Source organism: Scatophagus argus, chromosome 7, assembly GCF_020382885.2.
Source record: "Scatophagus argus isolate fScaArg1 chromosome 7, fScaArg1.pri, whole genome shotgun sequence".
Taxonomy (NCBI): domain Eukaryota; kingdom Metazoa; phylum Chordata; class Actinopteri; family Scatophagidae; genus Scatophagus; species Scatophagus argus.
In genome coordinates, this window is record NC_058499.1 from 20,765,753 (window position 1) to 20,818,759 (window position 53,007).

The 53,007-nt window shown below is 41.0% G+C and overlaps 2 protein-coding genes across 4 annotated transcripts; both read right to left on the reverse strand.

Annotated features, from left to right (window-relative positions):
• Positions 1–1,200: 1,200 nt before the first annotated feature.
• Positions 1,201–47,895, reverse strand: LOC124062544 (septin-7-like). Of its 3 annotated transcripts, none has more exons than XM_046395398.1 (13): positions 47,879–47,895; positions 43,311–43,410; positions 26,064–26,170; positions 19,731–19,831; positions 19,462–19,596; positions 15,077–15,194; positions 14,268–14,360; positions 13,180–13,276; positions 6,249–6,300; positions 5,896–6,021; positions 5,598–5,733; positions 5,059–5,204; positions 1,201–3,591 (listed from the first exon to the last, which is right to left on the reverse strand). In XM_046395398.1, the coding sequence occupies exons 2-13, from the start codon at positions 43,318–43,320 to the stop codon at positions 3,552–3,554; spliced, it is 1,161 nt and encodes a 386-aa protein (XP_046251354.1). In that variant the 5' UTR covers positions 43,321–43,410; positions 47,879–47,895; the 3' UTR covers positions 1,201–3,551. The 3 variants fall into 3 exon arrangements, with proteins under 3 accessions (XP_046251354.1, XP_046251352.1, XP_046251351.1); XM_046395396.1 differs by lacking the exon at positions 47,879–47,895 and adding an exon at positions 47,157–47,444 and having other exon boundaries at positions 43,311–43,407; XM_046395395.1 differs by lacking the exon at positions 47,879–47,895 and adding an exon at positions 47,157–47,443.
• A 1,410-nt stretch (positions 47,896–49,305) lies between these two features.
• Positions 49,306–50,983, reverse strand: ccl35.1 (chemokine (C-C motif) ligand 35, duplicate 1). The gene is made up of 3 exons (XM_046395359.1): positions 50,806–50,983; positions 50,142–50,259; positions 49,306–50,046 (listed from the first exon to the last, which is right to left on the reverse strand). Exons 1-3 carry the CDS (start codon positions 50,963–50,965, stop codon positions 49,932–49,934), a joined length of 393 nt encoding a protein of 130 aa, XP_046251315.1. The 5' UTR covers positions 50,966–50,983; the 3' UTR covers positions 49,306–49,931.
• Positions 50,984–53,007: the final 2,024 nt, after the last annotated feature.

Consider the following 53,007-nt stretch of genomic DNA (forward strand, 5'->3'; position numbering starts at 1 on the left):
AATTTCTATCTATTCTTGCTAGTTTTCTTTGTCCCAGCAGCAACAGGAAGAGCTAACCAAAACTGCTTTTCCAGCAGCTTCTATCAACCCATACCAGTTGCATTTAACATGTTGTAAACAAATAATCACATGAAACATATCTGCAAACCTTGTGGCTAATTGAAAGCTACCTCCTTTTAACTAATACCATCACAGCAAATGACATACGCCATTGCTGTTTACATACAAACACAGTATTAGCTTGAAGAAACTTTGTCACATGATCTCAGTTTTTTGACATTTGACTTGTGGCAGGAAGGGTGGTACCGGACACATTCCAGATGTTTTAAGGTTACTGACCTTTGCTCTGAGGGCTGCATGATGACTCAGGGATTAACAAATCTATGTCACATCTCCATGTCTGCGTGGGGTTTTCCTGAAAATAAGTATTACTCCACAATGTACAACAGCCTTCACTTAAGATCACAATGTTCATTTCAATAGATTCAACTCCATTGTGTCTTCTATTGTGGCCAAACTTTGCTATTTCATTCAGCCTGTAGTTTCTTTGTTAACAAACTGCCCTGCTTGTTCCACAGTAAGGCCAATACTGACTTTCCCTTTACTCACATTACACTAGTGACAGTGAGGTGTCCCTTTGCCCAAAACTATTTACAAAGAAAATAATCAGTAAAAAAATAATACACCGCAGGTTCAATCAATATTAATACAAGTTAACATACCTATGGTTAGAGGTAGAGTTGGTAATGTGGTTTAGAAGCATCTTTTGTTATATTTGTTAAAAATCGCTTAACATTCTCACAGCAATCAATAAATCAAATGGTCTGCCAATAAAAACAAAAAAGACCAGAGCCCTTCCCATCATGCTTTATTAACTGGCTCTGTTAACTGTGCACTGATAAACACAGAATTGTTCATGTTGGTACTTTTCTTAGAACTGCTATGGATATACAGCTGAGACCAATATAAGCAACTTTAAGACAATGAACAGAGCAGATGAACTCAGACAGCAAAGACAGATGAACATCATCAGCTCCACCGTGAGGACATCGTGAAGTCTCTCAGCTTTATTTTTTATTCTGTAAAGAAACTTTAGAATTCTTCTAAACACTCCCATCCAGAAAAGATTCAAAATGTCAGACTCCACATTAAAGGATTATTCATTTAATGAGAGTGTATTAAAAAGAAAACTTGCACTCGTTGGGAGTTAAAGCATAACCTTGTCAACTTTAATATTAACCATTTACGGTTAGAGACAGAACACATAATAAAACAAAGTAGAGAAGCAGAAAACAGTGTACATATATATAAAAAAGAAAATATTACAAAACAAACCCCACCTAAACTTATGTCTATTTGAACTTGGTGTTACTGGAAGGGTGAGTGGTTCACAAGCATCGCAAAGAATATTCAGTCACTTTTATTGACTTGTTGGACCACAGAATCGCTTTTCTCTGGACTTAAGAGAAAATGTAGCATAACAGAACGGTCCTGAGAAGGTTTACTCATTGGCATAGATGTATTCAGTATATACGTGTGTGTGTATAAATGTCTGGAAATGTATTCATGGATTCATAAGACAAGTTTTACATATCAGGTTCTGTTGTTATTCCTGTCATATAATAGTCTGAAAAAAACTAAAAAAACTCAAGAAAAAAAGGCCTCTGAGCAGCCTGCAGTATGTACACAATATACGCATTTCCATCCTGAACAAGCCCATACAGATAATATCTTATGTGTTAAAGGTGTAAGATTTTCTCCCTTTAGCATTTGCTTTAAATGCATCATGATGACTGAAAAACTACTAAAATTAATCTGAGTCACTGAAGAAAAACTACAAGGGATTTAAGGAGTCACTCTTTAACTGTACATATAGCATCATCATCATATCAAAATAAATCATGACAACTCTTGGAAAGGTATAATAAAGGTCCAAATGTGTCGTACTTCACTGATTTCTGACTCAGACCTTCACATATTCTGTTTAAGAGAATAGTTACATAATAATTGTCATTGAAAGGGTCAAACTTCTCCACACAGTTGACTTTCTGAGGAGTCCAGGGAGAACGGAAGGTTAAAGGAACATTTCAACTTTTTGATGAACTATCCCTTTACAGGTTATGCGACAAAGGGGAAAAGAAGTCAGAGAAAGCTGGACTTCAGGGTTCAAGTCTATGACAACATCCATCACTTACATCACAATATAAAACATCTTTGTAATCACCATAACCTGTAAAGTTGCACACACCAATGAGGCATTTGCATATTGCCCTCTTTCTAAATAGGAAACACACTGCAATGACAATATTGTAGCTGTTACACACAAACTTCTTATCTCCCTTGTCCTGTCTGTCTGGCTCAGATCAGACAGTGTCTTTGACCTCAAACACAGCATTAAATAAAACACACCTGCTCATAACACACCCCATACTTTGCCATTGCACTGTAAATCCTGTTTAAAGGCCCAGTCACACCTGCACAATGGCAAAGTTTTCATCAGCGGATTGACTTATGAGGGAGAATTTTTCACACCAATCACTTAGGCTGGCTTGGTAGCTGTGTTGCATTGTTCAATCTTAGTTTATCTCCTTATGTTCTTGAAAAGAGAAATGATCTATTACAGCTATGAAGAAAAAGGCAATGAATTTGCTTATTCTACCTTCAGTAACTCTTTATGGAATAAAATGATGCACAATCCTGAGAGTGAAAAGCGAGGGAGAAGTAAATAGCCCAGTACTGTGAAAGCGGAAAGGTAAAAAAGCTACTGTGACGAAATAGCTCTAGCATGTTCCCAGCTGGAAAGCATGTTAGCAATTAGCTCCCCAGTTACAGAAGTTATTAACTGGCCCTGACTGTGTAACCCAGCTTGCAGAACCATGTATACTAACCACATAAGACACTTTCTAATGTGACTGGGCCTTAATCCCACCTGACTTCTTCCCTTGTCAGCTGTAACCTGATTCTTTTGCCTTCCCTCATATACACTCCTCCTTGTTCTTACACACTCTCAATGAGGTCTTTATGACTCAGTATGTTAATGTGTATACACTTGTGTTAAATGTTGGAGAACAATAAAAGAACGAGCATCAAGGAGAGGAATAGTACATCTATCTGCATATCTATGGAATATGTAGAGAACATACAACTACTACATGTGTACAAATGGCTATGCATGGTCCCTGCCATGTGTTAACTCCTTATGTAGCTCAGAGGAACTCTGGCTTCTCCTCTTTGTCAGGAAATATAGGAAAATAGAATTTCACAAAACATGCGATCCCCATGAAAAGAAAAGATTTCCACAGACTCAGTATAACCCTGCAGAGAGACAAGCACGTGGGCTGTCGTGGGCATTTGCATGTGTGTATGTGTAAATGGAGTCCATGTCACACAGGGTGCATGTTGAATGTAACACAAAGGAAATGTTGTACAATGTGCTGTTATATCTGTTTGTGTCTGTGTATGTTTGGAGCGCCACGGCACATGTGAACTTCGTAGGGTATGAAGAAAAAAATGAGTTTATGTAAAACTGAAGGAACGTGTGGTGTCTCTCTTCAAAAGATTTTTCCTTTCTTCTTGTTCTTTTCCATCGTCCTGTGTGAGAAAAGAGAAAGGTGACAACGTTAATTCACTACTTTGTACAATGCACATGCCAAAATCACTACTGGACTTTACAGAGTGCGGGTGTTCTGCAAACATATTAAAGGGTCAGGTGAATCAAATCACACACACAAAAAAACACTGTAATTTGTCATTCAGCTAGTTATGATTTTGGTACTGCCATATTGTCTCTGATATATGGGATCCAGCTACTGTCTGGTCTAATAATGCTGATGATAACTATTTCTTTACAAACCTCTGTGACATCGGGTAGGATAAATAAATACCGGGTTTGCAGAATGGATTGCTCTCAGTTGCTAGAATTTGATTTGGTCAGCATTGAAATTCCATTTACCTCCCCATACAAGTCACCCCCCCCCCCCGATTTTCAGTTTTAAGGCATAATGATTCTATCATACACTATATAAACAAAAGTATTCAGACTTGGGTTGTTTTTCAGGGTTTGGGCTTGGCCCCTTACTTCCACTGAAGGGAAATCTTAATGCTTCAGCATACCAACACATTTTGGACAATGCTATGCTTCCAACTTTGTGGCAACAGTTTGGGGCCCTTTTCTATTCCAGCATGACTGTACCCAACTTGACTGGCCCACACAGTCAGAGTCCTGACCTCAACCCCATCCAACACTTTTGGGATGAACTGGAACAGAGATTGTGATTCAGGCCTTTTGGTCCAACATCAGTATCTGACCTCACAAATGCTCTACTGCATGAATGGGCAAAAATTCCCACAGAAACACTCCAAAATCTTGTGGAAAGGCTTCCCAGTAGAGTGGAAGCTGTAGTTGCAAAGCTGTCTGTGTATTTAACATGAAATGTCATTAAAGTCCCTGTTGGTGTAATGGTCGGGTGGCCCAAAAATCTTACTCTACTAGAGTAATGTGTTATGGTGTGTCACAATACCTATCGGGGACTTAATACCCTTTTAAAATTAATACACAAAAGATACCCCATCTACAACAGCAACAAAAAATGTAATATGTACTGTAGCAATAGAATTGGCACTATCCTCAGCTGTAAGAATTATTGAATGTTGCACTCAAGGAGTGAGAATCAATCACAGTTTAGTGGACAGCATTGCTTTGTAAGGTTTCCTACATTCAAAATGTGTGTTAGCTTGTTTATATTAACTGCCATACATCAAATCCATACCACTAAACCCCAATACATAGGAGAGAATGTTGGTCATTTATGTGTATTTTGCATTAGATTCTGTAGCGAAGATTTTGCTGCTCTTCGTACTGGTAACCTCCAACTGAGTGAAGGCAACAGATTATGTTACTCTGTGTCACCAATGGGTAGGAATATGTGCTGACAACATTTTGTCATATGTATGCATCTGTGGACATGCTGCAGGCCTTACAAATGAACTATTTAACAAACCCTTTTGCCAGTTAAATGGCTAACCAATCAGATGTTCAAAGATGCGAGTGTTACTGACTTGGAGGCGTCCAGTTTCTGCTGCTCGAGGATTCTCTGCTGAGCCTCCCAGTTGGACTTTTCTTCCTCAAACACTCGTCTCTTCTCCTCCAGCTCTTTGTACTGCGCCTCCAAGTTCCTTTTCATCTGCTCGTGGCGTCGCTCCAGCTGGAGGTAAAAAACATTTGATGCACTCACTCTCAAACACAAAGACAAGAATCTCTAAAGGAGACCCACTGTAAAAGTTTCAACATAGCAAAACCAGAGCTGGAGTAACTTGTATGAGATAATTATGTGATTTTAATTACCTGACAAGTTTTATGTATGCACCCTTCAATAGCACATGTAATCACTATCAGTTGTTCATTTGCTTGTTTTTGATCTTGCGTTTCTGTTCACTGCCTGTGATTTGGACTTTTACTAAAAATCAAGTTTCAAGGGTTTCTGTTTCCGATATTTCATAACCTGGGAATAAGACTCAGAACTGCAGGAACGAAATTATGTTTTAGTTCTATAAAGCATGACCTGTGATTTCTCTCTGTCTCTCTCACACACACCCACCTCAGCCTCCGAGTCCTTCAGTTTCTGCTTCTTCTCCTTAACCTTCATTTCAAAGACTTGTTCCATTTCTGCCTCCATCTTCTTCATTTTCATCACGTGCTCCCTGCGCTCCTCCTCCATCTGTGCCAAGGGACTCCTGTTGACCATGTCAGAGGTTAACATTAATGTAGCTGCTGTATAAATAACCTTTACTGAACATGTTTAAGGTGACAAGCTCATTATTATTTTCCCCCCACTTTATGTAAGGTGTTTGCGTCAATAAAATTAGTGAAGCAGTAGATCAGTAACTAAGGCGTACTTAGTGAGCTGTCCCTTGGTCTTGGAGGTGTCCACTCCATTACAGGTGACGGCAGCGAGTTTCTTACTGCGGTAATTCTCGTAGTGGACATTGTTGGTGACATCCTTTAGATCCTGCATATGGGTCCTATGGAAGGGAGGAAAAAACAAAAAGGAATCAGGCTCAGTAAGCAGGGAGGAGGATGAGGAGGAACGCCGAAAATCCCAGAAGGCAGACAGTTTATTTATATGGGAACAAGCTAAAAGGTACAAATACATTTTATACATTTCTTTTTTTTAACATATCTTAAACTTCTGATGATTTTTGCGGCCTCTCTGCGGTAGGTTTGGAATTATTAACAGCAAGCGTCTCACCTGATCAACATGTTGCGAAGCACAGTGAAGTCGCAGTGCTCCCCATTTTCCACTGAAACACACAGGGAGGGACAGAGAGGAAAACAGAAGGAGGGAGAGACACACACACCAAATTACCATACATGAACACTTCTCAGTGCAACAATCACAGTTATCATGACCTGGTCTCAAGGGAAACTGAACTCGTGCCAGCAAACTGGGATGTTTGCACCTACAGTATACATATATTACAGGTGCCAAAGAACTGCAATGATCTCTGGGTAAATTTACCAGATTTCACAGTAATTAAATTCCACCTGCTGTGGTTTATCTCTGGCTATCTTTTCACATTGGGAGGCAGTCCCAGCAGAAACACACGTTGTGTTTTTGGTGAGTAAGATCAACACAGCTGTAGTGTGAGTTAAACGATAAAAACATATACAGTGTAGTGGTAATATAGACAGAGAGATTAAAATGTAAGCAAAACAACACCTCGTGGCACACAAACACACACACATCACAGTCTGAAAAGTCCATTCATTCATCATTTGTAAAGGGCAGGGGCATTGTGAGAGACAGGTACTGTGTTTAAGGTGAAAGGAGGCCCTGTAGCATATCAGTTGGAGTAAAACACAACAACATCAGTAAACAAAGGGCAGCAGGACATGAGGCCATGATCACATAGGATGGTTTCAATATGAGCACTCAGCTTTCATATTGGCTTTCTTCTTGGGATGGGTTGCAACCCCGCTAACCTCTCTAAGAGCCTCTCTAACAATAAATGTTTTGGAGCTTCAGACAAACATGTTTCAACCAAGTAACAGTTGAGATAGTGGAGACGCGGGTTAACCTTCAACTGCAAACAACGTTGCTGCAAATTTAGCTACAGGCTTGCTTTATCTGAATGTTTATGGCTGCACTGATTGACTTTAAAGGCAAAAAGTGCACGAGGTATAATTTAGTGTTGGCTGATGCCATGAATGTGTGTGCAGAATTTGACTGAACCGTCATTGTAGTAGGCTGCCACAACACATTAACTCGATGGAAGCAATCACAGACTATCATGGTTTAAAATAGCACAGATTCAAACAGGATTCAATCCACACTCTCCTATCAGAGAGTTCTGTTTGTAGCCCACCCATCTACCACCTTTCCTGAATTTCTGTTTTGGTCAACACCAACTCCTGAGCAAAATATATGGCCCCTAAGCTGCTATATGCTCCTCTATATTCACCTGCTAGTCAATACCTGTGTCTATCAGCTGTTTGGCTCTGGAAAGGTAGTGAAACTGAATCTACAGAATATTTTTGCTAAAAAGACCGGCCCGCTGCTGTTGAAAACCATACTGATGAGACCAGTGAGACTGAACAATAAAGTTGCAGCCATTAAACCAAAACAAAGAGCTGAAAGAGGCTTTTCTTTGTGGGTTTTCACAAGTACCACATTCAGATTTAATATCCTCTTAAAAATACAAAAAAGACAGTGAAAAGAAATAAGTTGTTAAACAAGATGTTGATCCTTCATCCGACTTCAGTACAGCTGACCTGTTGCTGCCAACAGGACCTTCAAATCAGTGCACAGCATTAGCTACAACATGTAGCTCTGATGCTTGCGACTTAACTGCATAGTGCATAGCAATGAGAATGATGTAGGATTTGACCTCCTGCTCTGTATTTATAGTGAGGCTCACAGATGAGTTTTGTCTTTCAGCATCAAGAAAAAATCCTCCTATCTGATCACAGCCTTTGACTGTTGGAGCCCACAGACGCCACATAGTTAGAACAAACAACAGTTCCTGGTCAGACAACAGCAAACAGAACTGGTCTCATTTCAACATGGCACAGTTAACTGATTGTGAGTTTCCATCTCAACGACAAAGACAAGGTTACACGGTCAGACGGGATTCTGGAAAAGGACTGCAAATAAACTGCTGCTGAGGATGTTATGTGGTGGTTCTCCAGCCTTCGGTTCATCAAATACGCTGTTCCTTGGCTAGCCTCCACCCCACTGGCAGTCAATCATCATCAGGGGAGCGAATAAGGAGGACACCTTACCATTGATGAAACTTAAGAAGTCCTGCATCCCCTTGGCCTCCAAAGCCAGCCAATGACCTCCTGTCTCTTCTAGAGGAGGGAGCTCTGACGGAGGGGAGGGGTACGGTTTTTCAGTTACTGTCTGCGCCCAGCGGGGGGCTAAATCTGGGTCTGGAGCAGCTGGGTTCATTATGGCTCAGACTTTGCCCAGTTCCAGCCCAGAATCGGCATATGTTTGGCCCAGATTCAGCCCAGATTTGGCCCGGATCAACACCATATCCTGCATGTGTCCAAGCTGACTGGCTAAAGAGTGCAGGGCTTGTAGGGGGAGAGTGGTGGTTGGAGGTTATATGAGTATCTATGCATGACCAGCTGGGCGGTGCAAGTTTCAATGAAGGGATAAATGGAGGAGCTAAGTAGGGTCAAGGGTCGGGGGGGGAAAAATTGTACCTAACAGTATACAGCTCTTACTTATTGATGAATGGCAGAAAATACCTGATGCTTACATATTTTTTTTTAAAAATGAAATTTATTTTACTTTCTTTATTTGTCATGTTCTTTAATAGATTAATATGCATCAGGTGTTTTGAGCCTGAGCGTTTTATTTATTAGCAGTGTGGATTTAGGCCATGATGATGAGCTGCTTTGGTTTAACGAATCAAGAGCACATGACTGCTTATTTGAAACATGCTCAAGTGTGTGTGGGATTTTTTTTTATTTGCAAACAACATGTTTATAAGTTAAGTCTTACATTCCAAAATATGCTAATGAGTGAGAATTCATGATACCAAGCCACATGTTACCTTGATGACTTAAATGAGCTGCTACATGCCCTTTCAGATAACACTAACTCACCATTAACTGCTCATGAACCTATAAGCAATGCGTTAGGAAGGTGGATCTCCGTCCTTGGTCCAGCAATACAGCAAGGCCTGCATACTGTTCTCACTCACCACCAGCACAATTAACTCAACTCAAAATATAAAGAGCCAAGTCATGTGGTGAAGCAGGGCAGTTAGTTAACAGTACTGCTGTGTGTGATACCATTGGAGCAAAGAAGGGAACCACAGTATTAAAGTGATGTTTCTATTGCGGCTTCAGCACCAAACAGCCTCTAGTTTTCTCCATGACTATTCACAGTATCAGACCTGGGACAAAACAAGAGAGCATTTGAAAGATATCAGTCTGTTGACATCATCAGACAGATAGGATGTGAAATTTTGAGATGTGTCAAGTACATAAAGGTCATCAGTGCACTTGACAGGATGATTCCTGTTCATCACAACTTTGGTCTTATTTTTGTAAAAGTGGTCGAAATGAGTTTCCTCCATGGGTTGGCTGAGCTCAGCCATAGAGACAGGATGGGGAGCTTGGACTTCCAGAGGACGCTGTGAGTGGAGCAGCTGCTCATTCACATTGAAAGAATGCCTCAAGGGGTCCTTCCTTTAGAGGTTTTCCGGGCACATACAACTGGGAGGAGACCTTGGGCAAACTCAGAACTTGCCGAGATTAGATTTTCCATCTGGCCTCAGAACATCTTGGGATACTCCAGGAGGAGTGGCAAAAAGTTGCTAGGGAGAGGACCATCTGGAATACCCTGCTTAGCCTGCTGCCACCGCGACCCAACCCCAGATAAGCAAAAGCATAATGCATAAATGGATGGATAGTGGTTAAGATAATCTGATAAACTGTTTACAACTTATCCAACTGATTGTCTGATAAACTGTTTACAACTTATCCAACTGATTGTCTTTGTGCCCGCACAGGCTTCATTGTAGTGATGTCATCCTGTTCCCAGATCTCAGTAATTATACACTACAGTAATTGTAGTGAATACAATAATTGTCATTAAAGAGAGCCAAAGCTCTAAAAATAAGACCCAAGTTGCAATAAACTGGAATTATATTTTAAAAACTTATAGAGCCGTTTTGAAAGACTGTTTTGTGGGATATCAAATTAAGTGATAACAACAAAGAGAACAAAAGTAAACATTCATGTGTCAGCCTAGTAGATCACTGGCCCTTGTGCCCTATGGTAACAACTAGAACATACACCTTTTTTTTGGACAGACTATTTAATGGCAACACTATTTTAAAACTACCTCAACATACAGTATACTTAGGAGCACAGATTCTTATTACTTATTGATTATTAATATATACACCATTACCAATGTATCTGTGACAAACTAAACAGATAATACCAGACATGCTCATACAACACATCTGCACAAGGCTCTAATTCAAACCAAATGATACAAGGATAAAATGTAGAGCTTCGAGCTATAGAGTGGAAAGACATGGAACATAGGGGATGTACAATGGCACTGCTGTGTGAATATTTACATATCAACATAATTCATATGCAGGATCACATGTTGTGTGTGTGGTCTCATTCAAAATAAAACTCACAACATCAGTAACATGTATATTTAATCTGTAAAATCTCTGAATGATATGTGATATCAATTATTGTCATAAGGTTATTTTTAATAAAAGTGAAGCCTCCTTGCTATGCTAGCTGTTGCTCATTCAGTATGGTGATACATGTTAGCAAAGAGCATTCGGGCCAACGTTCTACTGGGAACACAGGAAGGATTTTCTATATTCTTTTGTATTTCAAAATATGTTCACATTTTAATATGCCCAAGTCTGATTAGAGCATTGGTTTGACCATCAGCCTAATGATGAGACAGCACAGCAACAGAAAAGTGGAGGGAAAGGAGGGGTGGAAAGTTTGGGGGACACTCTGAGGGAGGAGGAGTAGGAGAGAAAATGAGGCAGAAATCAAGTGAAAGATGGTTTGGTTTACCAAAAATGCCCTCTGTCAGTCATGGAAAAGAATAGACAAAGAAAAAAAGAAAAAAGAGAGAAAAGAAAGAATGAAAAAGTGAAAGACTGATAAACGGTCAACCACAGAGTAACAAAAGGTATATAGTACTTTATATGAAGACAGAAACAGTATATCATCTCTCAGAGGACTTTAAAACAAATGACAACTAACACACCAGTAAGAGCACCAAAAGTTCATTGTGGCTAATGGTGAAAGTGTGGCAGTCTCTGATTGGCTGGATTGGTCAGTCAGTGCTTGTTGCCATAGTGAACATATTCCATTATGCACAATGTCTATTTCACTTTTCCAGAATCCCCATCAGGGTCCAGACCAAGACTACCAAAAGGATTGTGTGCATGTGAGTTTGTTTGCGCCGAGGGGAGGACAGGTGGGTGTACAGTATAATGTAACAGTGTATTAACTTCCAGATAAGGTCAAACTTGTCAAAATGAAACAACATCTTTAAGAACATGTTGGCCTCAATTTTATTTTCCCCAATTACAAGACAAACAACACAGAAACCCATCTAATTAAATGTGGAGGTTGTTTCTTGACCTTGGGGACACATATGTGATTAAATATCCTCAAAGGAAGGTTTGTTTAATTATTCCAAAAGCTTTCTGACAATTTTTAAATGTCTGTTCTCAATGCCCAACAGTCCTGATCACTGATAACCATCTATTAACACATACAGACTCAAAAACTGAAGAAGTGACAGACTGCCAGTAATTGGGAACTGACCCTCAAAAACCATCCAGGTGCCACCCACTGAGACCCCTCAAAAACCATCCAGGTGCCACCCACTGAGACTTAAACCCTCAAGAAGGTGTTCAACAAGACGATGTGGGAACGTTCAAAAAAGTTCACACGCCTGCTGACAAGTGGCCAACACACATCTGTACTCATCTTTGATTCCCTTTGGAAAAAGAAACACAGAGGTGCTTTTATTCAACACCACTTCAGGTAAGAACTTTAAACAAGATCATAGTTGTGGTCAACTACTTCTAAACTGTCTGCAATTTAATGCTGACACACTACCTGGACTTCACCAAGAAAAATGAAGAAGGAAAAAGAAAAAGGGAAGACTGACTGAGCAGTAGCAGTTGCTATGGCACTGTTATTGCACAGAGTCAGGGTAACTCTGTCGTCCCAGCTGTCGACAATGCTGATTATTGTTATCCCACGTGGAATACTAAAACCTGGTCCCTGTGGTCAGTAAGTGGTTTGTCGTCTGCAGCCCCATTAGTTGATGCTTTTTTAATCATGTGGAATTAAATCCATTAAGATAGCTTCCAAAAGAAGGCAAATGTAGAAGCATCAAGACTTTATATTTCTTGGACAAAGGTCACAAGTATTTCAAGACAAGGAGGATAGAGCTAACTATATGTCCAGTGTACAAAAATACACCACTTAACTATGGCTGAATTTTCCTAAACACAGTTTACGTGTGGTTCAAAACTGAGCCCTAGTTGATACTTACATTAAAAGCAGGCTGATTCTGCTTTGTTAATGTCACTGGTCAAATGCGGTTATCAACTTTTGTTTGACTTTAAAGTGAAAAAATAATGAAATGGCAGAAATTCGAGACTAATCATATGAAGCTCTGGCAGGTGTATTATGATTTTGTTGTACGATGTGGCAGTAAAATACTAATGTCTTACTTGTGCCTCAACTCATTTCCAGCTGAGAATACATTTTGACAAGTGGTTGTATTACCTGGTAGTTAATACATTGAGTGAACACAGGGGAGTCGCTGTGGAAAACGTGCACCATGTCTCACATTCTTGGGAATATCATGCTTCATTCATCATGATAGAGATAATACTGTAACTGCTGCTGGACATTCTCAAACACATCAACCTTTACATGCATCAGCCTCTCTCTCACAGCCATCATTGTTTGACCAAGGTGCAATGACATACTGTGAATCAAATATTTTTCTTGGAAAAAAGGAAAAGTTTCTCCTTGGAAAATCTCAATGTGTCCATACTTTTTTGTAGTTCATTTTACAAGCCCTTGCAATTTGACCACGAAATGGAAGCCATGGAAGAAATCCTTCCTTTGGAGATGGACCTGAGTGAACCTACCTTCTGCCACGCCCCACGGATACTGCCGACCTCTGACCTTCTTGCCGTTCACCTCAATTACCACGTTGCTACCGACCACCGCCAGTGGCATCTTCTCCTGGAGGGGAAAGGCAAACGATTTTCTTTTATTGTGAACAAACTGCTGCACTAAGGTCTTTCTGGAGGGGGTATTTCAAACTGCTGACGGTCCTTCGATGTTTGATGGGTCACTTAATGTGGTATCAGATTGTTGTGTGAATCTTTGGGTTGGGATACTTATGCCCGTTGACATAAGTGTGGTTATTGGTATTTTTATATCAAAACTCCCGTCCAAGTGCAGTGGACAGACACCATTCTATAAAGTCTCAGACGGACACATGTTTGAGGCATGATCACACAAGAAAAGTGGCACAGCAAAATGTATCCACGTGCCCTTGTGAAACAGGTGGTGCCAGAGGACTGGTGAAGGAGAGACCAATTACAAGGCTAGGTAATTTATTTGTGGTTGGGAAAATACTAGCATTTGAACCACTTAGTTCCCAGGATTGTACATCACTTCAAATAGAGAGTTATCGAAGAAAACAAGAAACAAAAGCGCTCTAAGCTAGCATGCTTGTTGACAGTCAACAAGCTAGTCAGCTCGGTGGTTAATGAGATAATATGTTAATACATTTAATTAAAACAACCAAATGGCACAATGTGATTAATCAGCTACAAGCAGAAGGCTTGCTCATGGTCAGCGGCAAAAATTCACATGTCAGAGTTAACCAAAGTTAACAGCTAACTGACTACACTGTGACATCTCACTGTTTTGGATGCTGCACAGTCACTGGTGGCCAACATCAACATGCTGGAGGGTAAATGTTATCATGTGTAGTACAAAGCTTGACTCTCCCCAGAGGCAGCAGTTATATGGACAACAATCACTAGCGAAGGTTATTCAATAGGCTTGTCTATAAAGCTGGTGAAGAGTTATGCAATTAAGCTGCCAGGAAGTGGATATTGGCAAAAGGACACACTGACCTTTGGCTGTCTGTGACTCTCTATCTGTCTTCCTGCTGAGATCAATCAGAAGTCCTCAAAGCAAACTTTACTGAGTGAGCCTTTACCTTGATCTTTCGGATGAGTTTGTTGTCCTCGTCATCCTCCGTGTCTGGGAACTCATAAATTTTAATTTTGTGCTCCTGTATCTCTTTCATTATCTGATGAAGGGAGAAAATAATCAGAATGGTGGAAACAAGTACACACTACAGGCCTTCAGACATATGCAGCTCAAACAGGATTTTAATTTCTCTTTAATGTTAGCAATTCCTGCACACCTAATAATTAGGCATTTTGAAATATTTTACCTTTGTACCACTTCCATGTCTATGCCTAAAGTGCAAAGCCAGACAGGATTATCTTAGCATAAACTCTGTCCAAAATTCAAAACTATGCCTACTAACACCTCTAAAGCTCACGTATTGACATGTCTCTCATTTGTACAGCTCAAGAGTGACACAACCATCAAGAGAGGAGTTTTGTGTGTTTTTTGATGAACACCATTATTGCAGTATTTCTAAGCAGAATCTCTGCTTGGTGTCACTGCATCCACCTGCTGCATTCCAGCTTAAACATTTTTGGACTTTGGATGCTAGTGAAAACGGCTACGCTTTCCAGTCTTTATGCTAAGCTAGGCTAATTTCCCTCCCAGCTACCTGATGCACAGAAATGAAGAGTGGTACTAGTCTTCTTGTTCAAATCTTGGCCAGAAAGTCAGTGAGGGTATTCCCAAAATATTTACTATTGCTTTATATGTATATTTTGCTTGTTGTGAGTAAAATAAGATACACATTTGTTAAAAATGAGTTTTGTCTGCTCACCTCAGTGACAACAGCACTGGCTATCTCATTAATGCCACACATAAACACACAAATACCTGTTTTTTAAAAAGCTGGCACTCCTCCGGGGTCAGAGTGTCGGCTTTTGCGATAAGAGGGATGACGTTGACTTTGTCATGGAGTCTCTTCATGAACTCAATGTCAAGCGGCTTCAGACTGAAGGACAGACAGAAAGAAATACTTGTACCAAAATCATCAACAACTCAACAGAGGGTTAAAACACCTGATCGGTGAGGTATACTCAACGGGTTTATCACAACAGAAAAACACAGCTGAACTTGTTGCAGGTCAACAGTTGTTCACATCATTACTTCCCCGTTTTTCTGTTGATAATCTAATCCTTGTCCATAAATGTATTTGTTTGTGTGTGTAAGCAACAGGTAACTTTTGACCAGTCCTGGATGGACCCTGTCTCCTTGCCAACTAAAGCTGGGTTAGCATCAACTGTCCTCATCCCTAAACAGGACATGTGTCTGTAAGAAACTTGATTACAATGAAATAATTTCATGCAGATCAGCAGCTCCACCAGACAGGATGACACATCCTGTGAATCAAAAATTAAGCTAAAGAAAACATCAAAGTGAGTTTCCTCAGTGCATGGCTTTCAGAAGTAAATGCAGTTTAGGGGGTCACCAGCAGAGGGACAACCAAAGCTGTACTTTGCATGGAGCGCACAGCAAAGACACAATGAAGCCAGCTGAGTGTGACTGACTTTTTGTCTTTATGTGTTATTCTGTGCTGACAACTGATGGTTTTGTCTTGCTGGGCTGATGAGGGATAGTCTTTGTAATACACCCATGGGCTCTCCAGCGCAGTCTGAATGACAAGTGGGATTTGTATTCAGTTGTGTGGACAGAAACAGACAGCTGTGGTTTGGCATGGTGCTGGTGGTCTAACAAAAGGGGGAGAAAATTACATAAAACCATAACTGCACAGAGGAGGTTGTGGATTAGGTGGTAGAGCAGGTCGTCCACTGATGACAGGTCCGATCCCCTGCTCCTCCTGTCCACATGTCAACGTGTCCTCAGACAAGAACCCCAAAATGCTTCCGACAGTCAGGATAGCACCTTGCATAGTCACTTGCTGCCATCTGTGTGTGAGTGTGTGAATGGGTGAATGAGAGGCAAACTGTAAACTGTTTTGGACAAAAGCTCTACAGTTGTGCCCATAAAAATTTAATCATTTTTATTTATGTACATTCAAATGATGCATGCTATGTGCAGACAATTCTCTGTAAACACATGTGTGTGTCTGTGTGTTATGACTGTGAGTAAAGGGGATGTTGAGATACTCAGCCCAGGAATGCAGAGACACAAAGAGGGCAACAAAACAGCTGTTGAGTGGTGCACAGAGGACACTGAGACACTGAGAATTTGAGCGTGTGCATGAACTACTTGGTAAGAACAGGGTCGGGTTGGTGTATATTGCAGCATCAAAGTAGCCCTGCAGTGAATGTGGTCCCAGATAAAGCAGGAGACAGAGTTTCTCGTCGAAGTGGAGGGATACTCGGCAGGACATACTGACTGTCGTTAGTAAATCATAAACTGCCTCTAGATACTGACAGTGATTTATCAAACTAGCATTGCTGGTTGGACTCTCTGTTGGAACTTTTCCTGCCTTTTCCCTTTGGTATCTCAGAGTATAAAACATCACAGACAGACTAAGCTTGGAAACATGAGCATGGAGTTTACTTCTAATGCAGGATTTATAGGATTTCAAATTTTACAGCCACATGTGAATTTTGGACGCAGCAGCATGCAAAGTGCAACTCTGCAGCTGTTGCAGAATATATGAATGTAAAGAGTCAACATTCAGACAAACTCCTGGGGAGTGACAGAAAAGCACAATTACCTGATATATTTATGCCGAGACTGTCCCAACATTTACTGACTTGTCAGCAACTAGCTTGAATTTACATCAACAATCTTGGAATACAAGAGTGAAACATGCCTCTGCCTTTTATTGGGATTTATTGGGGTGTCAGAGACAGAAGTGCAGTAAGCTGATGATAACGATGATGCAAATAATTATTAATCAAATAGACAATATTTGAAAGTGATATACATTTGAAAATTAAAAATCTCAGTGTCAGAGAGAAAAATGATTACATGTGCAGTAATGAAGCTCAACTACTTCAAATACACAATTCTCAAATACTACACTTAAGTGCAATTTTGAAGTACTTGTACTTCACTTGAATATTTGCCTGTTCTGATACTTATACTTCCAGCCTACTACAGTTTAGAGGCAAACATTGTACTTTTTACTCCACTACAATTATGTCATAACTTTAGTTAGCCAACTAGTTACTTTGCAGATTGTGATTATTAATACAAAATATAAATGGTATTATATATTACTACAATTATAACCAATTATTTTTCAACTCATTTGTGGCAACGGCAAATGACAAACAAAACACTGATACTGATAATCAGAACAAAGTGTAATTTCAGATCTGATAATCTGTCTTATCCTGCTCTTGTTTTATTTATTTTATTAGTGTCGGGGATTTCAGATGAGTCCTGTGCACTTATTTTTGTTTTTTTTGACAAACTGAATTTCAGTAAATCACTATGAAATAATCTCCAAGTGAAATACAGTGACTTTTCTACTGCTAATAATTAAAAAATAGTGAAATACTGTAAATATTGTGTGTAGTTTTGTATAATGTTTTGTATAAACATCCCCATATTTTGTACTTACATATTTTACATATCTTTTTTGTTGACCTATCTGCACCATTGTTTTGCTATCCTTGTGCTGCTGTGACAATGAGAGTTTCCCCACTGCCGAACTAATAAAGGCCTGCCTTATCTTGTCTTATTTTATCTTATTAACTGGGCAGCATATTCTGTTTATGCTGCAGTATAGTCCAGTTTTATGTTTCTTACAGACATCCACTTCCTTATGTATGAGTAATAGCAATGTTATATGTTAATCTCAAAGGAAACTGGTAACAGAAATGACAGTGGCCAATTTCTTCATTAACAAAAAAGCAACACGTTCACACACTTTCTGACTGGTGGTATTAAAAAGATTCGCACATTAATGACATTTTTTCAACGACTTGCATAGAACTCATCGCTGCAGATTTAGACACAATCCAGGGATAATTTAGATCTGTGTAAATCAAATCCATCGCTAAGCCTGAGTGGATGGATGGATTTTGGGTTATGTGGAAACAGAGCTCCACATTTTAACTCAGGCTCGAGCTACAGCTACACCAAAAAAGAAGGAATCTTCCAGTGATGCCAAGTGAACACACACACACACCATCTGAGACCCTGCAAGAGGAGAGAAGGCATGGTATGTGTGTCTGAGATGAGAGGCCTGCCTCTGTGAGCTGCTTCAAGGCTCCACTCTGATTGGGTGTTTCAGTGATGGAGAGCAGAACTCTACTGAGCATGAGCAGAACTGGCTTATATAACCTTTGTGGGTCACAAACACTGGATGGCACAGACACGTACACATGCATGCACGTGCACACACTTTTGCTTCAGCTTATACAGCCGACAGGAGATAGGAAGCTGGAGTCTTCAAGCCAACGAGAGGGCACAGAGCCTGTAGGTTTACATTTTATTTCAAACATTGATGCAGTTGGCTTCACTGATTGGCACAGCACTGTCTTTGGGAGCAGCTCCGAAGAATGTTGGTTAGTGTTAGTGGATAACGCAGTTGAATACAAATAGACTCGCAAAGGGAGCATCTTAACCCGAAAACCATCCTCCCACTTGCCAACTGCTGCTTTTAAAATGCTGGCTTTGTACACCTGGTTAGAAATTATAACCTACCTTTTAGTTGATCATTTGATTTATTTTTACATACTTACTGCCCATAAGTTTTATGTTTTGATTTACTCGCACTGCTTTCATCAGTGTGGTTTCCAGCAGCTATTCCAAAAAATAAGCTCTGGGGACAGGCTGATGAATATAATGGAACACTCAGCTCTTAAGAGAAAGACATTTTTCTCAGGAGTTGCCTGAGAGAGCTAAAAAGGAGTCTTATGTTCATCAGACAGCCAGAACGACTACAAATAAATACTAATGTTGATCTGTGTCTGCTGGATGTGTAAATTTGGCCTTTGTTTTCTAACTTTAAACTTCTGAAACCCTCCTAAGTAAAACTGCTGCCATTTATTACAGAATGTTCAATGCAATTGTGTATTTATCACATATTTTGACAATTATTTTGGCAGTACTTTTTTTGAAATCACAATAAACCAGAGTCAGTATTATAAACTTAAACTAAGATTTAACATGAACAAAATATTTCTAAAATACTATAGTTCCAACATGTTATTTACTTTATGATACAAATGACAACATTTAGCGTCACTTTTGGAGCACTTTCATTTTGTGTCCTTTCGACGTTATGTTTCATCTACAGCACCTTATTACACCTGCTTCACAAGCAGACCTACCCGTGTCCAGAGGGCGCTATGAAGTACAGGCAGCAGTGGACTCTGTTGTCTGGCATGGACCTGCGGTTCACCCTCGACTCCGCGTTCAGGAAGTCCTCACACTTACTGTCAATGTAGTTTATGACTGGCTGCCAACTGGGAAGATGGAGAAAACACATCAGGCAGAGAGGGAGGAGTTAATCAGATAATCAAGAACCTATGGTCATTTGGTAAGCTCTAACTATTCATCTGTGTGTCTGGAAAGCACTGATTGTGCCAGCACTCCTCACCAGTTGCTGTTGTCCACTGCATCTCCGAACCCTGGTGTGTCGACAATGGTGAGTGTCAGTTGGACCCCTCCTTCCTTAATCAGCACTTTGGACTGCTCCACCTGAAACACACCAGCATTCACATAATTTATTACACTCTTGATCTGAATCAAAACCTGTGTCTCACATCTAAATCTTAACTGCTGGAGTGTTCTGATGATCCTTCTGTATCGGGGGGTGGATTCAACACTTTGTAAATACAATACAGAATGCAATTTAGCAACACAAATGTTCCCACACGCAATGGCCTACACGTTTAATTATGTGACACTTCCATCTCCCACTCAGGGCACTGATGATACATCATTGCACCCACACAGCCTGCTAGGAGATTCATAGACACCAATATCTGCTGGATGTATCCGCGAGGAAGCTCAACTCTGTCTGTCCCCGAAAACAGAAGATATTCAGAGCAGTGATGCTGCGTATGCAAGTGATGGGTGATCACCATCTTCTCACTATGCTATTACTCTTACAACAAACATGGTTTATGATTTATACATTAGAATAAATGACTGAATGAACTGAAATGAATAAATTAAAATGATGGAACTGAGGTCGGACCTGAAGCATTGGGGAGGTGCATGAACATCTTAATGAAGCATACGGAAAAGGTAACTATCGGTAGCACTGGGGTTTTATGACACATCAAAACGACTAGGGGTTTCAAAGACGTCGTCTGTGTCTGGGCCAAAAAGTTGCACTTGAACACATCGCTTAGAATACAGCTTATGACCAGTTAGCCTGTACATTCTGTGCGGCCGTGACAGGACATAACTCTCCATACCAGCAGATGGCGGTGGTTTGTATTTCTTCATTTCAAAAGGGAAACTGGAAGACAGATATACAAACTATTACAATTAAGCAATGTTTGCCTTTTAATTTTACATCACTCAGTTTTCAGTTTGTCTTCAGTTGTTTTGGTCCAGATGGCCATGTCTCACTCAAGTGAGGTATTTAGAACTATGACAGCGATGACATGATGGTCTCTTGCTTGAGCTGTCAAGACTTGTACATGTACATGTCAGTGCAATTGCAGAATTTACAAATTAATGTAATGTAATATATATGATCTGCACTGGCACACAATACCGTAAAAAAGAATTTAACTGAGCTATCACATTCACTGTGATGGGTTAACTCTCAGACTAGTTGAAAGAGTAAAAAACACTGAACCTATTTTTCTGTTTCAGTAATTGGATGTACAGCCAATCTATTACTTTATTAATTGATTCCAGTTTCAAGTTTGTCTAGCAGTAGCAGTTTTTCTAGAGAAGATCATGTAATGCTTTAGCCAACAAAAATAAAATAAAAACTAAAATAAAATAAAATCTAAATCTTAGATGCCATTTTGTGTATTCCACACCCCAGAGGTGCAGGACTGCATCATGTTTACTCATATATAAGGTTCAGACTTCATACTGAGTCTGTACTTACTTTTGGGTCACAGGAGAGTCATGAATGTGAGGTGACTGAAGGGTCAGTGCAGTGGTGGGGTTGTGCATCTGGGCTTCTGAGCACTTGAGCACATGGAATGGGTGTATTCAAGCTGAAATCTCTCTACTAGTTGATATTCATACTTAATTAAATGTTGTTAAAAGCAACGTCTGTCAATAAAAATGCATTAAATATGATCAAGAACTATGGAAAAATATGAAATGTGGACCGATGATGTAAAGAACACGAACGTTGTGACAAACCTAAAACCTGCTACTATCGCTGTTCAGACACGGAAAACTACTCCACCAAAAGGCAACTTTTGACATTATAACAACGTAACCTGGTCCTGCTCACCAGTGTCTGTCCAGCCACAGAGATATGCTCATGTAAGTCTGGACTTGAGATATTTTGTTAAGAAAACAGCTGTGTGATGGAGTTCTGTGAGAGGCTTTAGTTTGAAACAGAACAAGAGACAAATGAAATCACTCTTCAGTCACATATATTCACATTCAGTCCCACAGATCCATCATTTCCTACAGCTCGTCTGCTGTTCCCTCGCTTCGCTGCATACTTTCACAAGGCCATCTACTTATTTTAGGATCACCCCTTTAACTCAAACTACAGCCCTCTCGCTCTAACACAAACATTCTTCAAGCTTCCACAAACCTTCAGATAATCTGTCTGCCTTTACAGACAAGTGTATATATATCAAGGCCCGCAGTTATTGGACATATCTGAGCTTAATTGTGCACCCAGCGAGTGTGTTAAAATGGGAGTGTGTCCTGTAAGTGTTTGTGCATAACATGTCAGGAATCTTAAAACCAAATCTGCTATTTCCACTGTTTCTGTGACGAAAAACAGATTGGGAGAAAACCTCAAAAATGCCGTCAGTCTCAACACCATCATTTAAAAGAAATCTGATCTGTGGGAATGCGAGTGAGCGACAAAGCATGAGAGATTGTTCTGGAATATAAATACTCTGACCCTGTCTCTCCCCCTCAGCCTCTGACCACAGCATCCATGGCAAACACACTTACGCACACTAAGTGCTACTTGCAGGAGAGCATGTATGCCCACGCCGTGCTCCTGGGGTTCACATGAGGTTCGACGTGAGCAGTGGAGCGAAAGGGATGTTTTCATTCCCTCTGAGCAAATTTAGCACTGTGTCGGTGCAGAGACTGGATCATAACAGAGCTGCTGTCATGTGGAGATGCAAAAGATCCAATGAACCACTTATGAACTGGTCTTGCTTTTGTGAATTTTCGTACTGCCATTTGATTGAATGATTTCATGATTTTCTGTATTGGGAAAGTCAACTGACGACAAAGTTGTCTAACATCAATTACCTCTAAACACAAGCAGCTGTACAAAAACTGTCAATCCAAAACAGGCCTGATTCTGATCGACACCAGGAACTATTTAAGCATCTCTCTTTGAACCATCAAACAGATTTCATCAGCCATGGAACTGGCTCAGTTTTTCGCTGAGTCGAGTTTAGTTGATACAAGTTTCATGCTAGCATTCTGACATTAAATGCCATGGTGCTGTGGACATGCTTCAGTCTGCACCAAAAAAATGTTGAGGTTCAGCCCTAAGCCCAAAAAACCTGGGCTTCTTTCAGACCTCTATTAGCTGACCTCAAAAATGCATCCCTGGTCGCATTAAAATGAGCTGACTTACGAGATAAAAGATGATAGATTTGATGGAATAAACTGTCATGACTGTACACAGGACTGCAACTGACTTCTTTCTAATCTAATGTTTACAACATAAAGCTTTGCTTAGGCCTACAGGAGTCTGGGGCTATGGCTTCAAATGTCTCTGATCCATTTTCTTGCTTACCTCTAGTAGGGCTGGGTGTTGAAACTCAACGGTTTTTGAAGCTGAACTGTGTACATAGCCCGTCATCAAAACTGTGGTCAGATTTATTACCATTTGATCAGCTAGTTCCTGATTTACATTGGATTCACTGTACCTAACACAGGCAAAGGTTTTGTATGCCTGCTTGTGTTGAGACAACATCAAAAGCAAACGTTGAAAGAAATGTCTCCGTACAGAGACATGCAGAGTATTGAAAACAGTTGGTCCTAGAAGCCTGGTAATGTATGGCCTACTTGCAGGGCCAGCTGCCAAACTGAAGTAACTGGAAATGGAACTGCTAACACACTAGCCATCCAGGAACATGACAGTGCTAGTAAGTCACAATAGCTCTGCATGGGTGTTTTATTCATCATTAGGATGATGTGTTTATGATTTGTAAATCACTTAATTCAGTGAAGAGTTATTGGAGAAGGAAAAGTTCAAATTTAAACCACTGACTCCTGTCTCACAAGCAGCTTTCTGCAAACCGTTCATCTTTTGTGTGGCTGTTCATACAACATAAGAGGAGGGTAAATCAAAGTGGACTGGGACACACAGCTAAGAACCCACAAGAAAGCTTCCTCCAATTTGGATTCTCTGGCTCTCATTTCTCAAAAGGTCAGCACTCTAAGGACAGCTTGTTATTGGTCAACAGTTCTATTGAGACAAACAAATTTTGTTGCTAAATTTTGCCATTTTAAAGACTGGGGTGACCTGTATAGACCTGTGAAACCTGTGAACTTATCTATGTGTAATCTGTACCCCTCACTGTGTACAATTTTCATTTATTAAACCAAAAAAAGTACATCTCAAAACCTTGCTAATATAAAACCAAAAGTAAAAGTGGGGCCAGTAATTTTGAACTTCATGAATCCATTCATTTCTAAGAATCTCACAGTGCAGCTATGAATTTTCTCACTCCCCTACCTACACAGAAGCACTTTTGGCCAGCCGAGCAGCAGGCTGAAGAGCTGGCTTCTTTGGAAAAAGCAGCTGTGTGTGCTGCGGATGTGTGGGTGATGCTTGTTTGTGTTAATGCGCAAAAACAACAGTGTGCAGCGTAAGTGGGAGCCAAATCCTGCTTCAAAGTGATTTGTAATGTGTTTTGATTGTGTCTGTGTGGGAACAATTTTCATGATTGGCCAACAATTTATTAATCAAGTAAAGAGAGGATGAAATTCTTCAGCTTTTCAGCAGTGTGTTTGTGTATGCGTTACATTTCATGGGAACATTCTTGCCCTGCTACTGACCCCAGCAGGCCCAAGGGGAAGCACAATGACTCTCACCCAGTTCCCTGTTTTGCTTTGTCTCTCCCCTGTCACCTCTTACTCTTTAGACACACTCTTTAGGTTTACCCAGCTCTTGTTCCTGCCACCTCACTGCCTCTCTGTCCCTCGTCTCCTGCTCCCCGCGTCCTTCCTCCAGGCTGCATCGCTCCTCTCTCCAACCTTACTGTAGCTGCACTCACCATCTTCTTTTCCCTCCTCCTTTCCTTTTCCCAAACATTTCTGTCCTCTGCTCCGCACTGCTGATCCAGATGCAGCCTCCCTCCTCCTCCCCAGTTTGTCCTGACCATAAAAGGACAAAACCAGGCCTTGTGGTCTTGCTGTTTCCCGCCTTGTTCTTCCACCCTTCTTTCTCACTATCACTCTGTTCCATGATACTCCATCCTTCTTGCCAGAATCCTCCATCTCTAGCTCAGACTGTCCTGTCTTTTCTATGCACTTTAGCCTTTTACTCTCAGTGGTGGCATGACAGCTAGGACTGATTCAACCAGTGTGGCCTCGAAGCTTGATGATATTTTTGTGCTAAAGATTTAAATGACTATAAATTAATCTAAAATGAAATGTTTCCAAGAGATCCGAGGCCATACCAATTTCAATTAAGCAGTTTTTTTACAGTACCAGCTTAGAGACAGGAGGCAACCAGCTCCATCACAGGGAATGATTAGGTTATAATGAGACTAAGTTCTAATGAATCCAATGCATACACTGACTGAAGAACATCATGAAGTGATTTCAAACATCTAGACATGAGGAGCCTCTAAGAGCAGCAGGGTGGTCAGATATCATTTGCCTTTGACTTTTTCACCTCTGAAATCTGACTCATGACCTTTGTTATCTGCACTCTGTACAGGCAAAGTTCAGACAAAGGTGGCACTGAACAGTCCTTTGCTTCTCTCACTCAAAGAACAGACACCTAATATCTAGGAATGCATGACACAAAATCTCTGAACTGATCATGTACATGGCCGTGGTGAGCGTTGGGATCGACTGGTGAAATCAGAGAGCAGGTGGTGGATGGGTTTTTGCCAGGAGGGGACACATGAGGTTACCCCAGAGATAACTTACATACTTGACTGACAAAACTTAAAACATTAGACACTAAACACTTAATGACACAAAATAAAGACTGTCACTGTCCATGGAGAGATTCAAGCAATTGACACACACTTGTATTTGTGCAACAGGTCCCTTGGATTTGAGTTTTTTAAAAACACAGGTCTTAGACCATCATGTCTTAAGCCAAGGAATCGGTTGTGAGTTATCCATCCTGCCGGTGTTGTTTCCAGTTGACATTGCAGTTAGCAATAAACTACACAAAAAAATTTGATCATTTAAGAGTTAAGATCTCTGAAAGTCAGTTTACAACAACATGCACAGGACAACCTCCTCATTCTTAATCCTGCCTTCGGATTGGTGGTTTTCCACCCAAGGGAAATAGCTGTGAATGGACACAGCACTCAACCTACTTGAACTGCTCTGAGGTCACCACTGCATCACCAGCTACCAAGCTAATGAATCTGTGTATACGGTGCTCATCTGATTTCCTATTTTTTTTTGCTTGAGAGATTGTTTGCATAATGTGTCTGGTGTCTGAAATAACATATGAACATCTGGCCTACTTACAACTCAATTTTTTTTGAAATGCACAAACTAAACATAAAAATCGTGGATTGCTTAATGAGACAGCTTCAAAGCTGAATAAACTCACCTGCACAGTCTTCTTGATGCGCTGGGAGGGCCCAGGGTAGTCCTTGGAGTACAGGTCAGTCAGGAACAGAGAGTTGATGAGTGTCGATTTACCGAGACCAGATTCACCTGAGGGCACACACAAACAAATTTAACAAACTTTAACAGATAAGATTAAGAATTTATTGCTATCCCCACTTTGAGCCAAAGCAATGAAAATCCAAAATTTCATGATTTATGTGACACGAGTGCAGCAAATGGGAACACAGCCTGCTGGACATGAACACATAATACAAGCAGACACACATGCATTGAAAACCCTAAACAAAAGCATGTGGTGTGCATTGCACACACACACACACACACACACACAAACACACAGAGCCTGGAGGGAAGGAGCAAAAAAAAGTAGATTCATTGTCTGTGAGAGAAAAGGTCAGAAGCTCGTCTGCCAGCAAGAAAAGCTTTCAGAATGAGGGGGATAAAACATTTCCTCTTCACCTCCTGCTCACTCTCTCCTTCACCATCCCCATTCATCCACCCTTCCTTCATTCCTTTCACTAAGTGCTTCCCTTACATATAAATCTTCCTATTTCTCTCCTTCCTGTGCCAACTTTCCATTCTCTGCTCCCGTACTGATGTTACGGGCAGCAGTTGCACAAACACCCAGTTAACATTTACTTGACAAGAGCACAGCCAATCCAAACATATACATTGCATACGCTCTTACACACACACACACACACAATGCTGTGATTAATGGCTGAGCACCTGGCTCGTGTGTCCTAAAAAGCGTTGGAGGAGTGTTTGGTATGAGTGAAGGAGGGCTGCTTGTCCTAGCAAGACCTCTGACTCTCACTGCAGCGTCGTACTGCTTCGCAGCCTTTGCAAATCTGAGGCTGCCACTACTCCAGCAAATTGAGGCCAAACACAAACCCAGGGTGGACACACAGTAGCTTGAGTGGCATTACAGTGTATTATGCAAAATGCCTTTTCAGGATAATTGCGTCCTCCGTGTGTCCAGAGACGACCAAAGTGCGAGAAAAAAAAAACACTCTATATCTTTTCCTCTCACTCCATCCATCAGAAAACATGTGCTCAAAAGCTGCTCAGATTTGCTTCTCCGTCCCACATCCTACAGAGCTAATGCAACAAAGTACCACCTCCAGTTAGCTGACCATCCCCACCAATGAAATACCTAGTCAGTCAAGAAACAAAATAAAACTCTTGTCATTTACTGGCATCAACTGAGGATGTCTAAACCCATTGGATTAATTTTTTTTGGAGTTGTGTCAACTTTACATCTACTTAGCCTATTGAACTTGTGTTTGCATGTTACACAGTTAATGTGGCTAGCTTTGAATGTGTCATCTCCTCTCGTCTCAAAAAGCTTATTTAGGTCTGGATAGCTTTGAATGTCCAAAAGAAATTGTGTGAATTGTGTTGAGCCTCATTTGAAGCATATAATACAGTAATATAGTGAGAGTAGTGGGTTCCGTATAGGCCATGTTGCTTTTTTGTGGAACTTGGTAGTGCACCTCAGCTGGTTTTGTTGTTGAACAAAATGATTGGAAGAGTCATGGCTTCCCAGTAATGTTATAGGGATACAGTGGACCAAGAACGGAATGGGCAAAACAGTGTGTATGTGACTGAAAACACAATGGTATGGCCCAAACTTGTCTGTTACAAGCCTTTGGTATTGCTATAATGTTCCAGCATATATTCACTGCCGGATAGGGCCACCGTTATAGTATCAAAAACACAATGAATTCTGATACTAAAACCTAACTATGTATCCATCAAAAGTCTACCCACTGATCTGCATCTGCACCTGACACTGATTTTTTTTTTTTAATATTTTCCAATTTAATTAGTTACTGCAGATATGACCTGTGGTTGGTGAAGTTTGCCATTTTAACTGGTCACAGAATGTTTTGTATTTCACTCTTCAGCTTAACAAATTTTGCCAACCTGGGTTTCAGAACAGAGTAAATTCAACAGTGTCACCAAATAACTTTTCACATTCACACTCTAATTTCACACTCACAGGCAGTGAAATGGTTGCTGCATAAAGACTGGCTGACATAAGCAGGGCTGCAATGCAACACTAGCAGGCTGAGGAGAACAGAGAACAGTCAACTAAAGATGAGATATTGATATTTACTTTAGCCAATATTAACAAAATTAAGCCAGGATCAGCTCAGTAAATCTCTACTTACTTACTCTACCTACTCTCTATGTTATGCTCATTTTATGTATACAAATATTTATTCTATTTTTCCGCCTTCAAAATGAGCCACCTGCTGGCAGTGAACATCTGCAGGCAGAATGGTGTCGTTCATTCTTTCCACGGGACATCTGTGTATGCCATCAGTCCATGTCAACTTGGTGTGAAGCCTTGGTGGATTCCAGTCTTCACCCCTTCTTAACCCCTCGTTCTGCCCCCCGCGTGTGTTTGCTCAGTTATGGATGATATTCCGTCCCTGTGTGAGTTATGAACACACATCGTCTTAGAGTCTCTGCAGCCAGACGATGGCTGACTCATCTGTTTGATGGACTGTTTGGAGTTAGAGGTCAAGCACGCACACACACATGAATACACTAAGGCCATTCTATAAAGAGACAGCACTGATGTATGAAACCCTCCTCCTCCTCAGTGCTGGGTAAATTGCACCCAGCTCTGCAAAGAAGGGAAGGTTATCTAAATGTGGAGGGATGGGGCGACGTGAAGTGTATTTGGGTATGTGTGTCCTTTAATACATCTGGTTCTCCTGTTAGCTTTGCTCTGTTGGTAGGGTGGTGTCACTGTTGATGCAAACTTGGGAAAAAGCAGGAACCAAAATGAAAAGTCTAATCTAACATCACATGGAGACTGCAGCCAGATTATTCACCTTGGCTAATCAAAAAAACATCTGAACAGTTAATCCAGTGTTGGATTTACTGAAATAACTGGAAAACTGCTCCACATTTCAACTGTGGCCAGCTGAAATATCTGCAGTCATGCATAAAAGATCCCCTCTCTGTAATATTAAGAAATGAGCTCTATGCAAAGCTTTCATGAAATCAAACCTCCAGAGTTAGGGTCTTAAGCTCCTGTGAAACAAATGTGTTAAAAATGTCAGTTCTGGTCAATTTGCTTAGGATAATAGTTGACTGAAATAGACTGAAAGTGGATTTTCAACAACTGGTCTAACAACAATAGTTTGGGGCAGGAAAAAGCCAACAGTGATGGTGAGTAGCTAACAGTCCCCAGTGTCTGAGTTGACCTTTAAAGCAGCGTGTCTGGGCCTCTTTAGGGCAGCAGACCACAGTATATCTGTGACATATTATCACTTCATAAAGTTGATATGACAAACATGTTACGCTTGTTACACTTACGCATTTAAATATTTAGCATTTAGCATCTTTTATTCTTTAGTACTTTCCACCAGCTCACCCTTTAGTTCCTAAATGCTTCTATATGGTCACCATCTAGTTTGTCTTTCCCCTGTTTGCTACAGGGAAAACAGTGTACAGTGGGTTTATCAGAGCTTTTTAACTGAAAACAGTCCCCCGCTCCTGTTTGGTATGAGGGAAACAAGGCTGACAGGAGTGGTGGCACTGAACCGAATGTGACTGTAAAACCAAAAAATTCAGCTGAAAGACACTCAAATGCTCCACAGGGCTGAAGTCAGCCACAGAGTCAGGTGATAATTATCTGCTGGGATCTTCATTAGAGCAGCACTTTTCACAGTGGACATATAATCATTTAAAAATATTTAAGTGCTATACAAACATTTGGCAACAACTATGAGGATTCTGCAGTAGAGGCTGGGCCAAAAGGAAATACATTACTTTCCATATAATACCGTAATACTAATTTTGTTTTGAAATGACTGAAAACACACACACCCACTGTACCACGATCTCTTCAAGGTATCAAATTACAACATTTACTACTACTTATAGCAGGCACTGAAACAGACCTCCATGACAGAACCCGGTACAGATGGGACACAGATGCACCATGAGCCACGTTTACTTTGGAGGTGTAGTAATGCAGTGCATGAAAACACTTCAAGTTAAAACAGACACTAAGTTGATTCTAACATCATCCATCCACTTTCTTTACCCATTTTCTATGTGTATGTTTTTGGGACTGTGGGAGGAGGCAAGAGAAACCAGAGAAAACCCACGCAGGCACAGGGAGAACATGCAAACTCCACACAGAAGAGTCCAGACCGACAGACCAACATGGAATCCTCTTCCTGTGAGGCGACAGCGCTGAACACCACAATGCTGTGCTGCTCGGATTGTAACTCCTGCATGAAAAACATTCACCTTGTCGTGTCATATTATACAGAACAAAGTTATGTTCTGTGTATGTTGTGTGAAACTGATTTTGTGGCCCATCTTAATTTGCCTTGCCTCACGATACTGAATGATATTGACATCTATTTGCATACATGAGCTATTTCACAAAAATTAAACTTCTTTGTAGGAGGGCTATACATTTAACTATTTTTTAAAGATGTCACACCACCCGTTTTAGGGCTGATAGCCCTGCATCATGACAGCATTGTCCCATACCTTCCTGACACTTCTAAGTATCTTGTGTGTGAACCTCACGAGATTTATTCTCCTGTGTGAAACCAAGGTTCCAGTGCTATTTCAGAACAGAAAGTCAAAGGTTTCAGTTTCTGTTTCTAACAGGACCTGTTGGTGATTTTGCTGAACCAGGCTTGCCCAGGCTTGTATGTGGAACAGATGTGATACTGAGAGTCATCATCCCAGAAGTCCAGACAGAGGTCTAAAGACAACATAAACACCCTCATCCACAGGTCCTGGGTCCTCATCAAACACAGGTCAGAGCTCACCTAAACATCCTGTTGACCAAACATCTCAGTCGTTCCTCAGCAAACATTATACTGCCTGTCCTAATTGAACTAAAAGGGTTTCACAAACACTCTAATGTTTGGCACAAACACAGTGAGGAGCTGTAAGTCAATCTGTGCATCCCTTCTACCCTCCATGTGACCTATCCAGAGTTCTATTGATAATTGGCTTTTTAAACCAATGCCAGTGCTTATGTCGCAGATAGATGATATTTAGGGCCATTGCTCAAGGGCACCACGGCAATTGTATGGAAAAAATGTCCACCACACCAAACTCCATTCCAAAATATGACAATTTATTGTCAAAATGCTTGCCTGCTGACTAAGGTTTATCCCTAATTAGCAGTGGTCAGGAGGCATTCTTCAAGAGTGCACACTGACACCAAGCAGCATTTTCATCTCAATTTGCAGGAATGACATGAAAACCAATTCTAAAAATTAATATTTTACCAAATTAAATGCAGTAAAACAAACTGTATGTTAATGACTGTACAGCTAAAGTGGAGGTAAAGATGATAAGTTTCTCTGACAGTCCACAGTGTGATGGATGCTTCACTCAGTCACTGCAGTAGCCTAAGCCCTCCTGAGGGCAGGTCCGTCCCAATTAGCCTGCCTAGTTCAGCTTTAATTAAATATTGGTTCCACATGACAAGTGGAAGCGCAGTGGCAGCTCTCTGTAAATAGAATAATGACCTGGACGTCAGTGATGGATGGCTGACCCTTCCAGCTCATCCCTGCTGTTTCTCTTCCTCTCTCTTTCAGTGAGCCATCAGTTCATCTCTCCATGGGTCTGTCTCTGTGTCACTCAGCCTCCAACCACATTCCATTTTGTCCTCTTTCTCTACTCTGTCCCTGCTGTCAGTTTTGTACTTCAACTCTTTCACTGTCAGTATTATGATCCCCACAGGGCAGTCTTTGCACGCATCTTCATATGTTTAGTGTGAGATCTGAACCAGTGTTAAAAAATACAGATATTTTTTTAAATGCGCTCCCATGGCAATGGTGGAGCTATCAGCCGCATGCAGATGCAGGATCCAAGACAGGAGCCATGCTGGCCCAGCTCAGACTTCAGGCTGCTGCTGGCTAATGTCCGGTCACAGGAAAATAAAATGGAAGAAATGGCTGGCAATGCAACTGAAAATCAGAGACTGTTGTGCCCACATCTTTACAGAGACTTGTCTCCACCACAATATCCCCTATAAAGCTGTGGCACTTGATGGGTGGAACAGCATTCTGAACGACAGAGCGCAGGACTCGGACAGGACGAATGGAAGCAGACTCTGTTTACATCAATGCCTGGTGCTTAAACACAGACATCTTGTTGCTGCTGTTTACATTCAACCGGACACAAATTTAAAACATTTATTTTTAGCCTGATCCATTCTAAATTTAATTATCTGTCAGTATGGTATATATGTGCAGCATGGAAAGAACTCCAAACATGAGTGTGTTGTACAAAAATAATAATAATATTTGTTTTACATTAAAGTTACTCTAAATACAGGATTAAAATTATATACTTACTTTTGCTCATTTTGACAGCAGACTGAGATTGGATTAAGCCTGCACCACACTGACTGGAAGCTAACGGACTATCAGACTTGCTGCTTGAATTAAATGAAACAAAGACTGTTTTTTGTATCTCTGATAAATCTCTATTACTATTACATCAGATCACAGGAGACAAAAGCTTTAGATGTTCTCACTAACTTCCCTACTTTCTGCTGTACTAGGGAAGACTGGTTTCAGGTACAACGGGCCGGACTGAAGACAGAGACACTCATTCCTCTGAAGGGACTTTTAAGCTGTACTTGCTGATAATTTTGACAGTAGTTGTGTCTCTCTCTTTTGTGATTTGTTATTTTGCCAAAGAGATCTCGATTTCTATGAGACTTCCTGAACAGATGAACTAAAGGGACAATACGACTGGTACATCAGGAATCTGACTGGATCACTGATGCTTACTCACTGTTGCACAGTAGCACATTGCATGATCAATGTACAGATTCTAAACCCTGCATATTAACACTGAACATGTTGAAACAAGTGCAGCAAACTGGACTACGAGACAGAAAAACAAACATACAAATGGTCACAGTGGGTTTCCCATGGGATTCCTGACATTCCTCCCTCTTTTCTCTCACTCCGTGTCTCCATCTCTCTCTCTGCCCTGAGGCAGCAGCTGCCCCCCTCACATCCTGACAGGCCTACTAACTAGCACCCAACACAAACACATACATGCACCTCTAACAGGCATGTGTGAGGCCTGAACCAGAAAGTGTGAAATGAGACATCTGGGGAACATACAGGCATAAAGGAAAGAACAGCAGAGTCACAGACAGGCCGTGCACGTGAGAGAAGCTGTGTTTGCGGACCACCAGACCGTTGAGCAAGATAATTCTCCATTGTTGAGGCTAAATGGGACTGGCTGAGACAGGGGACAGAGGTCAGTGTTTTGGCAAAGATAAGGATCTGCAAGTCCAGCAGAGTCTATGGAAGAGTCAGAATCCAACCTAAACTGTGTCAGCACTCTGTCTGACAGTGGTGGTCCACATAGGCTGGCTACAGGAGCCTTGGAGGGACACAACCCACTTTCCTCTGGTTTTTTAAAATTAGAGAGTGAGTGTTCCGCCGCGATCCGCCGAGCCTCAGACTAAATCTGACAGAATCGGCACGTGCTGGGTCACAGCAGACATGTGCATCTCAAAATAGAGACGCAGCGAACTGGAGCAGAGCAAAGACAAAGAATGAGACAGGAGAGACTTGTCTGCAGTGATTTGACTGAACACGCATGAGCATGCACATGTGCACAACACACATACACAGTGACAGAGTGGCCCACGGTGAGTGTTGTACCCAGAGGCGATGAGGGGTCTTTGTGAAGTAAGTTTGTAAACAGGCTGCTGTCCAGCAATAGTGGCGAAGCCTTTCTGGCTGTAACATGGATAGTTTAAGATGTCCCAATCTGGCCACAGACCTCGGATAGAAATCAGACTGGAAAATACTGAACTAGAGGCTTTGACGTCATTTAGTAACTTTCAGCCTGCATGCTCAGAGATCAGAAAGTGGGGTTTCTGGGTAGCATTGTGTATTTTTAGAGTTCTGAGACTTGCTTGAGGACATATTTGTGTGTTCTTTGTGATGAACACGCAACAGAAGGAGCTAGTCAAAGATGAATGCAATGATGAAAACTTGAAGACATCAAGACAACCAAATTCATGCAATCATTTCAGACTAACAGCAGCTTAATTCCCCACTCTTTCACTTTGACATCATGCAACATCCATGCACATAATTTCTGGCTAAATTTTCATCTTTCTGGACTCAAGTAGCAACTGTTCATTCTAGAATTTCACTTTATTTGAGGATGGCAGTTGGAAAAAGTGTGCACAGTCTGCAGAAATGACCAGTTCATGAAGTTTTAATGGCCACGCTGCACAGCTGTGCGTAGCCTATAACGCATTATACGGGGTGTGGACACGCAATAAAATGACACCTGTACAGTGTAACATTATAATAGCCCATTCATCCATCCATTCATTATCTGCTGCTTATTTGCATCAGGGTAACAGTTTCCCATATGTCCCTCTCTCGAGCCATTTTGTCCAGCTCCTCCGGGGAGATCCTGGAACATTCACAGGCCAGATGGGTCATAAAATACCTGGATTTGCCCCAGGTTCACCTCCACACTGGACTTTCCAGAACAGACCCAGAGGTAGGCTTCAAGGAGGAATCCTAACCAGATGCCCGACACACCTCAGCTGGTTCCTTTCGAAATGGACTACTACTACTACTCAAGCTCATGACCACAGCTGAGGGTTGTAATGTAAACTGAGTGGTAAATGAAATGTTCCACCCTAAGTGAAATACGCATTTGACTCCTGTAGCACAAATCAAGCACATTATCAGAATGGCTGACTGACTGATGATGTCAGGGCACAGCAGCCTAAGTGTGTTGTTCAGAGAAGCAAATGTGCTAAAATTACTTTGTTTCAGAAAAGAGGATAAGCGGATGACATTCAGAAATACAGTAGAACAGCAGCGTCTCCTGATGAGTCAGATGCCGTCAGACACAGCTGGAGTGCGTTGCCCTTTAGGCTCAGCTCCTCCTTCAGCACTTTACAATGCTTGCATCACTGCCAGTACTGCACCAAAATGTCTGTCAATCTCACACTTACTCCCTATTACTCTGGTATGTAATACCCAAGACTCCAAAATATTAAACCTCCTTCACCTGGGGCAAATACTCTCAAGGAGTGTGGTACCTTACTCCAATGATTCTCAAGGTAACATGATGTTGTTGTTAAGTTTGAGTTCATGCGACAGGTCCTGAGAGGTCCTGGATCAGCAGACATTTTGACGGCATACTTTGCAATATTGCATTAGAATGTGTTCTAATATGGAAGTTATTTAAGGACAAATTTAGCCTTCCATACATTTTTCCACTTAAGTTAAATGAAAATATTACAGATATATGATCAGATTTTAGGCTGTTAAGAAGTTCCTCTGCATACACCAAATAGTCTTGTCAGCATAGTGGGTCTGTATTAGGCCTTTTTCACAGGAGACACTTTGACTTTTCACAGCGGGGAAAGCACAGGTGGAACTAATAACACAAATGATGGCTCTGTTGCATTGAACCGTCCCAGTAAACCATGTCAGTGAGCCAGTAAACGCAATACGACGGCACTGGAACGGACACACCTGAAAGGAATGCAGCCTGTATTAATGTTAGCAGGCGCACCTGTGTTTTTCCTGTGACTACACATCCAAATGCTTCTCCATACCTGACCAAAGAGCCAGTCTGGGCTCAAAATTTCCAAATGTAATAAAGAATAAACACTTTCAGGGGGACAATAATACTGTTGTGAGTGCTTTGTGAGACAAAAACATGTCACAACGGACAGTGGGAAAAAGTGAAATGTTGCTGTGGGAAAAATGTATAAATAGAGGCATATTTTGGAGATGAATAGTGTGAAGCCCATTTGTGGTCATCAGAGTCTCTCATTATTTAACCGTGTGAGGTTTCTCGCTGTGGCCCTCTTCACTGCTAGATTATTCAACATGTTTGGAACAACTACTTGCTACATTTGAATTTTCAAATAACTTCAGCCAAGGCAAAATGTAAAAACTAAATAAAAGTGATGGAACCTGACAACCTTCTGTGCTGCCATTACACAAAAAATGCTTTTACCATAACATGCTGATTCTGATTTGATATAGTGGAAGAAAACTCTCAAGAGTATTTGAGGACAGTTAATCATCTCCTAAAGCCAGCGATAGCACCACTTCAGGACTTTGCGGACTGTAAATGGACTGCTTCCTAAGATATAATGTGTGAAGAACTGTGATGATTTACATAATCTGCTGAATCATTTTCAAGACTCACAGACTCTTGTTCTGTGAGCTGGGCTTGAAGTCAAGATCTTGAAATCCTTTCAGGGAACAGGAGGCATGCAAGAAAATCATATTTCTGCAGCCACTTAGAAACCACAACCCTTGAGAGTGTTGAGTGGGGCACTGCTGGGGAACACCAGGAGAGCTACAATCAGTTTGTTTAATCAGTTGAGAGAACTGAAATTCTGGAAGAGGAACTGCAGTTTGCCACCGATTGCCACATGCCATACGTTGTGACTGCGGGGGGCATGTTTTAGTGCTTCACCAGCTTCTTCTTCTGTCACGTTAACAAGCACAGTTTGTTTTCTTCTTTGCTAGAGATCATTCAAAAGTGAAACCGTGACAGAAGTTGGGAAAAGCTGAAGTCTGTTATTTTGAGCATTTGTGATAAAGCCAGAGGTGAATATGAGCGTGATTAAATAAACGGAAGGAAAAAGAAGTGAGATACCTTTCATGGGCCATTGCACCGAAACAGTTTATGTGTGTAAGAGTGTGAATAAATATGTGTGCTTGGTGTGTATTAACGCATCTGGTTAAGCCAGGAGATTAACTAGACCAAAGCCTTCCTTCACTCACTTCCTTCTGCAAGGTCAGTAGGCAAGGCGGTCAAATCTAAGCCTGTCAGACCATCTTATCAGGACACGCGCGTGCGCACACACACACACACACACACACACACACACACACAAAGCTTAGTGAAGTACAAAAACAACAGGACACACAGCAGGACACACAGGCAAACAGTCTTACAATCACACAAGGATCAGTGAGGAAGATAATACTGACTCAGTAGGCAGGCTACTAGTGGGCTGTAAAAGAGATTCAAGCTCCTCCAGCATTTCACTGGCTACTTCATTCACAGGCCTTGACTAATGAATGAAGACCTTGTGGTGTTCACTGGGACCTTAAACACCATGTAGACCGGAGATATAAAGAATGAAATCTGTGGTGTCACAACAAGTCATTTGCTTTGACAGCTGTTGCAAAATAAATGTTCTGACATTAAATGAAGTGCATGAGTCACAAGTGCACTATGCAAGTGCAAGACTTTTCTAGGGAAGACTGGGATCTATAGGGATATTAACATATCAAAAGATGACTATACAAGCCAATTCAAGGCAAGAGATTCATTTGTCATTCTATAACACAGAGTGATACAACAACATACAAGCTGTAGTCCTGCTAGCTGCAAAGCAAAAACGACTGAAATGAATGAATAAATAAGTAGTAAAAAATAAGCTATTATTTATGGTGTGGAGGATGAGTTGAGGAGTCTCACAGCTAGCACCACACCTAGCAGCTGTCCCTGCATGCTGGCATATCATCAAGCAAGTAAGCCTATGGTTTTTGTCCGGTCTCAGTACGAGGCCAACTCGTTATTGTGCAGATCTAAAAATTCAGAAACATGAGTAGGCTCATTAGATTTAAAATCCATCTTCAGTCAAGTCCACAGCAACTGGATTTATGGTGCCACTAAATGAAAAGTTTTATAATTTATCATGAAAGGCACATGAATACCTGTACCAAATTTCATGGTAAAATATCAAACAGTCGTTGAGACAATTCTCTAAAAACAACAACAAAAAGTAAACCTCATGGTGATGCTGCATGAAGAATAAGGGGGTCATGAAACTCAGTGGACTATCTATAAAATGGCATGGCAATCCATCCAATAGTTAATGGGCATAATTTGGTCTGGAGTGAAGTGGTGGACCGACAGAACGACAATGTCACCCATTGAGCTTGTGTGGCTAAAAATACCACACATTTGTTTGGTCCAGCTTCTAAAATGTGGGTGTGCCCCTTTTCTCCCTTTTATATGAATGTTTGGAGCGTTGTTCAGACAAAATAAGCAGTCCTCCGACCTACCAGTCTAATGTGATTGAAAGTCTTTGCTGCAGTTGTAGTAGTGGAAATTGTTTGAGTGTTGCTGTCAGTATCACAATTGCATGTGAATTATTTACACTGACAAAAATTAACATGTAACAAGACAGGCCAAGTACTAAAAGGGGAAATCTTGTCTAAACACAAGTAGAAGCAAAAATGTTTCTAAAATAGGTAAAAGGCTGACCAAGATAAGCAACTATCTGATTAAAAAAAAAAATAAGTGAACAAGATCATGAGTGCTGCCAGATATTCAGTCCCAGCTTTTGGTATTTGGCAGTTTTACTGTACACTCATTGCTATGAGGGATTCCAAAAAAGGATTGCTTTTTCATACCCAGTACTTAGTTCTTACTTCAATGCAAATGTGTCAGAGGATAAGCCATCCTCATAAAAACTTAAATCTTGGGGAAACTCTGAATGCTATTAATGAGCACCATTATTAAAAGCCAGAAAAGAACTTATATCAGTTCATCTCTAATGCAATGTCCCACTTGCAACTGAAAGCTCTCCTTGCCAGGTCAGGCCCACAAAAACCCTCTGATGTGCTCTCCTCCGCAGTTGCTTTAGGAAAGCAAAGGCAACAGGGCTGTTAAGTACTGGCCTTACTACACATCAGAAGCAGCATGAAGCAGGCATCGCTTCCCCTCTCCTCCAAGCCCCCTTCAGTTCTGATCTGACTCTCAGCTCTGTTCAGCTCTCTGCTCTGGCGCTGGATCTCGCTAATCTTCGCAGGAGTTTCTATTCAATCTGCCAGCTGGACAAAGGGGCAGGAAGCAGCCTTTTCCCCCTCGGGGAGAGGCGGATTGAGACGGAAAAGACAGAGAGTTGGACAGAGGGGAGGAAGAAGAGAGAGGGAATAAGAAGAAAAAAAACACCAGGAGAGCCATCAAAAGATTAGTCAATACACAAGGTTCAACTTTTGAAACACCAGTTCAATTTATCTCAGGATACAATGATTATCACCAGACTTCATAAACTGTATATCATCATCACATCAGCTGTTGCAAAAATTCCCCACCAGCATCATCATCATCCACATTTCTCCCATGTTGAACCTCCAAAGCTGGGATGGTGGGCACAAAGTTGGCATGATGATCCAAGGTAGAAAGATACTGGAATTTTCCTTACTTTTCCCTTTCTCAGAATCAACCAATAAGTATTTCCCAAAACGTCAGAGCCAGACTTCTTTTTGATTATTCCAATCCACAGGTTTATGACATGTCTTTAGTTTGTGTGGTAAACAGAGCCTTGAGTTATAAAATAAATGTGATTTCAGTCCTTTGCAACAGTGTCTAGCATAAAGAGTTGGGATTTTTGACTGCTGCAGTCAAAAACAAGTACAGCTGGATGCCATTATAATCTGCTACAATCTGTTTCAAATGTCTCGCCATGAGACATATTAGAGCTCGTATTTCAGTCAGTCTGACCTTTGTTATCTCTCTTTGTGACACACACACACTTTGTGACCATTAATTTTGTAATACAAACTGTATTTAGAGGTGGCAGGAACAGTTGGCATATTTAAGTCACTGAAAGCAAACCCCATTCTTACCTTCACATTTTATGTACCAGCTACAGAAATGACTTCCCTTCTGCAAACCCTGTTGGAATTCATGAGTTACCTGCAGGCATCAGCCCAGTCATCTCATACTCCACCATCTGTCTGTTCCAGAACTACAATGGAACAATACTGGAGCGAGCTTTCACACTTCACCACGATGCCAAGTACAGCAGTGCTGAATCCAGCCTTAATGCTTCACTTTCACAGTCTGCCTTTGGCTGTTGATCCAGCTGGCTGCTTCTCAAATAAAGAAATAATCAGCTCTTTTCTCTCCCTCTTGCTCTGATATTATTATAACTCTGGTATTTCCTTTTTTTCCCTCCATCACCTCTTCACTATATTGGTTTGTGATCATGTTCATGATCATATGATATTTTGTTGTCCTTATTTTTGATTGATTCTATGCTTTATGACCCAGGAACTGCAGTTTATTCTACTGTTACACGGTACAACAAGTTACACAGAATAAGAGTCTATGCTAAATACAGGCTGCTGGATGTTGTATATATTGCTAAAGCCGCACAAGTCAATTTCACATGCAGTAGCTCTTCAAATTTTAATGGACTCATTAACCTGTTAACCTCCTTCACTGGCTGGAAACACACTTGCTTCACAGACAGTTTGGATTATACTTAAGTTTCAATTGATAATTTCCTGCCTGTGCATGACAACACTATGTCATTTGAGCATTTCTACGACTTTTTCTGTGAACATAATCTCGCTGAAATCTGCTTACTCATCATTCTTAACCTTAAAAGTCAGGTTGTCTAAATCAGGTTGTGTACTTAAGACTAGCCACAAATATTATCAAACTGTTTTCTACCTGCTAGCTTGCTCACTACAGTAGTTGACTACATATCCTCGTGTCCAGAATCACATATTTTATGAAGATGCTTGGATGAGTTTCACTGTGTAACTTTCTGGCATGACCTGCCTTTATCTACAGAGACTAAAATGTGATGCAAACTACAGAATTTTAACTCCTCATTAGTCAACAAAGATATATAAAAACTTTTAAATGTTTTATTCTCAAAGTATTTGTTGTAAATATTTGTTTGGTCATGTTTATATCTCCTGTAATTACCCTGTTATTAGCCATTATAATTTGTCACAGCTTTCATTCATGCTAGCATCAGAGCTTACAGAAAGCATTTAGTGGTGGGACAAACACCACTAAAGAGCCCTCCTGGTGATCCACTTCATTTCCACTTTATACGTCTGGTGTGTCGAGTGGTGAACACACTGCTCTGCCCCTCACATTCGTTATGTGTGAAATTTGGATCAGCTGGAGTATGCAGGACTGGGAGCCAGGAGAGCTGGGACGAGAGACAGGGGCCCATGTGTGAGAGGACCTGAAACAGGATCTAGTTGATTGTAGATCTCTCTGGCTGCCTCCCAAAGCCATCACTCTGCTGTCTTTGTCTCTCTCTTGCTTCTCCTCCACAGTGGCTGTTTACTAAACAGGAAGCTAAAACCCCAGGCTCAAATAATAAAGGTTGGACGCCTCTTTGCGTTAATGTCTTCCTACTTTCGCTCATTGGGGTCACCACAGGATACACCGAGTTGGATCTGTGACCTTTTAAAAACACTTTAATGGTAGATGGAATGGTACTTGCTAAATCCAGCCAACCCCAGAATATTTCTGAAGGAACAGAAAATGATGAAAAAGATAAAAGGAGAAGCACAATATGAAATGAGGTCTCAATGTCTCAATCATTTTTTAATTTGCAAGTTGGTGCCAATAGAAATGAGGAAGATGTGGCAGTCATACCCAAAGCCAAGATTGAATCTAAAGGATGTTATTCTATAGTTTTCATCAATAAAAATGCAAGAAAAAGACCAAAACTAACAATATATGTACTATGAAAGTGTTCTTTTAAATATTTAGCTCTTCTTTAGAAACCAATGGGCTTAACACTGATGACTAAACTCGACATGATCTACCCGTCCATGAACTTTCCTGAGTTACATCAGACAGCTTTTCATTGCTCATGGTGGTTGTTCAAAAATCAAGACAACTCCCATGATCACACACTACTTACAGACCTGGCCTCGTCAAATTGCTTCTTTTGTCCAACCAACAATCCAAAATCCAAAGTCTCTTCGTCTACTGTCATGACAAAGAAGCAAAAGGAAAACCTTACATTTAAGAAGCTGGAAACAGTAAATGTTTGACACTTCTGCTTGATTTATAACTAAAATGTTTTTGATCTCTTGTGGCAGCTCTAATTTCATCTTTTTTTTTTTTAATTGAGAGAACCCGAATGATGAAAACTACATACTGTGCCTTTAAGAGGAAGGTGCAGCAGTAACTGCAGAAATACAAGGCAGAGACGTCTTCATCAGATTTGTTTTTTGTCATTTAATATGTAGAATCTGCCTACAGAGACCCAGGTCAATATATAACTTTCTGTTAATGGTACAACAGCCCTGTGCACACTTTATACCTACACACAAAGTGTGCAGTCAAAGTATGAAGATCACTTCCAATGTATCTGACAGCTGAACAGCTCTGCAGGACTTCCAACAATCCATATCTGTTCATTACTCATTACGGGCCCCTCTCACACAGGACACGGTTCAATATGTCAGCAGAGAGTGAAACTGGACCTTCTTTTCCAGAGTAACTACTTCAAAACCACATTCAAAATCCCAGTGACATATGTAACTACACTAAAAGCTAAAGAAACAGTTTCGGCAGCAGTATGTCATGTGGCTGCTTCATATGTTCAGATGAGGACACTGTCTTTCAGAAAGACCAATGAAAGAAATGCTGAATGAGACAAGCCATTGACTTACAGAAGCCAGCGGAAAAGAGGCTGGCCCAGACATCTCCCTATATAATAGTACTACTTATGTGTGTGTTTGTGTGAGTCCATATAGAGAGCCAAACCCATGGTTCCGCCGCTCCTCTGTCCACTTCCCTCCCTCTGTAATTCTGCTAGCCACGTTTTGTCAGTTCATACTTGAACCAACATCCTGCAGCTCACTTTCCAAATCAAATCATCCAAAACACACAGATGTGTTACTGTGTGTCCCGGGGTTACAGAGAAAAGTCCACTGGGAAAACTGTGGGAATCCAGCTTTAACGAGAAATATTTTCACATGCACATATCCTCTGTCACTGAACAACACTACAGATGTTCTAAAAGCCAGGCTACACAGGGTACCATCGCCCTGCAGAAACCGCTTTTTAAACTGTCAGCTCGTCTTCCTGAGCAGCTGAGTGCGCTGCATGCCACACATACCGTACTTTTTTTTTCACCTGTGCTGACGATCCACATTCACAACAAAAACAAAGACACAGATATACTATATAGACAAAAACACTGCAAAATCTTTTGGAAAGCCTTCCCTGAGGAATCCCTGCCATAAAGTCCCTGTTGGTGTAACGGTCAGGTGTCCGAATACTTTTCTCCACGGAGTGTAGCTGGCCAGGTGTGCGTCCATAGTTTTGTCTTGAGCTCTTGGGCACGTGCACACGCACACACACACACACACACAGAAGCAAATGCAGACATTCACAGGGGATGTGGAAGTTTCCAACTTACCTACAACCATTAATGTGAACTCAAACCCTCTTTTGACTGACTTCCGATACACCTGGTTGGGCAGATTGGCGAAGCCCACATAGCCCTCCAGGTTCCGCTGCTGAAGAAAAACACACAAACACACAGACACACTTTCCGTTAATGCAGGAATCACACGTTTTGAATGATTAATACAAAGTTACTATGGTATTTCATGCATATGTGGAAACGAGCTACACACAGACACACACGGTCATGAAGCTACAATTAGTATTTCTGTGTCCTGCAGCGACAGAGCCCCTTTGAAGTGAAGTGCAGCTGGAATAAGAGGGGAAAAAGGCAGTCTTAAGAGGCAGAGAGATGAGGAGTCAGAGTCACAGAGAGAAACATCAGGCTTTCCTCAGAGAGGGAGGAAAGAGGAGAGAAGTGGAGTCAACCTTGCCAAAGCCCATCAACCAGTTAATCTAAAACAGAAAATGAATCCAAGCCAATAAATGAAGATCAAGAGAAACACAATGCAGTCTCCCTACGTGTTCAATAACGTCCATCCTGTCCCTCACAGGACGCGTAGTGGTGAAGGCAGTGAGTCTCAGACCAGATCACAACCAGGCCAGGCTCTCAAGCAGCTCCCTCTTCCTGTACCACTGAGGCATCTCTTTTCCCTTTCTCCCCTCCCCAGCTCCCAGCCTGCTGTCAGATTCCCCCGGCTCCAATCACAATATGGCATCCTGCACGCTACGTGAGGCAAACACAATTGATTTCTGGCCTGTCTGCCTGCCTGTGAGTGGCCTCTCAGGCTCTGTCATGCATGGCACAGATGGAAAAGTGCAGCTCTGTGCTGATAGGTCTACTGAAAGAGGGGGTTTAAAAACACCTGCAGCTGAACTCCAGAGTAACTCAAACTCCCACATGCCCCGGTTACAGTTAGCCCCCCTGACAGGCTCCAGAAATCCCGTCCTCGGCAAACTGGGGGAATTCATACACCCTCTAAGTCTGGACAAAATGGAGGTGAATTCGGAATGCAGGCTTACCAGTGCTAGTGTCGGATAAGAAGAAATCACATGTGAATATGGCAACCGTAGAGATGCCGTGCACGCTCCTCTTATTTTGGCGGCACTACCTGCCTCTCTACACCTCAAGCCCTGGTGACAACAAACACCAGCCCAGCATCTCCTCAACCTCAACCTTTAATCCAACTGTCCATTAAAGAGTAAATACAAATAACGAGCCAAGTTCCCAAAATATCGCATGAGACCGTTAATAGAATTACTATCAATGATTCTAAATATTACTCCTCACCGATAAAGTAATCATATGACAGACATTTGGGCAGGAGCCACATTGCAAACTAAAAACCTTTTGCTTCCCGAAAACCTGGTATCTGGAATGGATGTATACTAGCGACGGGATCACCTCAAGTTGCATTTTACATCCATGCCTGTCCCGACTCATAAATTTAGTGACTGACAGAGAGCTTCTTCACACGGTGCAACAACAATCACCTAAAGCTCAGTGTCATCAAAACTACAAAAATTCAAACTACAAATCTATCCAAAATGAGCTTGTGGTGGACTATAATGCTTCAAATATGGATGTTGCTGCAAAGAAGCTACAAGTGCTATAACGTGGAAGCCCCAAGATTAGTGTCACCAGTTTAGCATGTGACCACAGGTGAAATATGGTCACAATCTGCCCATAATGCCTCTGGACACGGCTATCACTGGCACAGAGGCATAAAACTGTTTAAAGACAATAAAATATTATGTCAGGACTCAGTTTTCACTGTTGAGTGTCATATTACGAAAACTGTAGGTCACACACCAACATCGCCAGCAGATGATATGCACACACCACGGAAAAAGAAGGAAGTAATCTATTGACCTCATCAATACCCCGTGATGTGTGCAGCTCCAGAGCATACACACCCACTCTGAACAAGCCTGAAGCACTTTCCACCATTTCCATGTTTGATCCACCCACATACAAGTTTTCTGTGTGTGAGTATACATGTGTTACATAAGGTGCCACCTCTGAGCCACTCATTGAGCTATGGGCAAGAAACTATAAAGGCAAGATGAGTTTAGCCATGAAAGCAAAGTGCCAGTGCATCAATTCATCAACATACAGTGTGCATGTTCATGTATGCGTGGATCAAAAACCCTTTTATTTACGGGGACGTTGTGTCTGTAGCACACAGTTTGTATACAATGAATGCACAACAGACTTGAAAAGTCACATTTTTAACTTAATAATAACTGTCATTAGTATCACTAAAATATTTGCAAGGCTGTGATGGCACTTGTTTCTTATACAATGCGTTATGAATAACGCGAGGAAGGCTAGTCAATCCAAACCCTGAATGTTAACCCCTCCCCCAGTCCACCCTGTGGTGATAGTAGCCGCCTGGTTCACTGACATCATCTGTATTACCAAGTCCACCCCCGTTATGCATTCAGCTGTGGATGCTGCTGAGGGCCTCTCATTGCTTCCATCAGCTGTTTTAAACTTTCAGTTATTACATATTTAATGTTAACTATGTATTAAATATTGCGTCAACACTGCAGAAGGAGGACAGAAGTGATTAGAACGCAGGGCCTGTGTAATTTCTTTCTTTTTGTTATTTTTAGCACTGAGAACATTGCGCCCACTGCTCCTTCACTGTCTCAGTCTCTCTAGGTGCACACTGTATTCCCACTCTGCTGGTGTTATGCTAAGCAAAGTCACTGCCAGTCACCCCAGATTGCATCACAAACAGATTCTGGACAAGCACTATGTTTGTAATCACTTATTGCTAAATGTAAGTGAATACAAAATACAAAAATCTCTAAACAAAGCAAGCCACACGTGGTCAGCCACAGGTAGTCTTCTTGCTAAGTGCAGCTGCCTGGGGAGTCAAACCAAACTCCATTCAACTATTAAGCAGTTTAATGAAGACTCGCTATCATGTAAAGGTACATAAATGTAATCTGGAGAAAAGGGCACAATATTTCTAGTGGTATGTGGTTCACCAACTACACACACACACACACACACACACACACACACACACACACACACATAATATGGACCACCAAGCAATGTTACTTAATTGCTTTGTTTTAATGTGATGTAAACTGGAAGACATCTAAAGGGAATTTGGCATAAGAGAGCAAATCGCATCACTGCTCTGATACTCAAAGTATAACATCAATAACACCAATTACATACTTTCACTAGTATTGTTGTCAAGGTCGGTGTGAAAACGTTTAAAAAGAATTTACAATTTCCCCATCTCTCTCCCATCTGCAGCGAGCTATAATTGAGACCAGACCACGTACCCCAGTATAACGTCCAGAAAACCCTCACATCAGTTCCCGATCAAATTACTGTCATGGCATCATAGTGTTATCTCTTTGGAAATGAGGTCCAAGGGACAAAAAAGGCAAACACATTGTCCATAAATTATTCCAACGAAATGTAAATTATGTTATAGTTTCGCCACCAACAACAACACTGTATCACCACAATGAGGCTACAGACATAGGAGGCGTGATTCTTTCTTAAAACGATGGCATTTATCAAGATACATATTGTTTGGTCAATCACATTATTCCGAACAATATGAGTGAACGATATCAATTCATTAGAAGGTGTGAGTGATGTTTTATTCTAGGATAGGTCTTGGTAGATTAGCAAAATATCCTTGAAAGGGAAGCTTTTTAAAGGAGCTTGGTGTGCAGTTCTTTCCACAACGAGGACGCAACCAGCAGGAACTAAAACGGTTAAATCCACTTTTCCAATGGGAATTTCAATTATTAGTCTGATGGAAACAAACGTAGTGCTAACATTTCTAGCACACTGGTCAATTTCGAAAACAAATAGACTTACAGCGATGCTGGGAACCGCAGTTTCTGGTCGCTCGATCATTGTGCTATGCTGTCAACACCCAGCCTGCAACGGACAGTCACCGAGGCATACACTGATAAACGTCCAAGAGGATGGCGGAGCGGAGAGGAACACGCAGCTTTTCAATCCAAAAAACCTTAGCTTGGTCTTAACAAAAAGTGCGTCTAAAGTGAATGAATGAGGTTAAATTACATATGGCCACTGACGGATACTACTACCAGATGTAGCAAGGCGAAGAAAAAAATGCCCCAACTGGTTTTCCTCACAAGGCAAGCATACAGAATTTATACAGTACTTCCGTTTGATAATTTCACAATAAGATTTAAAGGGGCTCAAAGATTCTATCCTTTGCACTAAAAGCACAATAAAGGGATAGCATAAGCAAAAGATTGACGTGAACAGTTCCGCTCTGTTTGTTTTTGGTACAGAAGAACTGTAGTAGAAGAACTGAAGAAGAACATTTTTCACCAGAATTGGCTAGATTCTCTCATATATTTATCTATCTCTAATCTAAACGTTTAACCATATCATTCATACGTTTCATACGCATGTCATTAAATTATTGTAGCATTACAGTTTTAGCTGCGTTGCTACACTAACTGTTTCCAATGACACACTCACATCTGCACGTCAAGCTTTAAATATACACAAGAAACTCCAGCATCATATTTCAGCTTTTCAGAAAGGACAATCAAAGAAAATACCTTACGGAAAAGGACCTACGATGAGAGTTGACAACCATTAAGCTGTATTTGGGCTTTCATTTTGAAAGTAAATACAGAATGCTTCCGCTTTGCTGCTGGCTGTGACTGTCCAGCTTAATGTACCTGTAGGGGGGGCCTGAATCCACCTTCCTATTGGTCAAACACTAATATGATCGGCATCTGATCGTGCGTGTGAGGCCTTCATGTGCTGGAGGTTAAAATGTGCTACCTTCAAAGACTTTTGTGAATAGCGGTACTAAACAATTAGCAAGAACCTACAACATTTTAAATGCGACCTGACATTTATTTTGCCAAACCAGAGAGTACCAAGTGACACAGATGTTTTGTAATTGCTCCAACAGCCGCAAAATAAATGAAATGAACTGTAGGCTATTTTTGAAACACAGGTTTACCAGAAAATATATTAGAGGTACATTTAGTCCCTTTGGCTCTGAGAATATAATTTTATGACAGACAGCAATAATAATGCATAATGATGCATCACGCATAATAATGGTCCAAAAATGATTTGCATGCGCTTGAAATAAGATCCTGCCTCCGATATAACATTCAATGGTCAACTGGCGTACTCTAGTGGCAAGGAAAGGAACTGCCATAGACTTTTCAGCTAATCTTTAAACAATCCCCAAATCCCTGAGATTCCTGTATTAGTTTAGTTACATCTCTACATTTACCGTGCTGTAATCCATCTGTAGGTATTGTTGCATAGATTTCTCTGGGTCAATAAATATTTCAACCACAGAATTAAACTTTTCCATGTTGGGCTGTTCTCTACACCGCGTCATACATTTAAAAAATACTGACATGCACTGTACATTAAAAGTATTTACAAAAATGGAACACATTGAATCTTTACATAGAAATATTATATGTTTAAAATCTAATACAACAAAATACATATGTTTTTTTAAATGATATTTTTGTTTTTGATGTAGTTTCATATCAGATCAACTCAGGCTTTAGCGGCAAAACCCCTGAGTGTGTTGAGCTGAGCAAAAGTGTTTTTTATTTCTCAAGAATCCAGCTTTTCATCTGTAAGAAGAAGAATGTGGCACTTTTTCTTCCTGAAGTTACACAGTCTGGTGTAAAAGAAAATGAGTTTTTTAGCTCAGAAGGCCATTAGTCATTACTTCACTCCCGCTGAGGTACCCAGTGTTATCAGACAGGTACAGATAGGAGCTCAGCAGTGAATAAAAATAGCCTGACAGTGAAAAGAATGGCGAAAAGATCAAAGTGATCAAAAAATTTGGGATTCAAGCTAATTTGCAGCACCTGGTATTTATTTCTATGCCTCCATCTCTTCAACATTTATGGCTCCACAAAGAATGCAGTCTTCAAGTGTGAATTAAATAAATACCAGCTTGCGTGGGAGCTAGACTGCTGACATAAAGACAAACACAGAGTCAAACTTTGACATATTTTCTTGCTTTAATGAAAGAGAATCAAAGTAGCATAAGCGTACAGAAATAAATAAGTTTTTGTCAAATTGTGTTACTTGTCTGTAAAAGTTCAAAACATGACTGTAGAAAAAAAAAAAAACACCATCACTTTAAATTCATTCATTGGTCATTGTAGAAACAGTGAGGTAACCCATAGCTTATACTCTACTGATGACAGGTGGAGGTGGGAGGCATAGCTCTTAGCTAGCTCTTCAGTGAATGTAGTTTCCGTTGGTCAATTCAAATTACAATGAAACAGTAGTTCACAGTGTTGACGGTCAAACTAGAACTTTTTAAATCAAAAATTCAGAAAATGTACAAAAAAACCCCCATCCATATTGAAGGAATGGCAACTTAAAATTATATTATGCATACATGTTTACTCAAGTATGACAGACAAATAGTTTAAAATGTTATGCATGTAAATATGTCACTGTATTTTGCTTATAGATAGATAGACAGAAAATTGCTGTTTAGCTTATGATTGCCCCCTGTAGACCTACGGTAGTTTGAAAAGTTGCAGCGTCATTACACACTGACTAGCCAAATTTTGTCCTTCGCGTTCTGCGATTGCAGATGTGGTCTTGCCACGGTTACAGGTTGGAGGTCTCTCCTGGGACAGTTTTGGCATCCAGGTAGGCGACAATCTCTTTCACCCAGGTGGCTGAAGGCCTGACACACAGCTGACGACCGACCACAGTCTTCAGGCTGGACACACACAAACAAAACAGTCAGGTTCAGTGCAGATCTGTGTGTAGATACAGTCGTGATAGTAATGTATCTCTCAAAGCTTGTGGACTTACAAGATGCCAGGGATGGGGCACCGCTGGCTGGTCTTGATGTAGCTCACCACTCTTTCTTTACGCACTGGCTTCTCATTGAAACTTGAGCAGCATTTCCTTGGTCCAGTGCTACGCATACCTACAAACAAACATGTACAAATGAACAACTTACAACGAACACGCAGACTCATGGAAATTAAAAGGGGAACCACTGAGGGGAAACGTGAAACAGTTTTTTTATGTGCTTAAAGAGACTGTTCCATTGCTGGGTTATTCCATTGTGATATAGAAAATATTGTTCATGCACTTGAATAGAAAAGTAAGCCTGTGAATATAATATAACAATCAATATCATATTTAATTGACTGGAATGGCTTCAAAATCTTTTGCTAATTTGTCAGCAAGCAGTTGCCCATTCACACATCTAACAGACACTGGCATTCATCTGAGTTATGTTATTGCCACATGTTGAGCGTAAGTCCAATATTCATATATGTTTTAGCTCCGTTTTTGTCTACTCCTCTCTAAGTCCATGTGGGGATACTGTTTGTTTCCCATCTCATTTTCTGAGCCTTCAGTGTCTGTAGGTAAACTTCTTACACAATCTGATCAGTTCTATAAATTCTAACAGAATGTCGTCATCTCTCACACACACTGATTGAATGTGTTATCGTCTGTCTCTTACCTTCGCTCAGAGCAATGACAGCAAGCATCAGCACGAATACAGCCAGACCAAGACGAGGAGCAGCCATCCTGAAGTGCGAGTGTGTTCTCTTCACTGTATAGCAGTACGAAGTGTGTCTCAGTTGAGCTGTATCAGCCTGTGCTCTGTGCTGTGTGATCATTTACTCCATCACCATATTTATATGTTTCAGGAGTGGCTCGGGAAGTCCAGCACATTTTATGACGTGTTGAGGATTTTTCGAGTGGGCCGTACCAGACTGAACTATCTGAGCAAACGTTTGATGATGCACCCTGTGAGAAATGAGGAAGTAGGTTTTATTTTAGAAGCTTTTTGGATTTCCCTGTCACACTTTCTAATTGTAGCGCTGATGAAACCTACAGAACTTTTCAGTTCGTCTCACTTTCTACATGTCACAACTACTGTCTCTTGGGTTATGACACTTGTGTTGAATGCAGTACTGTTCTGCAGGGGCACAGTACAAGCCAATATTGTTGACGGTCACTTCTTAACTGCATGAATAAGCTCAATAAACCTACAAAAATGACTTAAAGTTAGTGTTCAATAATGATACAATAGAATAGACTGTGAAGGATCTTTGAGAGGAGGTATATCAATATAATCTAATGAAAATAAAAAAGTCCTGTCTGTAACTCTGGACATTTGTCTGACACTATTTCAGTTTATAATTAAGTCTATAAACAAGGAAAAGCCCAACAGTGTGATTTATAGCAGTAATGGGGAATACCTTATTTCACTTAACTTGTTAAACCAGTAAAACAAGTTTGGGGATTCTCAAGGGTTTCCACAGGCAATTCTGTGTAAAACAATTAATTAATTAATCATATCATCAATACAAGGATGATGATTTCATTTTCACAGTTTGAACTGAGTCAGTGGTTCCCCCCATATGGGTCTGGGTCCCCAATGGAGTCGCAAGATACATAAGATCTATGAGGGCTACTCCTTTATTTTCTCAGACTTGACAAAGCTCATCCAGAACCACTGAAAACATTATACAGCATGTTTTGACATTACAGGGAAAGACAAGAAAATCTGGGTGGCACGGTGGTGCAGTGGTTAGCACTGTCTCCTCATAGCAAGAGGGCTCCAGGTTGGAATCCCGGTCTGGACCCTTCTATGTGGAGTTTGCATGTTCTCCTTGTGCCTTTGTGGATTTTCTTCAGGTACTCCGGCTTCCTCCCACAATACCAAAAACATACACATTAGGTTAATTGGCTACTCTACATTGCTGCTGGGTGTGAGTGTGTGTGGTTGTCTGTCTGTGTTGGCCCTGCGATTTACTGGCGACCAGTCCAGATTGAACCCTGCCTCTCGCCCGTAGTCAGCTGGGATAGGCTCCAGCCCCCACGACCCTGACAGATAAGCGGTGTAAACATATGTATAGAAAATGGATGGATGGACAAGAGGCAAGAGAAAAGAAAAGGCAAGAGGTCAAAAGGTTCACTAGGAAGTAACTAAGGAAAAAGGCTGGAATGCTAGAGACATGGGTACTAAAGTGAACTGGCAGGGAATAAGGGGATGGCAATCACTAAACCCATGAGTGGAAGGAGATAATAAGACACAGGTGAAACACATCAGGAAAGGACAGGTAATCACAGTATGGATTACAAGTCTAAAAAGACTGGAATAACTGGCATAAATTGTGGCTATGTATACTAAGTTATCTTTTCAAAATAGGTGTATAAAATGTACGCTTGCAACAGTGGACACACACAATAAAGCAGTATTCAGTATCAGTGTGCAAATGTACTTTAACAGGTAAGAATGCTCTTACATCTGTACATCTGAGTCTCTACTTTAACTCTGACTCATATCACTGCTTAACATTTTAGCATGAGGGAGTCATAATAATCCTCTCGCTATGGTCCAACCAGTCATTTGTGAAGACACCTTGCTGGGACCTGGGGAGTTCGAAGTGATGAAATGTGCTAGACTGGACAATTTAGTTAGTTTAATTTTTTTCATTCTTTTTTCCTTCTTCCACAGTGTCTATAAACTGAAAAGGTTTCTCTACTGGACATTCATTCATTCATTATCGATCACTCCTGTGCCTATCCTGAGGGGGTTGGAGCCTGCTCCGGCTAACAACGGGTGAGAGGCGTTGCACACCCTGGGCAGGTCGCCAGTTCATCACGGGGCTGGCATACAGAGACAAACAACCAATCACACCCACTTTCACAC

Excerpts from the sequence above, each read along its gene's own strand:
- LOC124062544 (XM_046395395.1), bottom strand. The coding sequence starts at position 47,195 with ATGATCGAGCGACCAGAAACTGCGGTTCCCAGCATCGCT. Across the intron at positions 6,022-6,248 it reads CTTCGCAACATGTTGATCAG|GACCCATATGCAGGATCTAA; the intron begins GTGAGACGCTTG and ends TCCCTTCCATAG. Across the intron at positions 5,734-5,895 it reads ACCAAGGGACAGCTCACTAA|GAGTCCCTTGGCACAGATGG; the intron begins GTACGCCTTAGT and ends CATGGTCAACAG.
- ccl35.1 (XM_046395359.1), bottom strand. The coding sequence starts at position 50,965 with ATGATCACACAGCACAGAGCACAGGCTGATACAGCTCAACTGAGACAC. Across the intron at positions 50,260-50,805 it reads TGTCATTGCTCTGAGCGAAG|GTATGCGTAGCACTGGACCA; the intron begins GTAAGAGACAGA and ends GTTTGTTTGTAG. Across the intron at positions 50,047-50,141 it reads TGCCCCATCCCTGGCATCTT|CCTGAAGACTGTGGTCGGTC; the intron begins GTAAGTCCACAA and ends GTGTGTGTCCAG.